The 72,089-nt window shown below is 29.4% G+C and overlaps 6 protein-coding genes across 6 annotated transcripts; 4 read left to right on the plus strand and 2 right to left on the minus strand.

The window, feature by feature from the left end:
* Positions 1 to 28,605: 28,605 nt before the first annotated feature.
* Positions 28,606 to 28,973, minus strand: LOC119606859. Its single transcript, XM_037960509.1, has one exon. The coding sequence runs from the start codon at positions 28,909 to 28,911 to the stop codon at positions 28,753 to 28,755; it is 159 nt and encodes a 52-aa protein (XP_037816437.1). The 5' UTR covers positions 28,912 to 28,973; the 3' UTR covers positions 28,606 to 28,752.
* A 638-nt stretch (positions 28,974 to 29,611) lies between these two features.
* LOC119606858 lies at positions 29,612 to 29,905 on the plus strand. Its single transcript, XM_037960508.1, has one exon. It carries the CDS (start codon positions 29,678 to 29,680, stop codon positions 29,834 to 29,836), a length of 159 nt encoding a protein of 52 aa, XP_037816436.1. The 5' UTR covers positions 29,612 to 29,677; the 3' UTR covers positions 29,837 to 29,905.
* Positions 29,906 to 35,413: 5,508 nt separating this feature from the next.
* Positions 35,414 to 37,070, plus strand: LOC119606850. The gene is made up of 2 exons (XM_037960498.1): positions 35,414 to 35,547; positions 35,692 to 37,070. The coding sequence occupies exons 1-2, from the start codon at positions 35,436 to 35,438 to the stop codon at positions 37,068 to 37,070; spliced, it is 1,491 nt and encodes a 496-aa protein (XP_037816426.1). The 5' UTR covers positions 35,414 to 35,435.
* A 3,086-nt stretch (positions 37,071 to 40,156) lies between these two features.
* Positions 40,157 to 43,043, plus strand: LOC119606856. Its single transcript, XM_037960506.1, has 2 exons — positions 40,157 to 40,301; positions 41,632 to 43,043. The coding sequence occupies exons 1-2, from the start codon at positions 40,160 to 40,162 to the stop codon at positions 43,008 to 43,010; spliced, it is 1,521 nt and encodes a 506-aa protein (XP_037816434.1). The 5' UTR covers positions 40,157 to 40,159; the 3' UTR covers positions 43,011 to 43,043.
* Positions 42,987 to 43,927, minus strand: LOC119606857. Its single transcript, XM_037960507.1, has one exon. It carries the CDS (start codon positions 43,880 to 43,882, stop codon positions 43,049 to 43,051), a length of 834 nt encoding a protein of 277 aa, XP_037816435.1. The 5' UTR covers positions 43,883 to 43,927; the 3' UTR covers positions 42,987 to 43,048.
* A 9,609-nt stretch (positions 43,928 to 53,536) lies between these two features.
* LOC119606855 lies at positions 53,537 to 55,954 on the plus strand. The gene has a single exon (XM_037960505.1). The coding sequence runs from the start codon at positions 53,997 to 53,999 to the stop codon at positions 55,944 to 55,946; it is 1,950 nt and encodes a 649-aa protein (XP_037816433.1). The 5' UTR covers positions 53,537 to 53,996; the 3' UTR covers positions 55,947 to 55,954.
* The last annotated feature ends 16,135 nt before the right edge of the window (positions 55,955 to 72,089 follow it).

Raw genomic sequence — 72,089 nt, forward strand, 5'->3', positions numbered from 1 at the left:
AATTTTCGGAAAATTTCTCTTCTTTATACAAAATTTTCAGAAAATTTCTCTTCTTTAGAGAAAATTTTCGGAAAATTTCTATTCTTTATAGAAAATTTTCGGAAAATTCTATTCTTTATAGAAATTTTTTCGAAAATTTCTTTTCTTTATAGAAAATTTTCGGAAAATTTCTCTTCTTTATAGGAAATTGTCATTAAATTTCTCTTTTTATGATTTATATATAATTATGTTGCTGTAACCTGCTAAAACCATTTTAATATAATACTCTTTAATATAATACTAATTTAATATAATACTCTTATATGTACTTATATACAAATCTATATTAAAACTCTTATACTAACACTTAAGTCTCTTCTATTGAAGCAATTAAATCAGTGTTACTACCAGTAATTTACTAGTATGACAAATATTTTAGGTATTTAGTAGGCCTTTCTATTTTGTTTTTAATGAACCTGAGGTTAATATATTTAAAGTATTATATTTCAGATCTTTTTGTATAAAGAAGCTGTGAAAATCCCATTACGAAGATCATATAAATATTTCAATATAAAATTTTAATTTATTTAAATTCTTTTTCAGGAGAAATATAAAAATTATCTAGGCAACACTTATATTATTTAAAAATTCTCAATTTCTCTCTATTCTACCCCTGCAACATGTTGTAGGTAATTCAAACCATAAAACAGTTGCAAACTACATATTTTTATCACACAATATACTCGACCTACACCACTAATTTCATCAATAGCTGCGACATCAAGAAAAATATCTGATAAAGCTCTATTGTGGGACACAAAGTGCCCACAAAAAAAAAAAACACGCTTACAAGTGTAAATGTTAAAACACAATGACAGACAATCATACACAAACAAAAAATTCCAAAAAAAGAAGGATGGAATAAGCAGCGATATTTGTGGTGTTTGTTAAATACCATGCATCATCGCGTTAGCTTTTATGCGGCACGTGATGTTTTAGGGGCAACTTAGAACAATATTTGAAATTATGCTTGAATGACTAACACACACATAGACGTAAGGTATTAAAGTTTAGTTTCTAGTTTAACACTTATTCACACTTATTAACTTTCAACTAATTGCTGTAAATAAGAATCGCATTAAACAAATAAATAGTGTATTTTTTAGAAATTGTCTTGGATAGTAGTTATTTAAAAGTACTATACTCAGACATTTTTGTATAAAAAGAGAAAATTTTCTAAAAATAGAAAAAAATTTCCGAAAATTTTAGAAAAATTGTCTATAAAAAAAGAAAAATTTTCCGAATATTTTCTATAAAATAGAGAAAATTTCTACAAAAAAAATCCGAAAATTTCTACAAAAAAGAGAAATTTTCCGAAAATTTCTACAAAAAAGAGTAATTTTCCGAAAATTTCTACAAAAAAAATGTCTACGGAAAATTTCTATAAAAAGAGAAATTTTCCGAAAATCATCTATAAAAAGAGAAATTTTCCGAAAATCATCTATAAAAAGAGAAATTTTCCGTAAATCATCTATAAAAAGAGAAATTTTCCGTAAATTTTCTATAAAAAAGAGAAATTTTAAGTAAATTTTCTATAAAAAAGAGAAATTTTCGGTAAATTTTCTACAAAAAAGAGAAATTTTCCGTAAATTTTCTTTAAAAAAGAGAAATTTTCCGTAAATTTTCTATAAAAAAATAGAGATTTTCCGAAAATTTTCTATAAAAAAGAGAAATTTTCCGAAAATCTTCTATAAAAAAGAGAAATTTTCCGAAATTTTTCTATAAAAAAGAGAAATTTTCCGAATTTTTCTATAAAAACTAGAATTTTTCCGAAATTTTTGTATAAAAAAGAGAAATTTTCCGAAAAATTCTATAAAAAAGAGAAATTTTCCGAAAATTTCTATAAAAAAGAGAAATTTACCCAAAATTTTCTATAACAAAGAGAAATTTTCTGCAAAAAAGATACATTTTCCATAAAAAGGTAAAAAAGTTTTTCGTTTTCAATTAAAAAAGATATTTTTTTGAAAATTTTCTATAAACAAAAGAAATTTTCCGAAAAGTTTCTATAAGAAAGAGAAATTTATGGAAATTTTCCAGAAAAAAATCTATAAAGAAGAGAAATTTTCTATAAAAAAGAGAAATTTACCGAAAATTTTCTATAAAAAGGGAAAAATTTTCCGAAAATTTCTATAAAAAAGGAAAAATTTTCGGAAAATTTCTATAAAAAAGAAAAATTTTCCGAAAATTTCTATAAAAAAGAAAAAATTTCCGAAAATTTTTTATAACAAAGAGAATTTTTCTACAAAAAAGATACATTTTCTCTAAAAAAGTAAAAAAATTTCCGAGATTTTTTATAAAAAAAATAATTTTTTTTGAAAATTTTCTATAAAGAAGAGAAATTTTCCGAAAATTTTCTATAAAGAAGAGAAATTTTCCTAAAATTTTCTATAAAAAACAGAAATTTTCCTAAAATTTTCTATAAAAAAGAGAAATTTTCCGAAAATTTTCTATAAAGAAGAGAAATTTTCCTAAAATTTTCTACAAAAAAGAGAAATTTTCCGAAAAGTTAGAGAGGGAAAATTATGGAAAATTTTTCCTATAAGAACGGAAATTTTCCAAAAAAAATGTATAAAAAAGAAAAATTTTCTATAAAGAAGAAAAATTTTCCGAAAATTTTCTATAAAGAAGAGAAACTTTCCGAAAATTTTCTATAAAGAAGAGAAACTTTCCGAAAATTTTCGATAAAGAAGAGAAACTTTCCGAAAATTTTCTATAAAGAAGAGAAATTTTCCGAAAATTTTCTCGAAAAAAAAAGAAATTTCCTATAAAGTAGAGACATTTTCCGAAATAAACTTTCCCAAAATTAAAAATGTTATATAAAAAGAAAAAAACTAAGAAAATGCTCTTTTTTCTATTTTTCTATAAAAAAGAGAAATTTTCCGAAAATTTTCTATAAAGAAGAGAAATTTTCCTAAAATTTTCTACAAAAAAGAGAAATTTTCCGAAAAGTTAGAGAGGGAAAATTATGGAAAATTTTTCCTATAAGAACGGAAATTTTCCAAAAAAAAATGTATAAAAAAGAAAAATTTTCTATAAAGAAGAAAAATTTTCCGAAAATTTTCTATAAAGAAGAGAAACTTTCCGAAAATGTTCTATAAAGAAGAGAAACTTTCCGAAAATTTTCGATAAAGAAGAGAAACTTTCCGAAAATTTTCTATAAAGAAGAGAAATTTTCCGAAAATTTTCTCGAAAAAAAAAAAGAAATTTCCTATAAAGTAGAGACATTTTCCGAAATAAACTTTCCCAAAAGTAAAAATGTTATATAAAAAGAAAAAAACTAAGAAAATGCTCTTCAAACGAGAATTTTTTTAAAAAATTAGCTAATAATTACCTCACATAGTCTACTTCTATACATACTATACGTATACTTTTTATTGAAAATGTATAATGTTAAATATTAAGTATACTCCACTTGAAAATAATAAAAAAAAACTAAAATCTGTTGAAAAACACTTTTTGAAATAAGGATTCAATTTAAAGCTGTTTTACAACTGGTTTGCAACTTTTAAAATTTATTTTTTTTGGCTTCTTACAATTAACATTTCTGCCTTAAACATTGTTACTCTAAAACCCTCTCTATTTCCCCATTAAATAATATTTTATAATATTTCCTTCTTTGTAAACATGTATTTCCATTAACTATGTATTGAACAAATTTTGGGCGGAGGAGTTAGAGTAGTTCGTATAAAAAAACTTTTAATCAAATAAACATTTACAAGTACAAGTTTACATGCAAACATAAAATGAAATTATTTTCATTTATTTATTGTGTTTATTTTTTTTTTTTTTTGCTATTTTAAAATGTTCTTGTTGTTTCTGATTGTGTCGTTTGTTGAAAAATACTCACGTTATTTATACATTTTTGAAATCTTTGTATGTATTTTGTTAGTGTTGTTGTATTTATGTTGCTACATCACGTACATTTGTTTACAAAACAACTTCATTTTGAAGTTGACGATTTGTTTTAACATTTAACAAATTTTCCTGTTTTTAATATAAAAAGTTTACCTTGTTTTTAGGTTTTTTATAATGATTTTATTTTGTATTTGTTTTTTTTTTTTTTGCCAAAAATATGAAGAGAAAAGCAAATACACTCAGGGAATTTTAATAAAGAAACGATTTTTAATTTTAATATAGATATTTCTCATAAAGATTTCAATGGATGTTATCTAAAGGAAATCAACGAAAATTTGCTATAAAAAATAGACAAATTTTCCGAAATTTTTCTATAAAAAATAGAGGAATTTTCCGAAAATTTTCTATAAAAAATAGAGGAATTTTCCGAAAATTTTCTATAAAAAATAGAGGAATTTTCCGAAAATTTTCTATAAAAAATAGAGGAATTTTCCGAAAATTTTCTATAAAAAATAGAGGAATTTTCCGAAAATTTTCTATAAAAAATAGAGGAATTTTCCGAAAATTTTCTATAAAAAATAGAGGAATTTTCCGAAAATTTTCTATAAAAAATTGAGGAATTTTCCGAAAATTTTCTATAAAAAATTGAGGAATTTTCCGAAAATTTTCTATAAAAAATTGAGGAATTTTCCGAAAATTTTCTATAAAAAATAGAGGAATTTTCCGAAAATTTTCTATAAAAAATACAGAAATTTTCCGAAAATTTTCTATAAAAAATACAGAAATTTTCCGAAAATTTTCTATAAAAAATACAGAAATTTTCCGAAAATTTTCTATAAAAAATACAGAAATTTTCCGAAAATTTTCTATAAAAAATACAGAAATTTTCCGAAAATTTTCTATAAAAAATACAGAAATTTTCCGAAAATTTTCTATAAAAAATACAGAAATTTTCCGAAAATTTTCTATAAAAAATACAGAAATTTTCCGAAAATTTTCTATAAAAAATAGAGAAATTTTTCGAAATTTTCTATAAAAAATAGAGAAATTTTCCGAAAATTTTCTATAAAAATAGAGAAATTTCCGAAAATTTTCTATAAAAAATAGAGAAATTTTCCGAAAATTTTCTATAAAAAATAGAGAAATTTTCCGAAAATTTTCTATAAAAAATAGAGAAATTTTCCGAAAATTTTCTATAAAAAATAGAGAAATTTTCCGAAAATTTTCTATAAAAAATAGAGAAATTTTCTATAAAAAATAGAGAAATTTTCCGAAAATTTTCTATAAAAAATAGAGAAATTATTCCGAAAATTTTCTATAAAAAATAGAGAAATTTTCCGAAAATTTTCTATAAAAAATAGAGAAATTTTCCGAAAATTTTCTATAAAAAATAGAGAAATTTTCCGAAAATTTTCTATAAAAAATAGAGAAATTTTCCGAAAATTTCTATAAAAAATAGAGAAATTTTCCGAAAATTTTCTATAAAAAATAGAGAAATTTTCCGAAAATTTTCTATAAAAAATAGAGAAATTTTCCGAAAATTTTCTATAAAAAATAGTTCTATAAAAAAAGAGAAATTTTCCAAAAAATTTTCTATAAAAAAAGAGAAATTTTCCAAAAATTTTCTTAAAAAAAAGGGAAATTTTAAAAAAATTTTCTTTAAAAAAAGAGAAATTTTCCGAATATTTTCTTTAAAAAATTTTTTATAAAATAAAAGATACATTTTTCAAAAATTTTATATAAAAATAAAAGAAATTTTCCAAAGATTTTCTATCAAAAAAGAAATTTTCTATAAAATAAAAGAGGAATTTTCCGAAAATTTTCTATAAAAAAAGAGACATTTCGGAAAGTTTTCTGTAAAAAAAAGAGAAATTTTCCGAAAATTTTCTTTAAAAAAAGAGAAATCTTCCGAAAAATTTCTACAAAAAAAGAGAAAATTTTCTATAAAAAAGAAAATTAATAAGTTTAAGGTCTTCGGTTTATATTCAAATAACTTACAGTGTAAATACATACCCCCAGTGTATACAATGTACTATTTATAGTTGAATTTTCAAAAAGTACCGACAAAACTGTAAAATAAAGTTTCGTCATACGAAAATAACTATATGTGAAGAAAAGAATCACAGGTATTAATGTGTGGAAAATAACTCGTATTTTACTAAATAACGCATACGAATGTGTTATAAACACGTTTGCAAATATCAATGTGGATAAATCTGACAAACAGGCAATTTGCCAACGACAACAGTAACAACAAAACCCCAAGACAACAAAACGACAGACAGACAAAAATGAAACCAAAATAAGCAAATAATGCCAACGTAGGAAAAAAGCATATGTTTGTTGAAAAAAAGGGCATACGAAACAAACTGCAACATTTATTTATTTCAAAATAGTAAATGCGTCTACATTTCAAAATGAAGTAAAAACAGTAAAACAACAAGAAAAAAATTACAAATTATGTAATACACGTAACATGTGGCAACTAACTATTACACACAATTGGTGGTACGAATGTATATGAAAATGTCACAAACACAAAAAGAAACTCCAAAATATTCAAAGTCAAGACCATACGGAGACATATAACACAGCAAAAAAACAGCTGTAATGAAAAAAAAAACTTTAAAATTAAACCAATAACATTGCAACCCTTTTACATAATGTTGCAAAGGTTGCATAAATGTCTGCGAATGAAAAGAATTATTCATGAAATAAGAATTAAAAGCAAAAACTGAATAACGAAAAAAAAAAAAAATAAAAACTATTGCATATTTGCATTTAAAATATGTTTATGCATGTTACACTTGCACTGCAAAATTCATTACTTTGAAACATTAATGTCAACATGTTGTTGCTTTTTTTGCTTCCTCCAGTCCATAGATATTTCTTTTACTTTGTTTGTAATAAAGTAAAAATTTTACAAGGTCGGAAATATGAATTTATAAAGAAAATATTTAATGAAATAAAATTACTACAACAACACAAGGACATTAAGAAGTTGTAAAATTTTAAGGTGGAAAATAAACATTAAATTGTTTTATATCATGTTGAAAGGGTCTTGTATTTGTAATTTAATAAAGTTATTAAATAAATATAAATGAAACTTTAAAGAAAACCCGAAAGAATTTGAAAATTATATTTATTTATTTATTTATTTACATGAAAATATAATTAATCGGAAAATCACAACATTTTGAGAAGATTTTTGAAATATTTTATTCCTCTTATAAAATTATTTTGGAAATTGTTTGAAAATTTCTACATCCTATAAAAATCTGTCACAAAAGTAATTTCATACATTTTTATATACTAAATATTGGGAAATTTATTTTCTTCCTATAAAAAATTAAAAAATAAGAAAATCTTCCAAAATGTTCTACATAAAGAGAAGATTCTGAAATTTTTCTATAATTTTAATTTTCAGATTTTTTATTTGAACTGAACTAGAACTGAACTCGAACTGAACTTGAACTGAACTAGAACTGAACTAGAACTGAACTAGAACTGAACTAGAACTGAACTAGAACTGAACTAGAACTGACTAGAACTGAACTAGAACTGAACTAGAACTGAACTAGAACTGAACTAGAACTGAACTAGAACTGAACTAGAACTGAACTAGAACTGAACTAGAACTGAACTAGAACTGACTAGAACTGAACTAGAACTGAACTAGAACTGAACTAGAACTGAACTAGAACTGAACTAGAACTGAACTAGAACTGAACTAGAACTGAACTAGAACTGAACTAGAACTGAACTAGAACTGAACTAGAACTGAACTAGAACTGAACTAGAACTGAACTAGAACTGAACTAGAACTGAACTAGAACTGAACTAGAACTGAACTAGAACTGAACTAGAACTGAACTAGAAACTGAACTAGAACTGAACTAGAACTGACTAGAACTGAACTAGAACTGAACTAGAACTGAACTAGAACTGAACTAGAACTGAACTAGAACTGAACTAGAACTGAACTAGAACTGAACTAGAACTGAACTAGAACGAACTAGAACTGAACTAGAACTGAACTAGAACTTGACAACTAGAACTGAACTAGAACTGAACTAGACTGACCTAGAACTGAACTAGAACTGAACGTAGACTGAACTAGAACTGAACTAGAACTGAACTACTGAAACTAGAACTACCTAGAACTGGAACTAGAACTGAACTAGAACTGAACTAGAACTGAACTAGAACTGACTGAACTGAACAGACTAGAATACCTGAACTAGAAACTGAAACTAGAACTGAACTAGACTGAACTACTAGAAACTGAACTAGAACGTGAACTCGAAACTGAACTAGAATCGCACTAGAAACTGAACTAGAAACTGAACCTAGAACTGGAACTAGAACTGACTAGAAACTGAACTAGAACTGGAACTAGAACTAACTGAACTAGAACTGAAACTAGACTAGAAACTAGAAACTGAACTGAACTGAACTGAACTGAACTAGAAACTGAACTAGAACTGAACTAGAAACTGAACTAGAACTGAACATAGAAACTAACTAGAAACTGAACTAGGAACTGAAACTAGAAGGAACTAGAACTAGAAACTGAACTAGGAAACTGAACTAGAACTGAACTAGAACTGAACTAGAACTGAACTAGAACTGAACTAGACTGAACTATAACTGAACTATAACTGAACTAGAACTGAACTAGAACTGAACTAGAACTAACTGAACTAGAACTGAACTAGAACTGAACTAGAACTGAACTAGAACTGAACTAGAACTGAACTAGAACTGAACTAGAACTGAACTAGAACTGAACTAGAACTGAACTAGAACTGAACTAGAACTAGAACTGAACTAGAACTGAACTAGAACTGAACTAGAACTGAACTAGAACTGAACTAGAACTGAACTAGAACTGAACTATAACTGAACTATAACTGAACTAGAACTGAACTAGAACTGAACTAGAACTGAACTAGAACTGAACTAGAACTGAACTAGAACTGAACTAGAACTGAACTAGAACTGAACTAGAACTGAACTAGAACTGAACTAGAACTGAACTAGAACTGAACTAGAACTGAACTAGAACTGACTAGAACTGAACTAGAACTGAACTAGAACTGAACTAGAACTGAACTAGAACTGAACTAGAACTGAACTAGAACTGAACTAGAACTGAACTAGAACTGAACTAGAACTGAACTAGAACTGAACTAGAACTGAACTAGAACTGAACTAGAACTGAACTAGAACTGAACTAGAACTGAACTAGAACTGAACTAGAACTGAACTAGAACTGAACTAGAACTGAACTAGAACTGAACTAGAACTGAACTAGAACTGAACTAGAACTGAACTAGAAACTAGAACTGAACTAGAACTGAACTAGAACTGAACTAGAACTGAACTAGACTGAACTAGAACTGAACTAGAACTGAAGAACTGAACTAGAACTGAACTAGAACTGAACTAGAACTGAACTAGAACTGACTAAACTGAACTAGAACTGAACTAGAACTGAACTAGAACTGAACTAGAACTGAACTAGAACTGAACTAGAACTGAACTAGAACTGAACTAGAACTGAAATAGAACTTAAAACTAGAACTGAACTAGAACTGAACTAGAACTGAACTAGAACTGAACTAGAACTGAACTAGAACTGAACTAGAATTGAACTAGAACTGAACTAGAACTGAACTAGAACTGAACTAGAACTGAACTAGAACTGAACTAGAACTGATCTAGAACTGAACTAGAACTGAACTAGAACTGAACTAGAACTGAACTAGAACTGAACTAGAACTGAACTAGAACTGAACTAGAACTGAACTAGAACTGAACTAGAACTGAACTAGAACTGAACTAGAACTGAACTAGAACTGAACTAGAACTGGACTAGAACTGAACTAGAAACTGAACTAGAACTGAACTAGAACTGAACTAGAACTGAACTAGAACTGAACTAGAACTGAACTAGAACTGAACTAGAACTGAACTAGAACTGAACTAGAACTGAACTAGAACTGAACTAGAACTGAACTAGAACTGAACTAGAACTGAACTGGAACTAGAACTGAACTAGAACTGAACTAGAACTGAACTAGAACTGAACTAGAACTGAACTAGAACTGAACTAGAACTGAACTAGAACTGAACTAGAACTGAACTAGAACTGAACTAGAACTGAACTAGAACTGAACTAGAACTGAACTAGAACTGAACTAGAACTGAACTAGAACTGAACTAGAACTGAACTAGAACTGAACTAGAACTGAACTAGAACTGAACTAGAACTGAACTAGAACTGAACTAGAACTGAACTAGAACTGAACTAGAACTGAACTAGAACTGAACTAGAACTGAACTAGAACTGAACTAGAACTGAACTAGAACTGAACTAGAACTGAACTAGAACTGAACTAGAACTGAACTAGAACTGAACTAGAACTGACTAGAACTGAAGTAGAACTGAACTAGAACTGAACTAGAACTGAACTAGAACTGAACTAGAACTGAACTAGAACTGAACTAGAACTGAACTAGAACTGAACTAGAACTGAACTAGAACTGAACTAGAACTGAACTAGAACGAACTAGAACTGAACTAGAACTGAACTAGAACTGAACTAGAACTGAACTAGAACTGAACTAGAACTGAACTAGAACTGAACTAGAACTGAACTAGAACTGAACTAGAACTGAACTAGAACTGAACTAGAAACTGAACTAGAACTGAACTAGAACTGAACTAGAACTGAACTAGAACTGAACTAGAACTGAACTAGAACTGAACTAGAACTGAACTAGAACTGAACTAGAACTGAACTAGAACTGAACTAGAAGTGAACTTGAACTGAACTTGAACTGAACTAGAACTGAACTAGAACTGAACTAGAACTGAACTAGAACTGAACTAGAACTGAACTAGAACTGAACTAGAACTGAACTAGAACTGAACTAGAACTGAACTAGAACTGAACTAGAACTGAACTAGAACTGAACTAGAACTGAACTAGAACTAGAACTGAACTAGAACTGAACTAGAACTGAACTAGAACTGAACTAGAACTGAACTAGAACTAGAACTAGAACTGAACTAGAACTGAACTAGAACTGAACTAGAACTGAACTAGAACTGAACTAGAACTGAACTAGAACTGAACTATAACTGAACTATAACTGAACTATAACTGAACTAGAACTGAACTAGAACTGAACTAGAACTGAACTAGAACTGAACTAGAACTGAACTAGAACTGAACTAGAACTGAACTAGAACTGAACTAGAAACTGAACTAGAACTGAACTAGAACTGAACTAGAACTGAACTAGAACTGAACTAGAACTGAACTAGAACTGAACTAGAACTGAACTAGAACTGAACTAGAACTGAACTAGAACTGAACTAGAACTGAACTAGAACTGAACTAGAACTGAACTAGAACTGAACTAGAACTGAACTAGAACTGAACTAGAACTGAACTAGAACTGAACTAGAACTGAACTAGAACTGAACTAGAACTGAACTAGAACTGAACTAGAACTGAACTAGAACTGAACTAGAACTGAACTAGAACTGAACTAGAACTGAACTAGAACTGAACTAGAACTGAACTAGAACTGAACTAGAACTGAACTAGAACTGAACTAGAACTGACTAGAACTGAACTAGAACTGAACTAGAACTGAACTAGAACTGAACTAGAACTGAACTAGAACTGAACTAGAACTGAACTAGAACTGAACTAGAACTGAACTAGAACTGAACTAGAACTGAACTAGAACTGAACTAGAACTGAACTAGAACTGAACTAGAACTGAACTAGAACTGAACTAGAACTGAACTAGAACTGAACTAGAACTGAACTAGAACTGAACTAGAACTGAACTAGAACTGAACTAGAACTGAACTAGAACTGAACTAGAACTGAACTAGAACTGAAATAGAACTTAACTAGAACTGAACTAGAACTGAACTAGAACTGAACTAGAACTGAACTAGAACTGAACTAGAACTGAACTAGAATTGAACTAGAACTGAACTAGAACTGAACTAGAACTGAACTAGAACTGAACTAGAACTGAACTAGAACTGATCTAGAACTGAACTAGAACTGAACTAGAACTGAACTAGAACTGAACTAGAACTGAACTAGAACTGAACTAGAACTGAACTAGAACTGAACTAGAACTGAACTAGAACTGAACTAGAACTGAACTAGAACTGAACTAGAACTGAACTAGAACTGAACTAGAACTGGACTAGAACTGAACTAGAACTGAACTAGAACTGAACTAGAACTGAACTAGAACTGAACTAGAACTGAACTAGAACTGAACTAGAACTGAACTAGAACTGAACTAGAACTGAACTAGAACTGAACTAGAACTGAACTAGAACTGAACTAGAACTGAACTGGAACTAGAACTGAACTAGAACTAGAACTGAACTAGAACTAGAACTGAACTAGAACTGAACTAGAGCTGAACTAGAACTGAAGTAGATCTGAACTAGAACTGAACTAGAACTGAACTAGAACTGAACTAGAACTAGAACTGAACTAGAACTAGAACTGAACTAGAACTGAACTAGAACTGAACTAGAACTGAACTAGAACTGAACTAGAATGAAAAAGATATATTTCAAAAATGTTCTATAAAAAAATTTCCTAGCATTTTCTAAGAACTGTCCTACAAAGTTTCTATAAAAAAAGGGAAATTTTCCAAATATTCTATAGAAGAGAGAAATTTTCTTAATTTTTTTTTATAGAAATGTTTTGAAAAATACCTTTTTTAGAAAATATTTTTTGGGAAAATGTCTCTTTCTTTATAAAGAAATTTGAAAAATGTCTCTTTTTATAAAAAAATTCTGTGATCTATTTTTGGGAAATTCTTCTCACAAATTTCTCAGGGGTTTTTCAATTATCCCCAAGATTTGTCAATTATTGCTTTATTAAAATTGTTTAAAATTCTACATTTAGCAACAAGGATTTCAAAATAAATAAATCTATGTAATTGTATTTTTATTATTTAGTCATCATTTTTAAACGTTTAAAACATTTCCAATTATTTACATTGTAATTGTAGCGATATACAACATTTTTTTCTGTATTTTGTTTTTGTTAAAAATTCCAGACAATTTTTATTACTTTAAATATTTTTTTTCATAAATTTGCATTTAAATCACCAAAATGTCACCCTGAATCACAGGCAACAAAAATGTATGTATATTAATATGAATATTTTTAAAAACATTTGAGTGAAAAACCTACACTGAGAAAATAACTAAATAAATCAAATAATTTTATCTTCTATACATTTTAGATTTCATAAAAAAAATTTCAGTTTGAAGAAATTTTCAAGATTTCTTAAATATTTTTTTTTAGTGAATTATAATTTATCATTAAGTCTACTTATTTTTTCTTAGAGTGTATTTTTATATTTCTGTCTACTTTTAACTTTACGTAGGCCCAAAAAGTGCATTTTTACTTAGTTTTTTTTTTACATTTAAATATTTTTAGTTGACTACGAGACGTGGATATACAACACGAATCAACTTACACTCAAACTAAATGAAGAAGTTGTCTAAAATTATATCCTTTTCTTTTTGTTATTAAAACAAACAAAATCTATTACTTCTTGTAAAAGAGGATAAGGAACTTTTATAACAAACCAATTTGCTTGATATTTAACAATACGTTTTGTTCAAGGATCTACACATTTTTTTCACTATTTTCACTTGTCATTGCAATCACATTTTTTGGGGGAAATGCGCTCTACAATGGGTATGGTAGAAATGATATTTAATATAACTTATAAACTAATCCATAGCTTTCATGAAAAAACTTTAGAAAGATTGGTCTGAAGAGCTTAAAAAACTTTTGCATAAAATGAGCTTTTTGCGATAGAAGTGATGTTGGATTTTAATCATAAACTGATCGAAAGCTTTCACGAAAAAGCTTATAAATAAATTTGTTTTTAAGACTGGTCCAAAAAAGCTCATTTTTGTAAAACAGAATTTTTTCACCAAAAAGAACTTATGTAAAAAGGAGCTTTTCATAAAGGTTATTTTCTCAAAAGAAGCTTTTATTTTCAAAAAATAGCAATCACTTTTTATAGAAAATTTTCGGAAAATTTCTCTTTTTTATAGAAAATTTCTCTTTTTTATAGAAAATTTTCGGAAAATTTATCTTTTTATAGAAATTTTTCAGAAAATTTGCAGAAAATTTCTCTTTTTATAGACAATTTTTAAAAAATGTCTTTTTTCTGTAGTAAAATTTCTCTCTTCTATAGTAAATTTTCGGAAAATTTCTCTTTTCTATAGTAAATTTTCGGAAAATTTCTCTCTTCTATAGAAAATTTTCGGAAAATTTCTCTCTTCTATAGAAAATTTTCGGAAAATTTCTCTCTTCTATAGAAAATTCTCGGAAAATTTATCTTTTTTATAGAAAATTTCTCCTTTTTATAGAAAATTTTCGGAAAATTTATCTTTTTATAAAAAATTTTCTTTTTTTATAGAAAATTTTCACTTTTTATAGAAAATTTTCGGAAAATTTCTCTCTTTTATTGAAAATTTGCAGAAAATTTCTCTCTTCTATAGAAAATTTTCGGAAAATGTCTCTCTTCTATAGTAAATTTTCGGAAATTTTCTCTCTTCTATAGAAAATTTTCGGAAATAGAAAATTACTCTTTTCTATAGAAAATTTTCGGAAATAGAAAATTTCTCTTTTCTATAGAAAATTTTCGGAAATAGTAAATTTCTCTTTTCTATAGAAAATTTCTCTTTTCCATAGAAAATTTTCGGAAATAGAAAATTTCTCTTTTCTATAGAAAATTTTCGGCAAAAGAAAATTTCTCTTTTCTATAGAAAATTTTCGGCAAAAGAAAATTTCTCTTTTCTATAGAACATTTTCGGCAAAAGAAAATTTCTCTTTTCTATAGAACATTTTCGGCAAAAGAAAATTTCTCTTTTCTATAGAAAATTTTCGGAAATAGAAAATTTCTCTTTTCTACAGAAAATGTTCGCAAATGTTATCGTTTCTATAAATAGAGAAAAATTTCTCTTTCTATAGAATATTTTCGGAAAATGTATCTGTGTATAGAGAATTTTCGGAAAATGTATCTATCTATTTATAGAAAATTTTCGGAAAATTTAACTTTTTGTAGAATAGATATATAGAAATTTGCAAACAATTCGTCTTTTTATACAAAACTTTTGCAAAAGAAGCTTTTTTACAAAAAAATCTTTTTAAAGAGTTTTTTCCATAAAAGTAACTTGTTTCCCTAAAAATTACTTTTTTCCATAAAAAGAGCTTTTTAACCAAAACGATTTTTAATAAAAAGAGCTTTTTAACCAAAACGCTTTTTAATAAAAAGAGCTTTTTAACCAAAACGCTTTTTAATAGAATAGAATTTTTACAAAAATTTGTTTTTTTACAAAAAGGAGCTTTAAAAGAGCTTTTTCTTAATAGCATATTTAAATCTTAGTACTCTAGCATCAAAGCTAAATCTAAACTAATACTAACTACCCATTAAGTACATTTCCTCACAAAATTTTCGTTAGTTTGACGTTGAAGAAAAACACACACAACTTACACTAAATGTGTTGTAAATTTCGACATAACAGTTTTGTCTATTTTGCAAGTCCCCACAACTTCTAACTACTTTTACCACTTACTACTAAAGCAACTAAATTGTCTGTCGGGCTTTCCTGTCTATGTTGTCTTCACTGCCTACCACTATTTTAAAGATATTTTTTTTTCTTTTTTGATTTTTTTCTTCATTTCTATTTCATTTTTGTTGTCTTGTATTTTGGTTGCGACATTTCCAAACGAGTACACTTCATTACGTGAATTTTGTCTGAAGTTTTTTTTTGTTCATGCAGTCAGTCAGTAAGTATTTCACCCTTGCAATGCAATTTTTAGTTGCACCCTGGCTAGAGTGCTACAACAAAAGTCATCATATCAAGCAAGAATTATACATTTAAGATAGTTGTGATATTATTTTTGTTGTTTTCGTGTGAGCTCTTCTGCTGCCTGCCTGCTGATATATATTTTTTTGTCTTATTATAAATTTGTTGGATCACAGGCAACTTTTGTACCCAAAAACTAAATGAGGGTGTACAGGAAAAGCAGCAAGTAAAGGAATTGTATTTGGTGGAAAAAAGGGTTTGCAGTTAGAGATGGCATTTTTAAAAGCTTTTTATCCTAATTTAATTTTTATAGAATAGCTTTTAAGAAAATTTAATGAAAATTTAGTCCTAATTGTTGGTTTTGGAATACACATTTTATAATTTCACTTTTAACAGATTTTCTTAAAATTATTTTAACTCCTTTGCCACAAACCCTTCTTTCAGTACATAGACCCTCGTGTTCTATAGGAATGGAAAAATATATGTATTTATTGTCAGTCTTGCTACATTTATATATGTATGTATATTATTATTTTATTTTTACTGTTCGTTATCTTTCCTTCTTAGGCTGAAAAATGCACTTGCACTGTACAGCCGAAATATAAACATCCGTTTGCACAACCACACGCACTCATATGCAGACAAAAGATTACCCAGTAAACACAAAATATCATTTTGCTAAAGTCAAATAGAATTCTTTAAAAGTAAAGGAGTTTTCGAAAATTTTCTATTAAAGAGATATTTGGGAAATTTTCAACAATAAAGAACGAAATTTTTAAAAATTTCTATAAAGAGACAAAATTTACGAAAAATTTCTATAGAAATTAAAGAAAAATCTGAAAATTTTCTATAAAATTAAAATTGCTCAAAAATTTTCTATAAAAGTCGAAATTTTCCAAGAATTTTCTGAAAAAATTCTGAAGAAAAGATAAATTTTCCGAAAAATTTCTAAAGAAAAGAGAAAATTTCGAAAAAAAATTTTCTGAAATTTTTCTAAAGAAAAGAGAAATTTTCGATAATTTTCTAAAGAAATTTTCTAAAAATTTTCCGAAAATCTTTTAAAGAATAGAGAAATTTTTGAAAAATTCCTAAAGAAAGGAGAAATCTTCCGAACTATTCTTAAAGAAAGAAAAAAGAAAATAGAAATTTTCCGAAAATTTTCTAAAGAAAATAGAAATTTTCCGAATATTTTCTAAAGAAAATAGAAATTTTCCGAACATTTTCTAAAGAAAATAGAAACTTTTCGAAAATTTTCTAAAGAAAAGAGAAATTTTTCGAAAATTTTCTAAAGAAAAGAGAAATTTTTCGAAAATTTTCTAAAGAAAAGAGAAATTTTTCGAAAATTTTCTAAAGAAAAGAGAAATTTTTCGAAAATTTTCTAAAGAAAAGAGAAATTTTTCGAAAATTTTCTAAAGAAAAGAGAAATTTTCCGAAAAATTTCTAAAGAAAAGAGAAATTTTCCGAAAAATTTCTAAAGAAAAGAGAAATTTTCCGAAAAATTTCTAAAGAAAAGAGAAATTTTCCGAAAAATTTCTAAAGAAAATAGAAATTTTCCGAAAAATTTCTAAAGAAAATAGAAATTTTCCGAAAATTTTCTAAAGAAAATAGAAAATTTCCGAAAATTTTCTAAAGAAAAGAGAAATTTTCCGAAAATTTTCTAAAGAAAAGAGAAATTTTCCGAAAATTTTCTAAAGAAAAGAGAAATTTTCCGAAAATTTTCTAAAGAAAAGAGAAATTTTCCGAAAATTTTCTAAAGAAAAGAGAAATTTTCCGAAAATTTTCTAAAGAAAAGAGAAATTTTCCGAAAATTTTCTAAAGAAAAGAGAAATTTTCCGAAAATTTTCTAAAGAAAAGAGAAATTTTCCGAAAATTTTCTAAAGAAAAGAGAAATTTTCCGAAAATTTTCTAAAGAAAAGAGAAATTTTCCGAAAATTTTCTAAAGAAAAGAGAAATTTTCCGAAAATTTTCTAAAGAAAAGAGAAATTTTCCGAAAATTTTCTAAAGAAAGAGAATTTTCCGAAATTTCTAAAGAAAAGAGAAATTTTCCGAAAATTTTCTAAAGAAAAGAGAAATTTTCCGAAAATTTTCTAAAGAAAAGAGAAATTTTCCGAAAATTTTCTAAAGAAAAGAGAAATTTTCCGAAAATTTTCTAAAGAAAAGAGAAATTTTCCGAAAATTTTCTAAAGAAAAGAGAAATTTTCCGAAAATTTTCTAAAGAAAAGAGAAATTTTCCGAAAATTTTCTAAAGAAAAGAGAAATTTTCCGAAAATTTTCTAAAGAAAAGAGAAATTTTCCGAAAATTTTCTAAAGAAAAGAGAAATTTTCCGAAAATTTTCTAAAGAAAAGAGAAATTTTCCGAAAATTTTCTAAAGAAAAGAGAAATTTTCCGAAAATTTTCTAAAGAAAAGAGAAATTTTCCGAAAATTTTCTAAAGAAAAGAGAAATTTTCCGAAAATTTTCTAAAGAAAAGAAAAATTTTCCGAAAATTTTCTAAAGAAAAGAAAATTTTCCGAAAATTTTCTAAAGAAAAGAGAAATTTTCCGAAAATTTTCTAAAGAAAAGAGAAATTTTCCGAAAATTTTCTAAAGAAAAGAGAAATTTTCCGAAAATTTTCTAAAGAAAAGAGAAATTTTCCGAAAATTTTCTAAAGAAAAGAGAAATTTTCCGAAAATTTTCTAAAGAAAAGAGAAATTTTCCGAAAATTTTCTAAAGAAAAGAGAAATTTTCCGAAAATTTTCTAAAGAAAAGAAAAATTTTCCGAAAATTTTCTAAAGAAAAGAAAAGAGAAATTTTTCGAAAATTTTCTAAAGAAAAGAGAAATTTTCCGAAAATGTTCTAAAAGAGAAAAAAAGAGAAATTTTCCAAAAATGTTCTAAAGAAAAGAGAAATTTTCCGAAAATTTTCTAAAGAAAAGTGAAATTTTCCGAAAATTTTCTAAAGAAAAGAGAAATTTTCCGAAAATTTTCTAAAGAAAAGAGAAATTTTCCGAAAATTTTCTAAAGAAAAGAGAAATTTTCCGAAAAATTTCTAAAGAAAAGAGAAATTTTCCGAAATATTTCTAAAGAAAAGAAAAATTTTCCGAAAATTTTCTAAAGAAAAGAGAAATTTTCCGAAAATTTTCTAAAGAAAAGAGAAATTTTCTAAAGAAAAGAGAAATTTTCCGAACATTTTTTAAAGGAAAGACAAATTTACCGAAATTTTTCTAATGAAAAGAAAAATTTTCCGAATAAATTTCCAAAAAAAGAGACATTTTAAAGAGAAGTTTTCCATATTCGTTTTTTATTGGAAATTTATGTTTTCTTTAGAATGTTTACGTAAAACTTTATTTTTTCTTTATAAAAATTTATATTTTTAAGAAATTTATAGTTTTCTCATTGTTTCATTATTGTTTGTTGGGTATATTACTCCTTCATACAGACACACACATATATATGTACATACATGTGTATGTATATTTGCAAGACCGTTTGCAACATTTGCTAGAGCTGCCTGAAATTCATGTTCATTCTTACTAGGCTGTTTTTTTTCTGTAGTAAATTTTCTATTACGAGTCTTTACAAGAAACGTACCAAAAATATTTGTCCGTTTGTTGTTGCTTTTATTTTATATGAGTTTTTTTTTGGGTGCAACATTCCTTTTTTTCTTTACTTTTAATTCATTCGTCCTATCAAGCGGAAATATTCACAAAAAAAATAAATAAAATAGTGTTTTTGGTGTGTGTGTGTGTGTGTGTGTGTGTATGTGGTTGTTGTAGTAATAAAAATGTTAAATTTAAAGCTTTAGGAAGGCACTAAAAACTACTAAATATAACAAAAAACAATAACAACATCAACTGGCGCTGGATTTTTTTTTTCGCAAAAGAATAGAAGTTTTAACACAACCACACAGTTGTATGTGTAGAAAGAAATACATTTACAATTGTATAGAAGTGTATGTAAATTTAAGTGTTTTATGACCAAAAAATTATGCTGCTAAAGTGTAAAATTTCAACGCCAACATAAAATAACTAAAAAAAAAAAAACACAAACACTATTGCTGTCTAGTGTAAAAAGAAAATTTGAATTTTTATAAAATAATTTTCCAACTTAATCCAAAATGTGTTACAGAAGTAGAGATAAAAGAAACCTTCAGGTGATTGTTAGTAAAATAGTTTCTGAGACCGAAACAACGATTCAAACTTGAGTGCGATAAGGTTGGATTGAGTAGGAACTCCTCCAAGCAGTTTTGAATCTATCATCTATCTAACAGTGGGAGATTTATATTAGGAAAAAAAAGGTCATTACTAAACTTTTGCTCCGATATCAATAAAACTTCATACAATAAGAAGAAATCAAAGTTTTCATTCATTTTGAAACATACAAACACACCAGTCGTGGAGCCTAAGGTCCTAAAGAAAAACTCTTCGGTATATGTAAAGCATTTAAAATTAAAATATTTATGTATGTTTGTCCAACTGTATACATATACTTAGTGCTAATTAATTTAAAGGCAATTATTTTAAATCTATTTTCTATTATTTATTATTTTTACTAAATTCTTTAACAATTTAATGTAAAAACATACATTTTAAACTAAGCACTAATATTCAAATTAATGTTTCAGTGTTTTATTATTTTTTTTTTATAAAATATTTTAAAAATGTAAAACAATATTACATAATGATTATATTTTGTTTAGTGTTGAAATCAAACTTGCCAGTTGATGGAATAATCCATAACCCAGTAAACAAAATTGGGAAGTAAATTTAAAAAAAAAAATCTATTAAAACAGAGAGACATTTTCAAAAAATGTTCTATAAAAGAAAGAGAAATTTTCCGAAAATGTTCTATAAAAGAAAGAGAAATTTTCCGAATATGTTCTATAAAAGAAAGAGAAATTTTCCGAAAATTTTGTATAAAAGAAAGAGAAATTTTCGGAAAATTTTCTATAAAAAAGGAGAAAATTTTCTATAAAAAGAAGAGAAATTTTCCGAAAATTTTCTATAAAAAGAAGAGAAATTTTCCGAAAATTTTCTATAAAAAGAAGAGAAATTTTCCGAAAATTTTCTATAAAAAGAAGAGAAATTTTCCGAAAATTTTCTATAAAAAGAAGAGAAATTTTCCGAAAATTTTCTATGAAAAGAAGAGAAATTTTCCGAAAATTTTCTATGAAAAGAAGAGAAATTTTCCGAAAATTTTCTATGAAAAGAAGAGAAATTTTCCGAAAATTTTCTATGAAAAGAAGAGAAATTTTCCGAAAATTTTCTATAAAAGTAGAGAAATTTTCCGAAACTGTTCTATAAATTTTCTATAAAAAAGGAGAAAATTTTCTATAAAAGAAGAGAAATTTTCCGAAAATTTTTTATAAAAAGAAGAGAAATTTTCCGAAAATTTTCTATAAAAAGAAGAGAAATTTTCCGAAAATTTTCTATAAAAAGAAGAGAAATTTTCCGAAAATTTTCTATAAAAAGAAGAGAAATTTTCCGAAAATTTTCTATAAAAAGAAGAGAAATTTTCCGAAAATTTTCTATAAAAAGAAGAGAAATTTTCCGAAAATTTTCTATGAAAAGAAGAGAAATTTTCCGAAAATTTTCTATGAAAAGAAGAGAAATTTTCCGAAAATTTTCTATGAAAAGAAGAGAAATTTTCCGAAAATTTTCTATGAAAAGAAGAGAAATTTTCCGAAAATTTTCTATGAAAAGAAGAGAAATTTTCCGAAAATTTTCTATAAAAGTAGAGAAATTTTCCGAAACTGTTCTATAAAGGAAGTGAAATTTTCCGAAAATTTTCTATAAAGGAAGAGAAACTTTCCGAAAAAAAAAAAATTCTATTAAAGAAGAGAAATTTTCCGAAAAAAAAAATTCTATAAAAGAAGAGAAATTTTCCGAAAATTTTCTATAAAAAAAAGACAAATTTTCCGAAAATTTTCTATAAAAAAAGAGAAATTTTGCGAAAATTTTCTATAAAAAAGAGAAATTTTCCGAAAATGTTCTATAAAGGAAGAGAAATTTTCTGAAAATTTTCTATAAAAAGAAGAGAATTTTTCTGAAAATTTTCTATAAAAAGAAGAGAAATTTTCCGAAAATTTTTCTAAGAAAAGATAAATTCTCCAAAACTTAAAAGAGAACATTTTCTATAAAAAATATATTTTCCTAAATTTTGATTGGTTTGCTTTATGGGTTCTTTTGATCATCGGTTTGGAGCAGTTAAAATATGTACATTATTAAACAGAATGGTAGCTATTTTAGCAATCAAATTAAATGCAATTTAAACGCATCAATGATTTATGAATAATTTTACAATTTTATGAAAAAAAGGAAATTTTACACAGTATTAAAATAAACAAAAGAGAGAGAATAAACTATTCATTAATTACAGGAGGAATGAGTTAAAAAGAACATAGAACTTGTATATATTAGTGATAATGAAGAAATGTTTTCAGTTGTGGTAACATATTTGCAAAGTTTGTCAAATCAAACGTCTTAATTGAGAACAAAACTTAATGATGTGTCTCTTTTCTAAGTTTTGCTGTGAATAATGAATAACTTTTTTATATCTCTCTTTGTAAATACTTAAAAAATCCCTATAAAATATTCAATAATTTTTATGCTGCCAGTTATTTTTCTTTTTATTAAATTTCTATATTTATCCAAAACATGTGAAAAAAGTAAAATTTTTTCTTAATTTTCACTTCCAATTTTCAAGAATATAAACAACATTCTATATTTTTTGTTCCAAATTTTAATAGTATTTGGTATTGATACTTGTTGTATGTTGCAAGAGGCGGGTGGAGAAGAGGATATTGATTGCAATTTATGGCAACCACAGATTGGAAAATTGGAACAACAAACAAGTAGTTATGTACAATACACTTGCAAGTTGTAGTTGTAGTTATATTTTATTATAGTTAAAAATTTTGCTATGCAAACAACAATACAAACCAAATTTGAAGCCAGCACCCACTAACAACAATGTATGTATCTACATTTCTAAATAAAGTAACAAATACTAATGAAAGAAATTAAGGGAAAAAACTGTAGAATATTGGAATAGATAAGAAAAGAATACATTTAAATAAACTTAAGATTAAATTTTAAACGAAACTCTAGAAACTTTAAATTTAGAATTTGTATCCAGAATTATTATTTTCATTTAAAGTTACAGAGGAATTAAATAATCTCTAGATTCGTTTGAATTGATTGTTTTACTAGCCTTGGTAGAAGTAAGGTAGGGTACCACTTAGAAAACAAAACCCATAATATGACGATCAATAACAACAGCTACTACAAGTATTTAGCAAAGATTCATGATTGGCTATTTTGTGGTTTTTGAAGAGAGAGAGAAAAGGAACAAAATAACAAAAACATGTGCCAAAAACAACCAACCATCTATACTCAGATACTATACTGATAAAGTATTTAAATTTGTAACCACATATTGTTCTACTGTGGACATTAGACTGCTGCAAAAATTTAAAATTGTCTATAAAAAAGATAAGTTTTCTGAAAATTGTCTATAAAAAGATAAATTTTCTATAGAAAAGAGGAAATTTCCGAAAATTTTCAATAGAAATAAAAAATTTTCCGAAAATTTTCTATAAAAAGAGAAAATTTCCTAAAATTCTCTATAAGAAGAGAATTTTTCCGCATTTTTCTATAAAAAAGATAATTTTTTTGGAAAATTTTCTATAAAAATAGAAATTTTCCGAAAAGGTTTTATAAAAAGAGAAATTTTCTATAAAAAGATAAATTTTCCGAAAATTTTCTATAAAAAGATAAATTTCCTATAAAAAAAAGAAATTTTACGAAAATTTCCTATAAAAAAAGAAATTTTCCGAAAATTTCCTATAAAAAAAGAAATTTTCCGAAAATTTCCTATAAAAATAGAAATTTTTCGAAAATTTCCTATAAAAAGTGAAATTTTCCGAAAATTTCCTATAAAAAGAGAGATATTTTCCGAAAATTTCCTATAAAAAGAGAGATATTTTCCGAAAATTTCCTATAAAAAGAGAGATATTTTCCGAAAATTTCTTATAAAAATAGAAATTTTCCGAAAATTTCCTATAAAAATAGAAATTTTCCGAAAATTTTCTATAAAAATAGAAATTTTTCGAAAATTTCCTATAAAAAAATAGAAATTTTCCGAAAATTTCCTATAAAAATAGAAATTTTCCGAAAATTTCCTATAAAAATAGAAATTTTCCGAAAATTTCCTATAAAAATATAAATTTTCCGAAAATTTTCTATAAAAATATAAATTTTCCAAGAATTTTCTATAAAAAAGATACATTTTCCGAAAATTTTCTATAATAAAGATAAATTTTCCGAAAATTTTCTATAAAAAAGATAAATTTTCCGTGAATTTTCTATAAAAAAGATAAATTTTCCGTGAATTTTCTATAAAAAAGATAAATTTTCCGTGAATTTTCTATAAAAAAGATAAATTTTCCAAAAATTTTCTATAAAAAAGATAAATTTTCCAAAAATTTTCTATAAAAAAGATAAATTTTGCGAAAATTTTATATAAAAAAGATAAATTTTCCGAAAATTTTTTATAAAAAAGATAAATTTTCCCAAATTATTCTATAAAAAAGATAAATTTTCCGAAAATTTTCTATAAAAAAGATAAATTTTCCGAAAATTTTCTATAAAAAAGATAAATTTTCCCAAAATTTTCTATAAAAAAGATAAATTTTCCCAAAATTTTCTATAAAAAAGATAAATTTTCCCAAAATTTTCTATAAAAAAGATAAATTTTCCCAAAATATTCTATAAAAAAGATAAATTTTCCGAAAATTTTCTATAAAAAGAAAACATTTCCGAAAATTTTCTATAAAAATCTTTCTATAAAAATAAATATTCTGAAGTTTTATCAAACGAAGGAAAATTTTCTATAAAAAATATTTTCTGTAAAAAAAAGAAAATTTTGAAAATGTATTTCAAGGAACATCTTAATATAATTTCGATTCTTTTCATACTTTGCATATCACACTCGCCAACAAAGACACTTGGACACACAAACACTTAGAAACCATCATAAATGCAAAATATCCTTAACACAAACAAACACACACGTAAAAAAACCTGACAACGTGCAAGTATTTGGTTGCTGTAGTGTTTGTTGGTTAAACGCCATCATCATCACAACGAAGGTGAACCATTTAAGTATTTTGGCGACACTTAACATTTGGCCATTTGCCTTTAATGGATTTTGATAACAAAAACAAAACAAACAAAAAAGACGAAGACAAAACTTCAAAAGCTCCACAAAAAATAAAAACGCCACAAAAGAAAACAAAGAAAAGTAGTAAAATATGTTTGTTATTGTGTATATCTTTTGGTTTGTCTTATGTTATTTGAGCCAAAAACTTAAACAACAAATGAGTCAAAAACCGATTTTCACCGCTCCTCACTAACGTTCTATTCTTTTGAAATCCATTAAAGAACAATTAATAGAATGATAAAAAGAAACTATAGAATAAAATAAGAGATTCCTACTAAATTGGTGCGGGTTTTATCATTAAAGATTTTTCCGATATCCTGTTGTGCAAATGTCCGTTGTGGCTCTTTTTAGGTTGTTGTTGCTATTATACACATATACTTTTTATGTGAAATTTGAGCATTTTTGTTTTGTTTCAATAAAATCAAGAAGACATGCTGCCGTTTTTTCTTTAAAGGCATGTTTATGGTAAATTATACGATTTAATTTTTGGGTGGACACTTTGTTAAAATGATCCATAAAAGGGAAGAAAAAAGAAGCAAATAAGAGGAAAATGATTTAAAGAAAAAGACAACAGGAAAGCAAGAGTATATCTAAAGGTATTTATGTAATTGATGAAACTAACTAATACATAAAAGAATTTATATTTTTCTTATATTGATTAAAACTTTCCAGTGGTTCAGTGGTATTAACTCCATCAAATTTTCGGTTGATACATGGCTAAGAATCAAGTCTATAGACATTATATGTTTTATACCGACAAACATTCCCAGTTCTAGTGCAGTTCTAGTTCAGTTCTTGTTCAGTTCTTGTTCAGTTCTTGTTCAGTTCTTGTTCAGTTCTAGTTCAGTTCTAGTTCAGTTCTAGTTCAGTTCTAGTTAAGTTCTAGTTCAGTTCTAGTTCAGTTCTAGTTCAGTTCTAGTTCAGTTCTAGTTCAGTTCTAGTTCAGTTCTAGTTCAGTTCTAGTTCAGTTCTAGTTTCAGTTCTAGTTCAGTTCTAGTTCAGTTCTAGTTCAGTTCTAGTTCAGTTCTAGTTCAGTTCTAGTTCAGTTCTAGTTCAGTTCTAGTTCAGTTCTAGTTCAGTTCTAGTTCAGTTCTAGTTCAGTTCTAGTTCAGTTCTAGTTCAGTTCTAGTTCAGTTCTAGTTCAGTTCTAGTTCAGTTCTAGTTCAGTTCTAGTTCAGTTCTAGTTCAGTTCTAGTTCAGTTCTAGTTCAGTTCTAGTTCAGTTCTAGTTCAGTTCTAGTTCAGTTCTAGTTCAGTTTCTAGTTCTTCTAGTTCAGTTCTAGTTCAGTTCTAGTTCAGTTCTAGTTCAGTTTCTAGTTCAGTTCTAGTTCAGTTCTAGTTCAGTTCTAGTTCAGTTCTAGTTCAGTTCTAGTTCAGTTCTAGTTCAGTTCTAGTTCAGTTCTAGTTCAGTTCTAGTTCAGTTCTAGTTCAGTTCTAGTTCAGTTCTAGTTCAGTTCTAGTTCAGTTTCTAGTTCAGTTCTAGTTCAGTTCTAGTTCAGTTCTAGTTCAGTTCTAGTTCAGTTCTAGTTCAGTTCTAGTTCAGTTCTAGTTCAGTTCTAGTTCAGTTCTAGTTCAGTTCTAGTTCAGTTCTAGTTCAGTTCTAGTTCAGTTCTAGTTCAGTTCTAGTTCAGTTCTAGTTCAGTTCTAGTTCAGTTCTAGTTCAGTTCTAGTTCAGTTCTAGTTCAGTTCTAGTTCAGTTCTAGTTCAGTTCTAGTTCAGTTCTAGTTCAGTTCTAGTTCAGTTCTAGTTCAGTTCTAGTTCAGTTCTAGTTCAGTTCTAGTTCAGTTCTAGTTCAGTTCTAGTTCAGTTCTAGTTCAGTTCTAGTTCAGTCTAGTTCAGTTCTAGTTCAGTTCTAGTTCAGTTCTAGTTCAGTTCTATTTCAGTTCTAGTTCAGTTCTAGTTCAGTTCTAGTTCAGTTCTAGTTCAGTTCTAGTTCAGTTCTAGTTCAGTTCTAGTTCAGTTCTAGTTCAGTTCTAGTTCAGTTCTAGTCAGTTCTAGTTCAGTTCTAGTTCAGTTTCTAGTTCAGTTCTAGTTCAGTTCTAGTATTCTAGTTCAGTCAGTTCAGTTCTAGTTCAGTTCTAGTTCAGTTCTAGTTCAGTTCTAGTTCAGTTCTAGTTCAGTTATAGTTCAGTTCTAGTTCAGTTCTAGTTCAGTTCTAGTTCAGTTCTAGTTCAGTTCTAGTTCAGTTCTAGTTCAGTTCTAGTTCAGTTCTAGTTCAGTTCTAGTTCAGTTCTAGTTCAGTTTTAGTTCAGTTCTAGTTCAGTTCTAGTTCAGTTCTAGTTCAGTTCTAGTTCAGTTCTAGTTCAGTTCTAGTTCAGTTCTAGTTCAGTTCTAGTTCAGTTCTAGTTCAGTTCTAGTTCAGTTCTAGTTCAGTTCTAGTTCAGTTCTAGTTCAGTTCTAGTTCAGTTCTAGTTCAGTTCTAGTTCAGTTCTAGTTCAGTTCTAGTTCAGTTCTAGTTCAGTTCTAGTTCAGTTCTAGTTCAGTTCTAGTTCAGTTCTAGTTCAGTTCTAGTTCAGTTCTAGTTCAGTTCTAGTTCAGTTCTAGTTCAGTTCTAGTTCAGTTCTAGTTCAGTTCTAGTTCAGTTCTAGTTCAGTTCTAGTTCAGTTCTAGTTCAGTTCTAGTTCAGTTCTAGTTCAGTTCTAGTTCAGTTCTAGTTCAGTTCTAGTTCAGTTCTAGTTCAGTTCTAGTTCAGTTCTAGTTCAGTTCTAGTTCAGTTCTAGTTCAGTTCTAGTTCAGTTCTAGTTCAGTTCTAGTTCAGTTCTAGTTCAGTTCTAGTTCAGTTCTAGTTCAGTTCTAGTTCAGTTCTAGTTCAGTTCTAGTTCAGTTCTAGTTCAGTTCTAGTTCAGTTTCTAGTTCATTCTAGTTCAGTTCTAGTTCAGTTCTAGTTCAGTTCTAGTTCAGTTCTAGTTCAGTTCTAGTTCAGTTCTAGTTCAGTTCTAGTTCAGTTCTAGTTCAGTTCTAGTTCAGTTCTAGTTCAGTTCTAGTTCAGTTCTAGTTCAGTCTAGTTCAGTTCTAGTTCAGTTCTAGTTCAGTTCTAGTTCAGTTCTAGTTCAGTTCTAGTTCAGTTCTAGTTCAGTTCTAGTTCAGTTCTAGTTCAGTTCTAGTTCAGTTCTAGTCAGTTCTAGTTCAGTTCTAGTTCAGTAGTTCAGTTCTAGTTCAGTTCTAGTTCAGTTCTAGTTCAGTTCTAGTTCAGTTCTAGTTCAGTTCTAGTTCAGTTCTAGTTCAGTTCTAGTTCAGTTCTAGTTCAGTTCTAGTTCAGTTCTAGTTCAGTTCTAGTTCAGTCTAGTTCAGTTCTAGTTCAGTTCTAGTTCAGTTCTAGTTCAGTTCTAGTTCAGTTCTAGTTCAGTTCTAGTTCAGTTCTAGTTCAGTTCTAGTTCAGTTCTAGTTCAGTTCTAGTTCAGTTTTAGTTCAGTTCTAGTTCAGTTCTAGTTCAGTTCTAGTTCAGTTCTAGTTCAGTTCTAGTTCAGTTCTAGTTCAGTTCTAGTTCAGTTCTAGTTCAGTTCTAGTTCAGTTCTAGTTCAGTTCTAGTTCAGTTCTAGTTCAGTTCTAGTTCAGTTCTAGTTCAGTTCTAGTTCAGTTCTAGTTCAGTTCTAAAAAGTTACAAAAATTAAACAAAATATCCTTTGCAGCGAAAATTACATACGATAAGATTTATTAATATTAACAAATTCGAGGAATAATAGGATGCAAATAAATACATTAATAAATATTGAACAAATGAATCAGGTAAAGATGCTCTCGTTGATTGGAATATTTATGCACCAGCTTATGTGGTAGTCGTTGTAGTGGTTGTTGTGCGGAATGGACATATTGGTGATCTTATAAGGCACAAAAATAACAGGATACTTGATTCAGCTTGTGGTGTACTGAGTAATAATAAAACAGCAACCAGCAACAAGTAGATGAGCAAATTTGAGGAATGCATTTTATTAGAAAATCGTTTATGGTTTGATGACAGTTTTATTAATGAATAATAAATTTGAAGAAGTAGCTATTTATAAAATAAAAACCATTTATTGACATACTTAAATTTGCTTTTTTGTAAATTTATGAGATATGAACTTGAGGAATTAAGAACACAACTGTTAACATAAATGATATTAATGAATTCATTGGCTATTAAAAGTATGTAAGACCTTTCAAAGTTTTAATATAGTCAAACTTGTTCTTTCTTACCTTAGAGATCATCGCAAAAATCCTTAACAGAAATTGCATTGTAAAAAAATGTATATGTTTTTTAATTAACATTTGAATTTCAAATATCTACATTGCATCTGTTAAAACTTGCTATTACTTAAGTAAGTAATGTATAGACTCAACCAACTTTTAATAGGATTCTCAGTTTCTATGTCTTATCAGTCACGTACCAAAAACATGTACAATTGAATGACCAATTCTTAAACAAATATGTATTACTGAGAAATACAATTTGCGTATTTTCCCAATGTCTGATCATATTATAAAACTTTGTTTTTTATTTTATATTTGTTGCAATACAAATATTTACATATAAAAATTGTTATTTAAGAATTTAAGTATTTAGCAATAACACTTGTTTAAACAATAGACTAGAAGTGCACAAAATAACATTGACCTATTTCTCGTATAAATATCCCTGATCTAGATGTCAGCAAAGCATTCAGTTTACTCAAGTTGAAGTCAGTTGGTCGTTTGTTAGATCAATTAACACAATGCAGTTAACGACTTTGTTCTTATACCTGATGGTTGTAGCAAGTTTACTCTTGTTCAGTGCACCAGTAGCTGAATCCACCTTCCTATTTTTTGCCTGTTTACGTAGATCACCACTTTGTCCATTCCGTACAACAACTACTACAACAACAACTACATAAATATTTTTGTTTAAAACAATTACTGTTTAAAATGAAATAAATATATTAACCACAGCAAAAGAAAATGCATTTAAGAATATTTCTTTAATTCTATTAAAACCTACTAAGTAAATCAGCTGTTGCTCAGATAGATACCACCTCTAGACTATAGACCAGAATATAATCTAGTCGATATTCTAGTCTATAGTCTAGTCTATAGTCTTGTCTATAATCTAGTCTATAGTCTAGTCTATAGTCTAGTCTATAGTCTAGTCTATAGTCTAGTCTATAGCCTAGTCTATAGTCTAGTCTATAGTCTAGTCTATAGTCTAGTCTATAGTCTAGTCTATAGTCTAGTCTATAGTCTAGTCTATAGCCTAGTCTATAGTCTAGTCTATAGTCCAGTCTATAGTCTAGTCTATAGTCTAGTCTATAGTCTAGTCTATAGCCTAGTCTATAGTCTAGTCTATAGCCTAGTATATAGTCTAGTCTATAGCCTAGTCTATAGTCTAGTCTATAGTCTAGTCTATAGCCTAGTCTATAGTCTAGTCTATAGTCTAGTCTATAGTTTAGTCTATAGTCTAGTCTATAGTCTAGTCTATAGCCTAGTCTATAGTCTAATTTATAGTCTAGTTTATAGCCTAGTCTATAGTCTAGTCTATTTTCTAATCTATAGTCTAGTCTATAGTCTAGTCTATAGCCTAGTCTATAGCCTAGTCTATAGTCTAGTCTATAGTCTAGTCTATAGTCTAGTCTATAGTCTAGTCTATAGTCTAGTCTATAGTCTATTCAATAGTCTAGTCTATAGTCTAGTTTATAGGCTAGTTATAGTCTAGTCTATAGTCTAGTCTATGGTCTAGTCTATAGTCTAGTCTATAGTCTAGTCTATAGTCTAGTCTAAGTCTAGTCTATAGTCTAGTCTATAGTCTAGTCTATAGTCTAGTATGTCTAGTCTATAGTCTAGTCTATAGTCTAGTCTATAGTCTAGTAGTCTATAGCTAGTCTATAGTCTAGTCTATAGTCTAGTCTATAGTCTAGTCTATAGTCTAGTCTATAGTCTAGTCTATAGTCTAGTCTATAGTCTAGTCTATAGTCTAGTCTATAGTCTAGTCTATAGTCTAGTCTATAGTCTAGTCTATAGTCTAGTCTATAGTCTAGTCTATAGTCTATAGTCTAGTCTAGTCTAGTCTATAGTCTAGTCTATAGTCTAGTCTATAGTCTAGTCTATAGTCTAGTCTATAGTCTAGTCTATAGTCTAGTCTATAGTCTAGTCTATAGTCTAGTCTATAGTCTAGTCTATAGTCTAGTCTATAGTCTAGTCTATAGTCTAGTCTATAGTCTAGTCTATAGTCTAGTCTATAGTCTAGTCTATAGTATAGTCTATAGTCTAGTCTATAGTCTAGTCTATAGTTTAGTCTATAGTCTAGTCTATAGTCTAGTCTATAGTCTGGTCTAGTCTATAGTCTAGTCTATAGTCTAGTCTATAGTCTGGTCTAGTCTATAGTCTAGTCTAAAGTCTAGTCTATAGTCTAGTCTATAGTCTTGTCTATAGTCTAGTCTATAGTCTAGTCTATAGTCTAGTCTATAGTCTAGTCTATAGTATAGTCTATAGTATAGTCTATAGTCTAGTCTATAGTCTAGTATATAGTCTAGCCTATAGTCTAGTCTATAGTCTAGTCTATAGTCTAGTCTATAGTCTAGTCTATAGTCTAGTCTATAGTCTAGTCTATAGTCTAGTCTATAGTCTAGTCTAGTCTATAGTCTAGTCTAGTCTATAGTCTAGTCTAGTCTAGTCTAGTCTAGTCTAGTCTATAGTCTAGTCTAGTCTAGTCTAGTCTAGTCTAGTCTAGTCTAGTCTAGTCTAGTCTAGTCTAATCTATAGTCTAGTCTAGTCTATAGTCTAGTCTATCATCTAGTCTACAGTCTAGTCTACAGTCTAGTCTATAGTCTGGTCTATAGTCTAGTCTATAGTCTAGTCTATAGTCTAGTATATAGTCTAGTCTATAGTTTAGTCTATAGTTTAGTCTATAGTCTAGTCTATAGTCTAGTCTATAGTCTAGTCTATAGTCTAGTCTATAGTCTAGTCTATAGTCTATAGTCTAGTCTATAGTCTAGTCTAGTCTATAGTCTAGTCTATAGTCTAGTCTATAGTCTAGTCTATAGTCTAGTCTATAGTCTAGTCTATAGTCTAGTCTATAGTCTAGTCTAGTCTAGTCTATAGTCTAGTCTAGTCTATAGTCTAGTCTATAATCTAGTCTACAGTCTAGTCTACAGTCTAGTCTATAGTCTAGTCTATAGTCTAGTCTATAATCTAGTCTACGGTCTAGTCTATAATCTAATCATCAGTGTAGTCTACAGACTAGTCTATAGTCGAATCTATAGTCTAGCTACAGTCTAGTCTATAATCTTATCATCAGTGTAGTCTACAGACTTGTCTATAGTCTAGTCTATAGCTTAGTCTATAGTCTAGTCTATAGTCTAGTCTATAATCTAGTCTACAGTCTAGTCTACAGTCTAGTCTATAATTTAATCATCAGTGTAGTCTACAGACTAGTCCATTGTCTAATCTATAGTCTAGCTACAGTCTAGTCTATAATCTAATCATCAGTGTAGTCTACAGACTAGTATATAGTCTAATATAGTATATATAAAAAAAGTGGTAAAACATAAAAAAAGGTGCTTAAATAAATAGTCGTCAAATTCTTCAAATTTACTTTCTGCAACAAACTATATTTTTTATTAATTTACTTATTTTTGTAATAAATAATTTTTTTATGAGACAGCTGTATTTGTTTCTAGTCTAGTCTATAGTCTAGTCTATAGTCTAGTCTATAGCCTAGTCTATAGTCTAGTCTATAGTCTAGTCTATAGTCTAGTCTATAGTCTAGTCTATAGTCTAGTCTATAGTCTAGTCTATAGCCTAGTCTATAGTCTAGTCTATAGTCCAGTCTATAGTCTAGTCTAGTCTAGTCTATAGTCTAGTCTATAGCCTAGTCTATAGTCTAGTCTATAGCCTAGTATATAGTCTAGTCTATAGCCTAGTCTATAGTCTAGTCTATAGTCTAGTCTATAGCCTAGTCTATAGTCTAGTCTATAGTCTAGTCTATAGTTTAGTCTATAGTCTAGTCTATAGTCTAGTCTATAGCCTAGTCTATAGTCTAATTTATAGTCTAGTTTATAGCCTAGTCTATAGTCTAGTCTATTTTCTAATCTATAGTCTAGTCTATAGTCTAGTCTATAGCCATAGTCTATAGCCTAGTCTATAGTCTAGTCTATAGTCTAGTCTATAGTCTAGTCTATAGTCTAGTCTATAGTCTAGTCTATAGTCTATTCAATAGTCTAGTCTATAGTCTAGTTTATAGGCTAGTTTATAGTCTAGTCTATAGTCTAGTCTATGGTCTAGTCTATAGTCTAGTCTATAGTCTAGTCTATAGTCTAGTCTATAGTCTAGTCTATAGTCTAGTCTATAGTCTAGTCTAGTCTAGTAGTCTAGTCTATAGTCTAGTCTATAGTCTAGTCTATAGTCTAGTCTATAGTCTAGTCTATAGTCTAGTCTATAGTCTAGTCTATAGTTTAGTCTATAGTCTAGTCTATAGTCTAGTCTATAGTCTAGTCTATAGTCTAGTCTATAGTCTAGTCTATAGTCTAGTCTATAGTCTAGTCTATAGTCTAGTCTATAGTCTAGTCTATAGTCTAGTCTATAGTCTAGTCTATAGTCTAGTCTATAGTCTAGTCTATAGTCTAGTCTATAGTCTAGTCTATAGTCTAGTCTATAGTCTAGTCTATAGTCTAGTCTATAGTCTAGTCTATAGTCTAGTCTATAGTCTAGTCTATAGTCTAGTCTATAGTCTAGTCTATAGTCTAGTCTATAGTCTAGTCTATAGTCTAGTCTATAGTCTAGTCTATAGTCTAGTCTATAGTCTAGTCTATAGTATAGTCTATAGTCTAGTCTATAGTCTAGTCTATAGTTTAGTCTATAGTCTAGTCTATAGTCTAGTCTATAGTCTGGTCTAGTCTATAGTCTAGTCTATAGTCTAGTCTATAGTCTGGTCTAGTCTATAGTCTAGTCTAAAGTCTAGTCTATAGTCTAGTCTATAGTCTTGTCTATAGTCTAGTCTATAGTCTAGTCTATAGTCTAGTCTATAGTCTAGTCTATAGTATAGTCTATAGTATAGTCTATAGTCTAGTCTATAGTCTAGTATATAGTCTAGCCTATAGTCTAGTCTATAGTCTAGTCTATAGTCTAGTCTATAGTCTAGTCTATAGTCTAGTCTATAGTCTAGTCTATAGTCTAGTCTATAGTCTAGTCTAGTCTATAGTCTAGTCTAGTCTATAGTCTAGTCTAGTCTAGTCTAGTCTAGTCTATAGTCTAGTCTAGTCTAGTCTAGTCTAGTCTAGTCTAGTCTAGTCTAGTCTAATCTATAGTCTAGTCTAGTCTATAGTCTAGTCTATCATCTAGTCTACAGTCTAGTCTACAGTCTAGTCTATAGTCTGGTCTATAGTCTAGTCTATAGTCTAGTCTATAGTCTAGTATATAGTCTAGTCTATAGTTTAGTCTATAGTTTAGTCTATAGTCTAGTCTATAGTCTAGTCTATAGTCTAGTCTATAGTCTAGTCTATAGTCTAGTCTATAGTCTATAGTCTAGTCTATAGTCTAGTCTAGTCTATAGTCTAGTCTATAGTCTAGTCTATAGTCTAGTCTATAGTCTAGTCTATAGTCTAGTCTATAGTCTAGTCTAGTCTAGTCTATAGTCTAGTCTAGTCTATAGTCTAGTCTATAATCTAGTCTACAGTCTAGTCTACAGTCTAGTCTATAGTCTAGTCTATAGTCTAGTCTATAATCTAGTCTACGGTCTAGTCTATAATCTAATCATCAGTGTAGTCTACAGACTAGTCTATAGTCGAATCTATAGTCTAGCTACAGTCTAGTCTATAATCTTATCATCAGTGTAGTCTACAGACTTGTCTATAGTCTAGTCTATAGCTTAGTCTATAGTCTAGTCTATAGTCTAGTCTATAATCTAGTCTACAGTCTAGTCTACAGTCTAGTCTATAATTTAATCATCAGTGTAGTCTACAGACTAGTCCATTGTCTAATCTATAGTCTAGCTACAGTCTAGTCTATAATCTAATCATCAGTGTAGTCTACAGACTAGTATATAGTCTAATATAGTATATATAAAAAAAGTGGTAAAACATAAAAAAAGGTGCTTAAATAAATAGTCGTCAAATTCTTCAAATTTACTTTCTGCAACAAACTATATTTTTTATTAATTTACTTATTTTTGTAATAAATAATTTTTTTATGAGACAGCTGTATTTGTTTCCTTGACGCAGTCACCTGAGTCTTGGTCAATTTTAATCACTGAATTATTTATTGAAACGGTTGAGACTACCGTAAAATTTCAATTGTTCCGATCGAGTCATGTGATTGTATTGGGAATCGCTTAAATTCGGTTACCACATGAATACCACGAAACAATTTTCTCTGTGTATGATCAAATATTTGAGCAATGTGTCAAGGCCTCATTTAATTGCTCTAATAACGTTTTACAATTTTAGTTACATTTATTAGTAGAGTAGTGACAAGATGCTTTGGAGAAATTTAAAATTTTATATAATGTTCATATTTAATATGATACTTGTTTTGTATCTTTTAAAATTATATATAAAATTAAGTGAAAAGAAAATTATTTTAAACAGAAATAAATTAAAAGTGGATCAAAGAAGTGGTAATGAAAAAAATTCTGATTAGAAACATAATGATAAAACGAGTATATTTAAAGCTTTTTAAGTCAGAAGTTGACATTTTTTTTAAATATTTTAAAAAATTTGTAGTTTTTAAATTTAAAAAAATCCTTTTACCTTCTTTACAGAACCCAATAAATATGTCATACAAGAACGCATTGCCAAACATATTCCCTATTTGCCCATAGAAGATCTAGAAACTTTTCTAATGTCATTTCGAACATACAATTATAGTTGTGCCTGGTATCCGGGCATCATGAATATTCATATCCAAAATGAATATTGGCAAATATTACGTAATAAAAATCTAACCTATCATCTATTTGGGGCCTATCTAGACAATAGGCCGTATGTGACTAAAAATAAAACTCTTATACGTATACTAACAATGATTGATTTAATTTCGAAAAATCCTAGAGATTATCCTCCAACATATTGCCAATTTTGGTTTAGAGAAAAATTCGAACCAGTTATAGTGCCCGTAGAGAAAACACAACTTATATGGAGATACGAATGGGTTCATGATTCTCAATATAGTTTCCCTTATGTTCTTACATGTACTCTGCCTAGAGATTACGATCAGTGGTTACCGAAAAGTGTGTCGTTGGTAGCAGCACCTTGTGATAATGCTACTAATATGTTAAGAGTGATTTACAGTCCTTTAAAAGCTTCCGAAAAGAAAAAAGAATTTGCTGTTTGCATTAAGGGTTTAGATTTTCCTTATATTGATTTATCTTATCGTCTGGTGGAATATTTAGAAACTTTACGTCTATTGGGAGCCGAAAAAGTAACCATGTATAATCTGGAGGTACATGAAAATACTACAAAAGTTTTAAATTATTATCAACGTACAGGATTTGTAGAATATCGTCCATTTAGTTTTAGTCTCAAATATTCCAATTTTCCCGACTATCGTCATCGTCAAATTAAAACTAAACTGGATCCATTTATTTTGCATGAAGGTATAGCCTACAATGATTGTATCTATAGAAATATGTATCAATTCCAATATATCGGTGTTTGGGATATAGATGAATTACCACTTCCTTTAAAAAACTACACCAAATGGCACGATCTAGTAAAAGTAGCCGATGATACAAAAAACTCTACGTGTAAGAGTTATAGAAGTCTTTGTTTTTTATGTGCTTATTTTCCTAGTTACCAACGAGAACCTACTTTAACCGAAAGGTTTCCTGATTATTTCTATATGCTGCAGCATGTCAGACGTGTTAAAGAACATGCTCCTTTGGGAAAAGCAATGAAATGTTTCCATAATACTGATTATATTATAGCAACGCATAATCATTTCGCTATTCACTATGCTGCCAACTGTAACGGTTATACATTTCGCACTACCGATGCCCAAATGAATCACTATCGTGAGCCACCAAAAAGAGATGATCGTTTAAATCCAGTATTAGATAATCGATTGTGGCGCCATGGAGATGAAATAGTAGAAAGATCTTTGAAGATATATGAAGAATTGAATTTCTTTGAAGAAGTATGAATTTAAATTAAGAAAATATTTTTTAAGTTTTTATTGCAAAATGAAATATTTATAGAATGTTGATTTGTTCTTATTTAAAAGTATTCCAAATTTAATTAATTAATTAACTAACTAACTAACTACTAACTAACTAACTACTAACTAACTAACTAACTAACTAACTAACTAACTAACTAACTAACTAACTAACTAACTAACTAACTAACTAACTAACTAACTAACTAACTACTAACTAACTAACTAACTAACTAACTAACTAACTAACTAACTAACTAACTAACTAACTAACTAACTAACTAACTAACTAACTAACTAACTAACTACTAACTAACTAACTAACTAACTAACTAACTAACTAACTAACTAACTAACTAACTACTAACTAACTAACTAACTAACTAACTACTAACTAACTAACTAACTACTAACTAACTACTAACTAACTAACTAACTAACTACTACTAACTAACTAACTAACTAACTAACTAACTAACTACTAACTAACTAACTAACTAACTAACTAACTAACTAACTAACTAACTAACTAACTAACTAACTAACTAACTAACTAACTAACTAACTAACTAACTAACTAACTAACTAACTAACTAACTAACTAACTACTAACTAACTAACTAACTAACTAACTAACTAACTACTAACTAACTAACTAACTACTAACTAACTAACTAACTAACTAACTAACTAACTAACTAACTAACTAACTAACTAACTAACTAACTAACTAACTAACTAACTAACTAACTAACTAACTAACTAACTAACTAACTAACTAACTAACTAACTAACTAACTAACTAACTAACTAACTAACTAACTAACTAACTAACTAACTAACTAACTAACTAACTAACTAACTAACTAACTAACTAACTAACTAACTAACTAACTAACTAACTAACTAACTAACTAACTAACTAACTAACTAACTAACTAACTAACTAACTAACTAACTACTAACTAACTAACTAACTAACTAACTAACTAACTAACTAACTAACTAACTAACTAACTAACTAACTACTAACTAACTAACTAACTAACTAACTAACTACTAACTACTAACTACTAACTAACTACTAACTAACTAACTAACTAACTAACTAACTAACTAACTAACTAACTAACTACTAACTAACTAACTAACTAACTAACTAACTAACTAACTAACTAACTAACTAACTAACTAACTAACTAACTAACTAACTAACTAACTAACTACTAACTAACTAACTAACTAACTACTAACTAACTAACTAACTAACTAACTAACTAACTAACTAACTAACTAACTACTAACTAACTAACTAACTAACTAACTAACTAACTAACTAACTAACTAACTAACTAACTAACTAACTAACTAACTAACTAACTAACTAACTAACTAACTAACTAACTAACTAACTAACTAACTAACTAACTAACTAACTAACTAACTAACTAACTAACTAACTAACTAACTAACTAACTAACTAACTAACTAACTACTAACTAACTAACTAACTAACTAACTAACTAACTAACTAACTAACTAACTAACTAACTAACTAACTAACTAACTAACTAACTAACTAACTAACTAACTAACTAACTAACTAACTAACTAACTAACTAACTAACTAACTAACTAACTACTAACTAACTAACTAACTAACTAACTAACTAACTAACTAACTAACTAACTAACTAACTAACTAACTAACTAACTAACTAACTAACTAACTAACTAACTAACTAACTAACTAACTAACTAACTAACTAACTAACTAACTAACTAACTAACTAACTAACTAACTAAACTAACTAACTAACTAACTAACTAACTAACTATAACTAACTAACTAACTACTAACTAACTCAACTAACTACTACTAACTAACTAACTAACTACACTACTAACTAACTAACTACTAACTTAACTACTAACAACTACCTAACTAACTAACTAACTAACTAACTAACTAACTAACTACTAACTAACTAACTAACTAACTACTACCTAACTAACTAACTACTAACTAACTAACTAACATACTAACTAACTAACTAACTAACTACTAACTAACTACTAACTAACTAACTAACTAACTACTAACTAATTAATTAACTAACTAACTAATATCGCAGCGCACACCTATACAAAATTAGACGGATATATATCCCTCACGAACACTGATTGGAAAATTCTTAGGAATTACGTCCAGGAAACTGAGTATCTGAACATGGCCCGATTTTAACTTTAAGCAATTTCAATAGCATTCGTCCTTGGTCAAAAAAAAAGAGGATGTGCCAAATTTCATCAAATTTTCAAATACATGGACACACAGACGGATAGACAGACGGACGGACATACATACATATGTAGCTAAATCTACTCAGAAAGTGATTCTGAGCCGATTGGCGGGTGTAGCACCAATATTTTTGTTTGTTACAAACTAAAGTTATTTTATTTTTTAAAAAGATTTATACAATTTATTTACTTCTTTATACAAAATTAATATCTTTAATGAAAAATTATAGAGACAAATTTGAAAGTAAAAAAATATAAAACCTGATTTGAAAGCATAGTAATATAAAGTAAATAACACAAGTTTATAAAAGGTATAGAAGCATGTAGTGAAATACTACACATATGTATAGCAGCACAAATGCATAATACCCTCGTCACTTTAGTGGTGTAGGGTACACAAATTAGTTTTCTATGTTAATAATCATTTACTGTAGCTATGAACTCAAAATGACTCTCTACATCGAGAAAAATTAAAAAAAAAAATTTTGGGACACCGGTTCCCATATACATGAACGTGTTAATATCTAAACTTTATTGATTTATTGCCTGTTTGAATACCCTAATAATGTCCATTTCCCTCATAGTAGTCTAAGTTATAATGAACATTGTTAGGTATAATCAGTATTGCAAGGTTTAATTAGCATGCATTAAATATATATTATTTAAACAACTGTTTAATGATTTTCCATTAAAACCGAGAAGAGATGTTTTAGCTCCCAAAGCTTTTATATCTACTATTATACTATTTAGTTTCTATTATTAGCGACAGCACGAATATGCTGCGGCGGAATTTCAAATTTTATTTGAGTATATTTTTAAACGTTGTATTAATAGCTTGGTTTTTAATTAAATATAAAAATTCTAGTGTAATAAAATTAACTATTAATAGAAGCAAATTAAATGTGGATCAGAGAGCGGGTAATGGTGAAAGAGAAAAAAAAAAATATTACGAGCCAATGAAATAATTATTATAGATTTTAATGATGAAGATATCTGGGGTCTTCAGAAAAATACAGACAAACGGACATAGCTTAATCGATCCCGAGCATATTCAATAGGCTTTGTCATTACAATTAATGTGTATATTTAATTAAAATTAGACAAATATCGGATCGAAATTAAAATTTTTCGAAATTCGGAAATTTTTTAAAATTGAAATTGGAGTGTATAATAAACTTAATTATGAATGTATATCTTTCTCTATACATAAAATATTAATATCTGTTCGTAATCAATAAACCCAGAAACTACGGCACCTGATTGGACAAAGTTTCGAATATATATGTTCCAGGGATCGTAAGAAGTGTTCTTGTAAAATAAAACGAAAGCTTTAAAATTTTTGAGATACTTAGATCTTTACATGGAGAAAAATATACACTAACATAAGGGCCGGTACCGTGGATCAGGTTCAGCTAGTTTAATATAAACTACAGTAGTTTTCCGATTTAACGAACCCATATGTTGTCAGGCCTGTTCGTAAAATTGAAAAGTTCGTTATATGCAGTACTAACTAAAACGTGGGTTTTTGGTAGGAAATTAATTAAAAATAGGTACATAAAATATTTTTTAAATGTATTTTATAAAAATTAATTCTTTTTTTTATAAAAATAGCACAAAACACAAAATTCCGAATCTTATATACCCACCTTCAAACCATATTTGTGTCGAATTTCATCGCTGTATTTTTAATTCAGTCATGAGCCGAAGTTCATCGCTATACTCGTATTTTTAAGCGAGTAATGAGCGTTGAAGTAATTTTCTTAAGGGGGCCTGATATGGAGGGTAAGGTCAATTATGGACCGATTCCCATAAAATTTATAGAGATTTCAGTTAGTATAGAACATGTTTGAATCGAATTTCATCGGCGTACTCGTATTGTTAAGCGAGTAATGAGCGTTAAAGTCATTATCTGAAGGACGGACGGACATAGCTACATCGAACTAAAATTTAATAAGAACCCAGAATGTGTTACAGTTTTGGGTATAAAAGCACCGCTTGCTACAACTTAGGTTATTTGTTATTTTTGATAAATGTCATTTTATCTTCATTTTAATAATAATATTTTTATTAGTTCGTTAAACAGAGTACAAAAAACAAGTTTTGTTCGTTATTTAAGGTAGTCAATAGGAAAAATTAGCTTGTTCGTTAAATGCGATGTTCGTAGAATTGAATGGTCGTTAAATCGGAAAACTACTGTATTTGTTTCTTTAGCAAATGTTAAAATAATATATACTTTCTTTAATTTCAGAACCCAATAAATTAACCATTCTGCAACATATTGCGAAAAATATTCCCTACTTACCAATAGAAGATCTAGGAGTTTTTTTCAGTAAAGTACGTAACTACAATTATACTTGTGCACGGTATCCGGGCATTATGGACATACACATACAAAATGAATATTGGCAAATACTGAGGAATCGAAATCTAACCTATTACCTATATGGAGCTTATTTGGACGATAGACCATTAGTGACAGGAAATAGAACATTAATACGTTTATTAGCTATTATTGATTTGATTTCCGAAAATCAGCAAGATTATCCTCGCACATATTGTCAATTATGGTTTAAAGATAAATTCGAACCGTTGATAGTGCCAGTAGAGACAACTCATTTTATATGGAGATATAGATGGGGTCATGATTCACAATATAGTTTTCCACATATTTTAACATGTAACCTGCCAGAAGATTATAAAGATCTTATACCGAAAAGTGTGTCCTTGGTAGCAGCACCCTGTAATAAAGCCTCTAATATATTGAGGGTAATTAAAAGACCATTGAAACCTTTTGAAAAGAAAAAGGAATTTGCTGTTTGTATAAAGGGTTTAGATTTTCCTTATAAAGATATATCCTATCGCCTGGTGGAATATATAGAATCATTACGTGTACTGGGAGCCCAAAAGGTAATCGTTTATAACTTAGAGGTACATGATAATGTAACAAAAGTTTTAAATTATTATCAACATACAGGATTTGTAGAATATCGTCCATTTAGTTTTTCTCTCAAGTATTCCAATTTACCAGAATTCCGCCATTTGCAATTGATTACAAAAAAGGATGCCTTTCGTTTGCATGAAAGTATACTATATAATGATTGTATTTATAGGAATATGTATCAATTTAAATACATAGCTGTCTGGGATATAGACGAACTACCTATACCTTTAAAACGTTACAAAAACTGGCATGATCTGATGTTATTAGCTGAAAATTCCAAAGAGTATATGTGTAAAAGCTATGCCAGTTTTTGTTTTTTGTGTGCCTATTTTCCAAGTTATAAGGGAAATTTTTCCTTTGCCAAAGAGTTTCCAGAATATTTCTATATGCTGCAACATGTAAAACGTGTGCGTGATATTGCTGACTATGGTTATGCCATGAAATGTCTACATTCTACTGATCATATTATAGCTACCCATAATCATTTTCCCGTACACTATGCTGCCGATTCTAGGGATTATACCTTTAGCAGCAGTGTTGCCCAAATGAATCATTATCGTGAGCCACCTTTTAAGGAAAATCTTACGAATCCTATTATGGACAAGAGTTTGTGGAGATTTGCTCGTCGAATAGTAAAGAAATCAATGAAAATATTTGAGGAATTGGATTTTTTTGAGAAATTCTAAAAAAAAATCTTATATTTTTATAAAAATAAAGAAAATTTTCAAAATTTTTTTAATATTTTAAATTTATCCCAAACACAAATACCGCGATTATTAGAAAATACAAAAACGAATGGTTTGCCAGCATCTTCTAGTAAAAATAATTCTTTAGCTTTGTTAACACCTAATTCAAGGGAATCATTTAACACTTCTTGCCATGTATTACCCTTATCTGTTTCCATTAATACGGGCTGAAATGCACTATTAAAATTTTTAAGTTTCCCATAAAGTTCCTTAACATGTATAACAGTTATTAGAGCTACATAAGGAGAGAATTTAAGCCAGCCTTCTAAATTCCTTAAAGGTATATCGGGAGCCATATCTATTATCATTAAATTACATTGACAACGTTGTATATTCTTAAGTATTTCATACTCAAATGGTTTCTTAAATATTTCCCTTATTTCTTGAGTCATTTGAAAATCGTTTTCATAAGACGGTCTTTGTATATACCAGGGATAATTACGTTGGTTAAAATCTCTAGCCAATTTTTGTCTTATTTCAACATCTTGTTGTATATTAGCTAATTGTTGATCAAGAGGTAGGATTTTTGTGTGATTTTCACGATAAGGTAATTGTTTGATTTCTTCCTCTTCAGCGGTTGTTATGCAATGTTTTTCACTTGATTTTTTGCATTTTAATTCTATGGGAGGGGCATAATTTTCGTAATTTTTACTAGCTAAAAGTTCATGAGCCCATAAATGATCAAATTGTTGTTGGGGTATAAAATATTCAGCGGTATCGGTACTTTTTATTTCACAGTTATTGCATTCTAGTATTAAGGGCCAAAGATTATCGCAAATTTGTGGAGAAATTTCAGAGTTATAATTTTCCATTTTTTTAAATAAAATTATTTTATGATTTTTGAACGTCTTAATAAAACTGAGGGTTGCCATAGGATTAAAGTTATCGAGAAATAAAGACTAGTTTATGGTGCCGTCTGTTGACTAGTCTTCGGACGGGAGTTTCAAACTTTTAGCAATTTTCTAAAGCAAATTTTAAAATTTGGAGAAAATCTCCATGTGACTTATGAACAATGAAGAAATTAAGTCGATACAGATTAGTGGTACCTAAGAATGTTAACCCATTCATTGTGAAAGTCAAACTCAAGCTATGCAATATTGGAAAATTTTCTTGTCACCATAGAGAAATATTATTTGGATTTCAACGGATTTAAATGAAACTTAGGAAAACTAGATAATGAGACGGTTGGCCTGCGTAATCTAACGGACAAATTTTTACAAAACATCAGAAGAGAAAAAATACAATTCTTATTTAAATTCTCTGATATTATTAATAAAGCTGCAAGAGATTTTAGCCAAACAAAAATAAGGACTAATCTATGATAGTATACATACGAGCTATTCTATAGTTAAGTCTATAGACTTTTCTATGGTCTAGTCTACATACTGTTCCATTCGATAGAGTACTCTATTTTCTAATTAATATACTACTCTATTGTATATTTAATTGATTAGTATGTGAAGCAGTCTACTGACTAAATTGACTTGCTTACTGACAAGTCTAATGATGGAAAATTCTGTTATTTAATCAATGGACATGTCTATTTTGTCTAGCTTATTAAATAGTCTATAGACTAAGGTATTTATTTAACATATCACAACGTTAATCCGTTATTTTTCGATGCTTACAAATATTTTCATCGCTTCTTATAAAAATAATAAAAAATTCTCTCAACTCACCCTATAGTAAAATTCCATGTTTACAATTTGCATTTTTATAAAGTTCAGCATGCCTATTTCGTTAAAAACAACAAAAGCAATAATAATAAAAAATCGCTCTCAGTAATCTCATTTAATTTCTTTTGTGCTTTGTCAAAATATTCCAAATCTTACAATAACAAAACACTAGTTGCATTCAAACAACAAAAACAACTGTAGTAAGGCAAAAAAAAAAAAAACACATTGCAGAGCAAAAACAATGATGAATGACACTTCTTGACAATAAAATTTCTTAATAAATTTAATGATTTATTGAACTTTAGTAATTGTTAATAAATAAAAACACTTTAGATTGTTAATTTTAAATAATTAGAATTACTGTTTTTACAATAATTTGTTACATTTAATAAATCACTTTAACTATGCAGTTGATGGAAGATTTAAGAAGAAACTAACAAATAAAGTAAAAAAATCGTAAATGTAGAGTTGCCAAACAACTGTTTGAGTATATAAATAAAGGGATGTAGGAGCATGGACAGATGATGATAAATACAAATGTATGTACATAATAATAAGTCGATAAGTGCGACTATAGCCTAGACTATAGACAATGCTATAGACTGGACTATTCTACGGACTAGACTATAGACTAGAATATAGACTAGACTATAGACTGGACTATTCTACAGACTAGACTATATTATAGACTATAGAATAGACTATAGACTGGACTATAGACTAGACTACAGACTAAACTATAGACTAGACTATGGACTAGACTATAGACTAGACTAGACTATAGACTAGACTATAGACTAGACTATAGACTAGACTATAGACTAGACTATAGACTAGACTATAGACTAGACTATAGACTAGACTATAGACTAGACTATAGACTAGACTAGACTAGACTATAGACTATAGACTATAATATAGACTAGACTATAGACTGGACCATAGACTAGACTATAGACTATACTATAGACTATTCTACAGACTAGACTATAGACTAGACTATAGACTATACTATAGACTAGACTATAGATTAGACTATAGACTAGACTATAGATTAGACTATAGACTAGACTATAACTAGACTATAGGCTAGACTATGGACTAGACTATAGACTAGACTATAACCTAGACTATAGACTAGAATATAGACTAGACTATGGACTAGACTATGGACTAGACTATGGACTAGACTATAGACTAGACTATAGACTAGAATATAGACTAGACTATAGACTAGACTATAGACTGTACTATAGACTAGACTATAGACTAAGCAATAGACTAACTATAGACTAGACTACAGTCTAGACTATAGACTAGACCTATAGACTAGACTATAGACTAGACTATAGACTAGACTATAGACTAGACTATAGACTAGACTATAGACTAGACTATAGACTAGACTATAGACTAGACTATAGACTAGACTATAGACTAGACTATAGACTAGACTATAGACTAGACTATAGACTAGACTATAGACTAGACTATAGACTAGACTATAGACTAGACTATAGACTAGACTATAGACTAGGCATAGACTAGACTATAGACTAGACTATAGACTAGACTATAGACTAGACTATAGACTAGGCTATAGACTAGACTATAGACTAGACTATAGACTAGACTATAGACTAGACTATAGACTAGACTATAGACTAGACTATAGACTAGACTATAGACTAGACTATAGACTAGACTATAGACTAGACTATAGACTAGACTATAGACTAGACTATAGACTAGACTATAGACTAGACTATAGACTAGACTATAGACTAGACTATAGACTAGACTATAGACTAGACTATAGACTGGACTATAGACTAGACTAATGACTAGAATATTGACTAGACTACAGACTAGACAATAGACTAGACTGTACTATAGACTAGACTAAACAACAGACTAGACTATAGACTAGACACTAGACTAGAATATTGACTAGACTATAGACTATACTATAGACTAGACTATAGACTAGACTATAGACTATACTATAGAAAAGACTACAGACTAGACTATAGACTAGACCATAGACTAGACTACAGACTAGACTGTACTATAGACTAGACTAAACTACAGACTAGACTATAGACTGGACTATAGACAAGACTAAATACACGACCTAGACTTGACTAGAATGTAGTATAGACTATGGACTTGACTATAGACTGTATATAGACTGGTCTATTGACTACTAGGTATTTTGAGATTTTATCAAATTTAGAAAAAGTAAATATTGAAAATGTTATGGGGATACCTCGTTATATTTCGATATCAAAATGTTCCGAATAATGTAAAAAAGTACTGAATTTTCCTTAATTAGTTATTAATCTATTTACTTAATAACCCAAAAAAGTAAATGACTTACCCTATTAAATGCAGATTTTTTTTCTCCTCCAATTGCAATTCTCTATTAAGTTTATCACGCATTTCATTTTTCTCAATAATTAAGAGTAAATAAATGAATGCAATACTCTTAAGAAATGAATACAAACAAACGTTTTCTCTTAGCTTTAAAGAAACATCACTTCTCTTTTTAAAACACACACCTGCTAGTTTAAGCTTTAAAGCAACAACAACATTATCGACAAGGAATGCAAACACAAAGCGCAATACAAAACAAAAAAAATACAAAGCAGTTCAACAACAAAAACAACGATGCGAAAAAAATCACATTTTTTAATGTCACACTTTTGCTTTCTATATTTTTTTAGGAAATTTTATGATTTGTTGTTATATTTTATGATTAATATATAACAACACTTTAGTTTATTATTTATTTGTAAAAATTTTATTTATTACTCAAGTTTAACTATTATTTTAGTATTTTTTCACTAAATCACGACAATAACTTACGCACTTGTTGAAATTCAATAAGAAACTGACAAATAAAGAAGAAAAGTAAAAGAAGTTTCGTTAGGTTAGAGTTGTCAAACTATTGAATGGTTTTGTAAATAAAGGGATTGTAATGGAATTTGCGTGAGAAGTTTATTTGAGGCGGAATTTTAATGTAATTTGTAAAACTAAAATGTATACCTAACAAGTGTGTTATATTCGGTTATTAATATGAACGTTAGCGGTAATTTTCGGAATAGAGCCTTTAATGAGGGATTTTAAAATAATTCATATCTTACAATAACCAAACACAAGTTGAATTTTAAAAACAATTGTAATAAGGCCAAAACAAAACACAAAAAACAATCATGAAAAGACAATATTTATGACACTTTTTGGCAATAAAATTTAATAATATATTGAAATGTAGTAATTAGTAATAAATAAAAACGATTTAGTACATTACTTATTTAAAGTAATTGTACTTATTTACAATCACATATTTCAAAAAATTTTTAACTAATAAATCATTTTAACTAGAACTGACAAATAAAGAGTAGTAAAAAAGAAATTTCGTAAATGTAGAGTTGCTATGAAACTTTTTGAGTAAAGAAATAAGGGGATGTAGGAGCATGGACATATGATAGATACATATGTACATAAAACTAGTAAATTGTATAGTCTACAGTCTAGTCTATAGTCTAGTCTATAGTATAGTCTATAGTCTAGTCTATAGTCTAGTCTATAGTCTAGTCTATAGTCTAGTCTATAGTCTAGTCTATAGTCTAGTCTATTGTCTAGTCTATAGTCTAGTCTATAGTCTAGTCTATAGTCTAGTCTATAGTCTAGTCTATAGTCTAGTCTATAGTCTAGTCTATAGTCTAGTCTATAGTCTAGTCTATAGTCTAGTCTATAGTCTAGTCTATAGTCTAGTCTATAGTCTAGTCTATAGTCTAGTCTATAGTCTAGTCTATAGTCTAGTCTATAGTCTAGTCTATAGTCTAGTCTATAGTCTAGTCTATAGTCTAGTCTATAGTCTAGTCTATAGTCTCTATATTCTAGTCTATAGTCTAGTCTATAGTCTAGTCTATAGTCTAGTCTATAGTCTAGTCTATAGTCTAGTCTATAGTCTAGTCTATAGTCTAGTCTATAGTCTAGTCTATAGTCTAGTCTATAGTCTAGTCTATAGTCTAGTCTATAGTCTAGTCTATAGTCTAGTCTATAGTCTAGTCTATAGTCTAGTCTATAGTCTAGTCTATAGTCTAGTCTATAGTCTAGTCTATAGTCTAGTCTATAGTCTAGTCTATAGTCTAGTCTATAGTCTAGTCTATAGTCTAGTCTATAGTCTAGTCTATAGTCTAGTCTATAGTCTAGTCTATAGTCTAGTCTATAGTCTAGTCTATAGTCTAGTCTATAGTCTAGTCTATAGTCTAGTCTATAGTCTAGTCTATAGTCTAGTCTATAGTCTAGTCTATAGTCTAGTCTATAGTCTAGTCTATAGTCTAGTCTATAGTCTAGTCTATAGTCTAGTCTATAGTCTAGTCTATAGTCTAGTCTATAGTCTAGTCTATAGTCTAGTCTATAGTCTAGTCTATAGTCTAGTCTATAGTCTAGTCTTTAGTCTAGTCTATAGTCTAGTCTATATTCTAGTCTATAGTCTAGTCTATAGTCTAGTCTATAGTCTAGTCTATAGTCTAGTCTATAGTCTAGTCTATAGTCTAGTCTATAGTCTAGTCTATAGTCTAGTCTATAGTCTAGTCTATAGTCTAGTCTATAGTCTAGTCTATAGTCTAGTCTATAGTCTAGTCTATAGTCTAGTCTATAGTCTAGTCTATAGTCTAGTCTATAGTCTAGTCTATAGTCTAGTCTATAGTCTAGTCTATAGTCTAGTCTATAGTCTAGTCTATAGTCTAGTCTATAGTCTAGTCTATAGTCTAGTCTATAGTCTAGTCTATAGTCTAGTCTATAGTCTAGTCTATAGTCTAGTCTATAGTCTAGTCTATAGTCTAGTCTATAGTCTAGTCTATAGTCTAGTCTATAGTCTAGTCTATAGTCTAGTCTATAGTCTAGTCTATAGTCTAGTCTATAGTCTAGTCTATAGTCTAGTCTATAGTCTAGTCTATAGTCTAGTCTATAGTCTAGTCTATAGTCTAGTCTATAGTCTAGTCTATAGTCTAGTCTATAGTCTAGTCTATAGTCTAGTCTATAGTCTAGTCTATAGTCTAGTCTATAGTCTAGTCTATAGTCTAGTCTATAGTCTAGGTCTATAGTCTAGTCTATAGTCTAGTCTATAGTCTAGTCTATAGTCTAGTCTATAGTCTAGTATATAGTCTAGTCTATAGTCTAGTCTATAGTTCTAGTCTATAGTCTAGTCTATAGTCTAGTCTATAGTCTAGTCTATAGTCTAGTCTATAGTCTAGTCTATAGTCTAGTCTATAGTCTAGTCTATAGTCTAGTCTATAGTCTAGTCTATAGTCTAGTCTATAGTCTAGTCTATAGTCTAGTCTATAGTCTAGTCTATAGTCTAGTCTATAGTCTAGGTCTATAGTCTAGTCTATAGTCTAGTCTATAGTCTAGTCTATAGTCTAGTCTATAGTCTAGTCTATAGGTCTAGTCTATAGCTAGTCTATAGTCTAGTCTATAGTCTAGTCTATAGTCTAGTCTATAGGTCTAGTCTATAGTCTAGTCTATAGTCTAGTCTATAGTCCTAGTCTATAGTCTAGTCTATAGCTCTAGTCTATAGTCTAGTCTATAGTCTAGTCTAGTCTATAGTCTAGTCTATAGTCTAGTCTAGTCTAGTCTAGTCTAGTCTATAGTCTAGTCTAAGTCTAGTCTATAGTCTTAGTCTATAGTCTAGTATAGTCTAGTCTACGTCTAGTCTAGTTAGTCTAGTCTAGTATAGTCTAGTCTAGTATTAGTCTAGTCTATAGTCTAGTCTAGTCTATAGTCTAGTCTAGTTAGTCTAGTCTATAGTCTAAGTCTATAGTCTAGTCTATAGTCTAGTCTAGTCTAGTCTAGTCTATAGTCTAGTCTATAGTCTAGTCATAGTCTAGTCTATAGTCTAGTCTATAGTCTAGTCTAGTCTATAGTCTAGTCTAGTCTATAGTCTATGTCTATAGTTATAGTTTCTAGTCTAGACTATAGTCTAGTCTAGTCTAGACTATAGTCTAGTCATAGTCTAGTCTATAGTCTAGTCTATAGTCTAGTCTAGTCTAGTCTAGTCTACAGTCTAGTCTATAGTCTAGTCTATAGTCTAGTCTATAGTCTAGTCTATAGTCTAATCTATGGTCTAGTCTATAGTCTAGTCTATAGTCTAGTCTATAGTCTAGTCTATAGTCTAGTCTATAGTCTAGTCTATAGTCTAGTCTATAGTCTAGTCTATAGTCTAGTCTATAGTCTAGTCTATAGTCTAGTCTATAGTCTAGTCTATAGTCTAGTCTATAGTCTAGTCTATAGTCTAGTCTATAGTCTAGTCTATAGTCTAGTCTATAGTCTAGTCTATAGTCTAGTCTATAGTCTAGTCTATAGTCTAGTCTATAGTCTAGTCTATAGTCTAGTCTATAGTCTAGTCTATAGTCTAGTCTATAGTCTAGTCTATAGTCTAGTCTATAGTCTAGTCTATAGTCTAGTCTATAGTCTAGTCTATAGTCTAGTCTATAGTATAATCTATAGTCTAGTCTATAGTCTAGTCTATAGTCTGGTTTATAGTCTAGTCTATAGTCTAGTCTATAGTCTAGTCTATAGTCTAGTCTATAGTCTAGTCTATAGTCTAGTCTATAGTCTAGTCTATAGTCTAGTCTATAGTCTATAGTATAATCTATAGTCTAGTCTATAGTCTAGTCTATAGTCTAGTCTATAGTCTGGTTTATAGTCTAGTCTATAGTCTAGTCTATAGTCTAGTCTATAGTCTATAGTATATATAGTCTAGTCTATAGTCTAGTCTATAGTCTAGTCTATAGTCTAGTCTATAGTCTAGTCTATAGTCTAGTCTATAGTCTAGTCTATAGTCTAGTCTATAGTCTAGTCTATAGTCTAGTCTATAGTCTAGTCTATAGTCTAGTCTATAGTCTAGTCTATAGTCTAGTCTATAGTCTAGTCTATAGTCTAGTCTATAGTCTAGTCTATAGTCTAGTCTATAGTCTAGTCTATAGTCTAGTCTATAGTCTAGTCTATAGTCTAGTCTATAGTCTAGTCTATAGTCTAGTCTATAGTCTAGTAGTCTAGTCTATAGTCTAGTCTAGTCCATAGTCTAGTCTATAGTCTAGTCTATAGTCTAGTCTATAGTCTAGTCTAGTCCTATAGTCTAGTTTATAGTCTAGTCTATTGTCTATTCTATAGTCTAGTCTATAGTCTAGTCTATAGTCTAGTCTATAGTCTAGTCTATAGTCTAGTCTAGTCTGCAGTTTTTCATTAATTTTCTTATTAAATATACAATTGTCTTTTTCTTTTTTATAAAACATGCATTGTTTTGATGACAAATAGTGACGTTTTCTGTTGTGTTGTGTGGCAACACCACGAAGTTTAATCTTGTACGCAAAAACATCAAAGGGGTTTAACATCAGATTAAATTTATATTTAGATTAACTAATCTGATTATTAATTGGCATTTTATTGCCAACTCAAAAGCCTGCTCTAAGTTGTTAATCTATTTACCTAATAACCCATAAAAGTAAATACGTAACTTACCATGTTAAGTGCTGACGTTTTTCTCCTCCAATTGCAATTTTCCATTAAGTTTATCACGCATTTCATTTCTCTCAATAATTAGTAGTAGATAGACGAAAAGTAGTCTTAAAAAATTATTACAAACAACCGTTTTCTTTATGCTTTCAAAAAACATCACTTCTCTTTTTAAAACACTTACTTGCAAGTTTAAAGCAACAACAATATTATCGACAAGGAATGCAAATACAAAGCGCAATGCAAAATAACAAAGACAATGCAGTGTAACAACAAAAACAAAACATATGAAGAAAAAAGCAAATTTTTTTAATGACACACTTCTGCTTTATATATTTTTTTAGGAAATTTTATGATTTGTTGTTATATTTTATGTTTAATAAGTAAAAACACTTTAGTTTATTAGTTATTTGTAAACATTTTATTTGTTACACAAGTTTTATTATTATTTAAGTATTTTTTTCACTAAATCACGACAATAACTTACGCACTTGTTGAAATTCAATAAGAAACTGACAAATAAAGAAGAAAAGTAAAAGACGTTTCGTTAGGTTAGAGTTGTCAAGTTTTTGAGTGCTTATGTAAATAAAGGGATGTTAGTGGTTTTTAAAAGGGAAGAGTTTTACCGGAGGGGGAATTTTAATTATTGTGAAATTGAAATTGAATCGCCGTTACGTTCGGAGTGATTTTCGAATTAGGGCCTTAAATGAGGGAGTCAATTATGAACCACTATGAATATTCTATCGAATTTAAAGAAATATTTTTGAAGTAATTATATCATAATGCTAAACTTTTGGAATAATTTATTAACTAAAAACTGATTGTCTGTAAGAGGGTTTATATGATTGAAAGATTCTCATAAAATAAGGCTTCATAAATATAGGTTTCGGTTCCTAAAAAAAACTATTTGTGTCGAATTTCATCATTACATTGACATTTTAAAGACAGTTATGAGCGTTTAATTCTTTTTCTGAAGAGAACCTCATATGGGTTTAGGGTAAATTAGGTTTCGATTGTCATTTTCGTTTCAACAAACTTTATTTATGTCGAATTTTTTCGCTATACTGGTATTATTAAGTCCGTAAAGAGAGTGAACATAATTTTCTTAATAGGAGCTTATATTGGGCTGAGAGGTTTTTTATGGGCCGTTCCTGATAGTACTTGCCGATACATTTCGGTTGATATGAAACTCGATTATGTCAAATTTCGTTCCTATATTGGTATTTTTAGCTGAGTTATGAACGCTAAAGTCATTTTGGGGAAGGTAACCTTATATGGATGATAGGTTCAGTTACAGATTCATCCTCATGAAATTCGGTAAGAAGATTTCTGTTCTTATAAAACTTCATTAATGTGCTAGTAATAAGTCTGTAATGAACATTAAAGTAACTTTCAGAAGGGGACTTTTTATAGGGTTAATTATAGACCTATATTTAACTAAAAATCATAGTAAACTTATATGTGTCCAATTTCATCACTGTCCTTGTACTTTTAAGTCAGTAATGAACGTTAAAATAATTTTTTGAAGGATACCTCACATGGGGGTAGGATCAGAAATATTCATCCCAAATGCTGCTTAATTAATTATGTCTCCTACTGAAGCATATCTGACGTTGACCGCAATTTCTTCCGATATTTGATTTTATGACTTTTTTTGTTTGTTATGCCTAAATGTTAATTCTATTTATTTGTAAATATCAATTGTTTTTCTAAAAACAAACAAATGCACAAAAATTCCAAAACCCAAACAATTATCGCTGAATTGTGTGAGAAGCTACACTGTTCCGAATTGGCAGATGATTTGGAACGAGTAAATCATGCCCGGGAAATGTTAGCACAGCTACAGCAAAATGAAGTTTTCAAAAATTTACAACCAGATAAGGAAAATTTTGACATCAGCAGCAATCATACAGTCCATAAATTATCCAATATATTGCTGGAAACTAAACAAAGACTAACCACGGCCAAGCCAAGTAGCAGTAGCACAAATACAAATCAAAGTATTGATGGGGAAAGTATTCATAATATAGAGGAGAATTTACAATCAGAAGAAGAGGGAGAATATGAAATGGAAAAGAGTTTAGAGTGTGAGGAATTATCAAATGATGCCTGGTTGGGTTTCTTTCGGGGTTATGAGATTTTGGAAGAAAATTGTAAAGAAACTTGTGTTATAAGCGAAAATAAGCAATGTATAGAATTGTGTTTAAAGGATGACAATAGTTCTGTGGAAAACTATTTACGTTTGGGCATACGTTGCTTTATGATTGATCTCTTTATAGGAACGGAATTGGAAAAGCAAAAATTAATTTTTACTTTAAGTGAAAGTGAACTGAAAATATCACGGGAATATGGTTTCCCTATCACTACCACCTTATTCGCCCTATTAAGTCCACGTTTGCAATATACGGGCATAATAGATGCTAAATATTCCACTGAAGCACTGGAAAAGGGTAATGAAATAATATTAACCACCAAACGCAAATACTCCACCATGGGCAGTTGTTATAAGGTCTATGTTAATGCCCGCTTTCTATTGGAAGACTGTAAAGAGGGGGATTATATTTTAATAGGACCAACATTACAATTAACCATTAAAGAGGTCTTAGAAGAAGAACTAAAATGTATTGTTACAGAACCTGGCATGTTAGCGTCACGTTTGCCGGTACGTTTTCCCGCTAGATGTAGTCGTTTGCAAATTTCCATGGAAGAACTAGAGGATATAACATTTGCCCGTGAGGTGGGCATTAATGTGTTGGTATCGTATAAACCGGGAACTCAAGAATATCTCAACAATCTTTATGATGCTTTAAATTTACTTAAATGTAATAATTTGCGTATATTTTCACGTTTAATGCTAAATGAATATCAAGAGGGTGATATGGATTTAGATTGGATTGCCGAACGTTATGATGGCTTTTTAGTGGACTTAAGTATTCAGCAAGATAGCTGTTGTTGTCGCACTATACCCACTGTAATACCAGATATTTTAAAACTCTCTTCTACATCCAAAAACTTTATTAACCAAGTTTATAATCTCAAAAAACCCATTATTTTGAACCCTAGCCTCATAGCCCAAAATCAATTGTTTGTGCTTGCTCATCACAGACCTTATATATATTACTATCCCGACAAGTATATATTTTCTAGTGCGACCTATTCAAATGCTTTCCAGTTTTATCTCTTACAAAATGCCTTAAGTGAACAAATACGCTCAACAGAATTATCACTTCAGCCCTTTTGTGATACCTCCGACTTGGGTGAAGATACCATAGCTCGTGCTTGTGTAACAGCCTCTTTAGAGTCCCAAGCCAAAGCCATAGTAGTTTGCTCTGCCATGCCTGATATGTCCATAAAATTGTCACATTTTCGTTCTGCAGCTCCTGTAATTCTGGTTTCAGCTACCAAATCGTTGGGAGACTATATCTCGTTATATCATCATATAGTTTTTATGCATTTTCGTAATCAAGGTTTATACACTTATAAGGAATACGTTGCGAATGCGTTTATATTTGTTATGATATTTTTGAAGTCTAGACAAACTTTAAATGCTGGCGACAATGTGGTGTTGGTTTATGGCTCAGATCAGAGTTCAAAATTATGTGATAAATATTTGGTATATAAATTCGATGAGAAATATTTTGCCAATAATTTGGAGGGAATTTTATTTACGTAAATAAATAACAAAAAATATGTGGAATTGACTTTCTTAATTTAGTTTTCTTAGAGTCCAGTTTAAAGTCTTGACTATAGTCCAGTCTAAAGTCTTGATTATAGTCTTGTGTGTAGTCTAGTCTATTGTCTAAAGTTTACACTTGTTTATAGTCTTGGCCGTAAAATAGTCTATAGTCTTTACTATAGTCAACGGGTCAACAGTCAGTTCCGTATCCTTGACTATGGACCCGTTTATAGCCTTACTTATAGTCTAGCCTAATCTTACCTATAGTCCAGACCACAGTCTTGACTACAGTCCTGTCTATATGTAGTTTTGACTAAAGTTTAGTTTATGGTCATGACTACATTCCAGTTCTTAGTCTTGAACATAATCCACTCTATACTTTAGACTATAGTCTAGGCTGCACACCTGACTATGGTCCATAACTTACTATAGTCCAGTTTATAGTCTCGAATACATATACTCCAGTCTATAGCCGTAACTAAAATCAGGTCTGTAGACTGGACTATAGGTTCAACTAAAGCCTTGGTTACAGTCTTGTCTATAGTCATGACTCATGACTATAGACCAGGCCGTAGTCTCGTCTATTGACTAGACTACAGTCCAGTCTATAGTTTTGAATGTTGTAAAGACTACAGTCCATTCTATAGTCTTGACTTCTATAAACTAAATTATTCTACAGTGTGCAGTCTATATATAATCACAATTGTAGTCTTGACTATAGTCTTCTGTATAGTCTTGACTATAGTCTTGAATAAAGTCTTATCTATAGTTTTTAATATGTTTGACTACATTGTAGTTTATAGTCTTGACTACAGCTCTGACTACGGGCTTTGCTATATTCTAGTCTTTAGTCTTAATTTAAGTTCAGGCTATACTCTTGACTGACGTTTAGTCTATAGTCTTGACTACAGTCCAGCCTACAGTCTTAACTATAGTCCAGTCTAAATATATATTGACTAAAGTCCAGTATACAGACTTAACTATAGCTTTGAGTATAGGCTTGGCTATTTTCTAGTCCTTAGTCATGACTTTTTTCCAGACTTTACTCATGAATATATCCAGTCTATAGTCTTGACTATAGTCCAGTCAATAGTCTTAACTATAGTGCAGTCAATAATCTTGACTATAGTCCAGTCTTTAGTCTTGACGATAGTCCAGCCTACAGCCTTGACTATAGTCCAGTCCATAGTATTGTCTAAAGTCTAGCCTATAGTCTTGATTATAGTCTAGTCTATAGTCTTGACTATAGTCCAGTCTATAGTCTTGACTGTAGTCTAGCATATAGTCTTGATTATAGTCTTGACTATAGTCCAGTCTATAGTCTTGACTATAATCCAGTCTATAGCCTTGACTATAGTCCAGTCTAAAGTCTTGACTATAGTCCAGTCTATAGTCTTGACTATAGTCCAGTCTATAGTCTTGACTATAGTCCAGTCTATATTCTTGACTATAGTCCAGTCTATAGTCTTGACTATATTCCAGTCTATAGTCTTGACTATAGTTCAGTCTTTAGACTGGACTATATTCTTGACTATAGTCCAGTCTATTGTCTTGACTATAGTTCAGTCTATATTATTGACTATAGTCCAGTCTATAGTCTTGACTATATTCCAGTCTATAGTCTTGACTATAGTCCAGTTTATAGTATTGACTATAGATTTGGTTATATTCTAGTCTAGTTATACTCTATAGTCCAGCCTATAGTCTTGACTATAGACAGGTCTATAATCTTAACTATGGTCCAGTATATAGTCTTGACTATAGCTTTAAATACAAGCTTGGCTATATCTAGTCTATGATCTTAACTATAGGGCAGGCTACACTTTTGACTATAGTCCAGTCTATAGTCTTGACTATATTTCAGTCTATTGGACCATCTACCTGTGGTCTTTTTTATAGTTTAATATATAGACCTGACTTGGTCTAGTTTATAGTTTTCACTATAGTCCAGTTTATGGAGTCTGGAAATTCCATTCTATTGTCTAGTCTTGGATATATTATTGAATATAATTCAGTTTATAGTAATGTGTAAAAACCGTAGGCATTGCCCAGTCTATAGTTCGTTCCATATTCTTGGCTATTATCTCTTGCCTAGTTTATGGTTTGACTGTAGTCCATTTTACAGTTCTTATTGTAAAACAGTCTTTGTCCTAACTATAGCATATTTCATAATATTGACTTTAACCCATTAACAATATTTTGATCTGTAGTCAAGACTATAAGTCCGACTGTAATACATACAATAATTTTGATTATAGTCTTGATTATAGCTTATAACGCTGTAGATTGTGATCCTTATCATGAATATATCCTCATTCAGTTCGTTAATGCGTACATTTTACATCAAATTGCCACATAGAGTTTTTACTATGTGTTTATTTTTTTGTTCTTTTGCAATTTTTTCTATTTTTTTCAGAATTAAAATAAAATTCCACAAATATTTATTTTTATAATTATTAGTTCTGTTTTTAACTATTTATTTACTACAATATGAAATGTTTTTAATCAACAAAAGGTTTTATTGTTTTTTCTTTCAAGCTTTTACCAACTATAGTAAATCGAACTCGTGCAACAAAGGCAACAACATTAGTTGCTGCAGTAGCAATAGTAAAAATGCAACAACAACTACAACAACATATAAATAAATCATAAATACTAAAACACAAATATATAATCTCGAATATTGCATTTAAAGCACGTTTTGTGCTTCTAAATTTTAAGCACAACTATTTATTGTCGATTTTTGTAAATCTTTTTAAGTGTATATTAAGTGAAGTGGTAAAATACAGATGGCATGGACCAATAATAATTCATAGTTTGTGCAATTCTCATTTTTTATTATTGGTCTTACAGCAGCACAACAAGGACACCTAGACACCTAGTAAAGAATAAATAAAAAAAGGTGAAAAAATAGTAGAAAAAACAAAAAGAGTGTGTAATAGAAAAGAAAGAAAACTATCACTAGTACATTTACAGTGCGAATTGGTTTTGTTTTAATATGAATTTACACGAGAATACGATAAATTGCATGTTCTATCACGTAAATTTCAAATATAAAGTTAGTTATTGGATTAATCAGACTTTAGTCGTGTATTGTTGTTTCGAATTTGTAGTAGAATTGGAATTTTTTGTATTCCAAAAGAAACTTGCATTTCAATAGAAAGTTTGCTAATATACACTGTAAAGAGGTGTTAGAAGGTTGACTATTTCCTTAAGAAACCTGGATAAAGGAGTTCTCACTTGTTTCTATAGTTTTAAAGACAATTATAAAATTGATAATTAATAATATCAGACAATTTTCTTATTAAATTATTATGTATTTCGAAATGTCCTTGTGTTAGATATTTTATTAATCCCCCTCATAAACAATATTTTTCTCTATCATTTAATTTTTATTTCATTCATAAAATATTTATTAAATTACAAAAATAAAACTTGTTTATTTTCATAACAAAAATCTATACAAATAAAATAACAACCAACAAAAAAAAAAAAAAAAAAAAAGGACATGGAAAAAGCCACCTTAAACGGACTTTGTGTTATGGCAACTGTTTTCTTTCATTTCAAAGTTGTTTACAAAGCAAACTTTTAAAAGTTAGGGATACAATCATTCTACTAATGTATCTATTTACATATCTAAGCCCTGAAGTTTTCAGGATGAAATACATGCATATATGCACAAGGATTACAAATATTTAATTTTATCTGCCAAAGAAAATGTTGAGACAAGATTATTGTCCAGCCTACGATCGACTCCATTGCCAAGAATGTGCACTAGAGTAAAGTCCAGACTGTAGACCATACTATATACAATGGTATAATAACACTAACTACACTCAAGACTGTAACCAGCCTAAACTATATTCAAAACCAAACTGTAGGCTACATTATACAAAGGAATAGTCAATACTATAGGCCAGTCTAGTGGCCTCCGGTAGGTTAGTGGTTAGTGTTCTAGTCTGGTAGACCGGACGTGGTGGGTTCGATTCCCACCTAAGGCACTGGTTAAGGAGCGCACAACAGGCCCGATAGAGGCCTAGGTGTATTTCTTCGGATTTGATGTATATACATCCTCCTTTCAAACTAAATAACTATAGGCCATAACTAACTATAGTCAAGACTAGAAACAAACCTATAGCCAGGATTATAGACTAGACTAGACTATAGACTAGACTATAGACTAGACTATAGACTAGACTATAGACTAGACTATAGACTAGACTATAGACTAGACTATAGACTAGACTATAGACTAGACTATAGACTAGACTATAGACTAGACTATATACTAGACTATAGACTAGACTATCGACTAGACTATATACTAGACTATAGACTAGACTATATACTAGACTATAGACTAGACTGTAGACTAGACTATAGACTAGACTAGACTAGACTAGACTATAGACTAGACTATAGACTACTACAGACTACTATAGACTAGACTATAGACTACTATAGACTAGACTATAGACTAGATTATAGACTAGACTATAGACTAGACTATAGACTAGACTATAGACTAGACTATAGACTAGACTATAGACTAGACTATAGACTAGACTATAGACTAGACTATAGACTAGACTATAGACTAGACTATAGACTAGACTATAGACTAGACTATAGACTAGACTATAGGCTAGACTATAGACTAGACTATAGACTAGACTATAGACTAGACTATAGACTAGACTATAGACTATACTAGAGACTATAGATAGACTATAGACTAGACCATAGACTAGACTATAGACTAGACTATAGACTAGACTATAGACTAGACTATAGACTAGACTATAGACTAGACTATAGACTAGACTATAGACTAGACTATAGACTATAGACTAGACTATAGACTAGACTATAGACTAGACTATAGACTAGACTATAGACTAGACTATAGACTAGACTATAGACTAGACTATAGACTAGACTATAGACTAGACTATAGACTAGACTATAGACTAGACTATAGACTAGACTATAGACTAGACTATAGACTAGACTAGACTATAGACTATAGACTATAGACTAGACTAGACTAGACTAGACTAGACTAGACTAGACTAGACTAGACTAGACTAGACTAGACTAGACTAGACTACTAGACTAGACTAGACTAGACTATAGACTAAACTAGACTAGACTAGACTATAGACTAGACTAGACTAGACTAGACTATAGACTAGACTATAGACTAGACTAGACTATAGACTAGACTATAGACTAGACTATAGACTAGACTATAGACTAGACTATAGACTAGACTATAGACTAGACTAGACCATAGACTAGACTATAGACTAGACTATAGACTAGACTAGACTATAGACTATAGACTAGACTATAGACTAAACTAGACTATAGACTAGACTAGACTAGACTATAGACTAGACTAGACTAGACTAGACTAGACTAGACTAGACTAGACTAGACTACACTAGACTAGACTAGACTAGACTATAAACTAGACTATAGACTAGACTGTAGACTAGACTATAGACTAGACTATAGACTAGACTAGACTAGACTGGACTAGACTAGACTAGACTAGACTAGACTAGACTAGACTAGACTAGACTAGACTTGACTAGACTAGACTAGGCTAGACTAGACTAGGCTAGACTAGACTAGACTAGACTAGACTAGACTAGACTAGACTAGACTAGACTAGACTAGACTAGACTAGACTAGACTATAGACTAGACTAGACTAGACTATAGACTAGACTATAGATCAGACTTTAGACTAGACTATAGACTAAACTAAACTATAAGACTAGACTAGACTATAGACTAGACTATAGACTAGACTATAGACTAGACTATAGACTAGACTATAGACTAGACTATAGATCAGACTTTAGACTAGACTATAGACTAAACTATAGGCTAGACTATAGACTAGACTATAGACTAAACTATAGTCAAGACTATAGACTAGACTATAGATTAAACTATAGACAAGACTATATGTAAACCAGATAATTAAGCACACTAAAGTGTAAGTAAACTGACTATCGGCTATCTTACTTGGAAACTCTAAAACGACGACTTACATTCCTTCTGCAATAGAATCATATAAAAAGTACTCACTGACTCCTTCCCAAACTGTTGGGTCTTACTTAGTACACAAATACAAATAAACCAAAAAATATAACTAAAAACATAATAATAATCAAAACAGAATACAGAAGGCAGGGATTAAAAGTAAAATTTGAAGAGCCCCACCAAAAGAAAATAAAACCAAAAAAAAAATAAATAAAAATAAATAAGAATAAAACTGAACGAATTAAATGAAAATACATCAAAATATTTAATATATTGGCGAGATGAAGACGAAACAAAAATGCCTGAAATGAATGTTAAAAGAGAAATAAAATTGAAGGACATCCGTAGAACACATCTTAGGCGGAAGGCACTTAAGTACGTGTAATATTACAATTTGATTTCTTAAGATCGCCGTCGTCAACTTCAATACAAACAAACGAAAACCACTTAAGCTAATATTAATAAAAATTGGCTGAAGAAATAACAAACAAACACGCACAAGCTCACTCGTTTATTCGTTCGTTCATCCTTAAAACGCCAACCACCTACATTTATACGAAAATCTTAATGAAATGTTAAACGGTCCATATAACGGCTGTGATAAGTGCCCGAGAGTAATGTGGGAGTGGAGAGTTAAATGTGCCCTGTTTGCGTATTTGTGGTTGGTGGGATATTTACGTTTCAATTTGTTTTATTGATTTAAGAAATATGATTATAGAAATCGAATCGGAGCATTTGTTTGGACTTAATTTAGTAAAAGTCCATTAATTTTACACACAACTATCGATAAAGTCATGACTATTGACCAGACCATAGTCAAGGCCTATATACTACTATAAACTAGACTATATGCAAGACCTGAGTAAAAATCAGACTATAGACCTTACTACGGACCAGACTATAGACAGGAGTATTGCCAAGACTATAGTCAAGGCTATGGACCATACTATAAACTAAAGGCTAGACCATTATAGTCAAGACTATATATACCCTTGTAGGGTAACATATCATTGAACTTTACCGACAAAACATTTCTATTTATTTACATATAACTTAAACGTTTTTTATTAGTTAATCCTATTAATAATACACTACTTTACACTTTAAACTACTCTATGCTAACCCTTATTCACATTAATTTACATAAACAATTAATTATGTTTTTTAATAACAAAATGTTTACGACACGCGATAAATTAATTTATTAAATAAAAAATTCATATAATACAAAATAAACAAGAAAAACTTATTAAGTGAAAAATACGAACAAATCTATGAGCATGTAATTGTAAATTGTATGTAAAACATTATAGAAATGTGTTAACAGGTACATAATTGCTTTAAACTACTACAAAAAAACACACTAATAACAAAAACAAGAACAACAAAACATTGATATAAATCTAGGCACGAAATGCTTAATTGTTATTGTAGTTGTATTTGTTGTTTACAAACATGTCAATGTAAATAAAGTCCTTAATCTACATAATGTAGACAAATACTTTATTACACTTTTGCTGCAATAAATATTTTTTGGAAAAGTGTCATGATATTGTTGGACTTTATTATTAAACTATTAACTGAAGTGACAAATTATTGTCGGGAAGGATTGAGTAAAGCATAAGGTCCAATTTTTATAGAATTTATTACAGTTATTAATACTTATTTAAGTCTAGTCTAGTCTATAGTCTAGTCTATAGTCTAGTCTATAGTCTAGTCTATAGTCTAGTCTATAGTCTAGTCTATAGTCTAGTCTATAGTCTAGTCTATAGTCTAGTCTATAGTCTAGTCTATAGTCTAGTCTATAGTCTAGTCTATAGTCTAGTCTATAGTCTAGTCTATAGTCTAGTCTATAGTCTAGTCTATAGTCTAGTCTATAGTCTAGTCTATAGTCTAGTCTATAGTCTAGTCTATAGTCTAGTCTATAGTCTAGTCTATAGTCTAGTCTATAGTCTAGTCTATAGTCTAGTCTATAGTCTAGTCTATAGTCTAGTCTATAGTCTAGTCTCTAGTCTAGTCTATAGTCTAGCCTATAGTCTAGTCTATAGTCTAGTCTATAGTCTAGTCTATAGTCTAGTCTATAGTCTAGTCTATAGTCTAGTCTATAGTCTAGCCTATAGTCTAGTCTATAGTCTAGTCTATAGTCTAGTCTATAGTCTAGTCTATAGTAGTCTATAGTCTAGTCTATAGTCTAGTCTATAGTCTAGTCTATAGTCTAGTCTATAGTCTAGTCTATAGTCTAGTCTATAGTCTAGTCTATAGTCTAGTCTATAGTCTAGTCTATAGTCTAGTCTATAGTCTAGTCTATAGTCTAGTCTATAGTCTAGTCTATAGTCTAGTCTATAGTCTAGTCTATAGTCTAGTCTATAGTCTAGTCTATAGTCTAGTCTATAGTCTAGTCTATAGTCTAGTCTATAGTCTAGTCTATAGTCTAGTCTATAGTCTAGTCTATAGTCTAGTCTATAGTCTAGTCTATAGTCTAGTCTATGTCTAGTCTATAGTCTAGTCTATAGTCTAGTCTATAGTCTAGTCTATAGTCTAGTCTATAGTCTAGTCTATAGTCTAGTCTATAGTCTAGTCTATAGTCTAGTCTATAGTCTAGTCTATAGTCTAGTCTATAGTCTAGTCTATAGTCTAGTCTATAGTCTAGTCTATAGTCTAGTCTATAGTCTAGTCTATAGTCTAGTCTATAGTCTAGTCTATAGTCTAGTCTATAGTCTAGTCTATTCTATAGTCTAGTCTATAGTCTAGTCTATAGTCTAGTCTATAGTCTAGTCTATAGTCTAGTCTATAGTCTAGTCTATAGTCTAGTCTATAGTCTAGTCTATAGTCTAGTCTATAGTCTAGTCTATAGTCTAGTCTATAGTCTAGTCTATAGTCTAGTCCTATAGTCTAGTCTATAGTCTAGTCTATAGTCTAGTCTATAGTCTAGTCTATAGTCTAGTCTATAGTTCTAGTCTATAGTCTAGTCTATAGTCTAGTCTATAGTCTAGTCTATAGTCTAGTCTATAGTCTAGTCTATAGTCTAGTCTATAGTCTAGTCTATAGTCTGGTCTATAGTCTAGTCTATAGTTTAGTCTATAGTTTAGTCTATAGTCTAGTTTATAGGCATAAGGGAAAGATAGCACATCGTTAGTTAGTAACTAGTTTTTTATGAATAAAACAACTAGTATGTATGATAAGAGGCAAACATTAAATCCAAAAAAAAAAATCAGGATAAATGTAAAAGTGCAGACAGTTAGTAATAATTTTACGATTAATAAGTCAGAAGTAAATAATTACTGCCCTATGCAAAAACGATTATTAAAATTAACAAGGATTTACAAAAACGTTTTGCCTTAAACATGAGTACGATTCTACACCATTGCTTAATTTTTACATAAGCCTGTTAATATTTTATTTAAAATTTTGTTTAAATTTATAACAATTGTATAAAGAATAACATAAACATTTAAATATTCTAAATTAGTGTCTTATTAACCTGTCAAAATCATCAATTACGTTTCTTTTAAGCAAAAATTGTCATTTGATTTTCATCAATATCAAAGCATCTCTATTTTGCTGAGAGGAAATTAGTTTTCGGAAGGAAATTAAAAATAATATTGAAATTTAAATAAATATGTATGTATTTTATATGTTAATATTTACCTATGTATCAATAGAATTTGTATCTTATAAATCTTACCCAAATATATTAAAATTTGCATACAATCTAAATATTTATTGTTTTTAATGAAAAAATTATAGATAAATAGTAATAGCTTTATATGATAATAATCTTAAAAATCTAAGATGTTAATAGCTGTTGTGCAATTATGATTATAAGACATAGATTTTTATACCCGGCATTACCCGGAGTCTAGTCTATAGTCCAGTCTATAGTATATTCTATAGAATAGTCTATAGTATATTCTATAGTAAAGTCTACAGTATAGTCCATAGTATAGTCTATAGTTTAGTCTATAGTGTACTCTATAGTCTAGTCTACAGTCTAGTCTATAGTTTATAGCCTAGTCTATAGTCTAGTCTATAGTCTAGTCTATAGTCTAGTCTATAGTCTAGTCTATAGTCTAGTCTATAGTCTAGTCTAGTCTAGTCTATAGTCTAGTCTATAGTCTAGTCTATAGTCTAGTCTATAGTCTAGTCTATAGTCTAGTCTATAGTCTAGTCTATAGTCTAGTCTATAGTCTAGTCTATAGTCTAGTCTATAGTATAGTCTATAGTCTAGTCTATAGTCTAGTCTATAGTCTAGTCTATAGTCTAGTCTATAGTCTAGTCTATAGTCTAGTCTATAGTCTAGTCTATAGTCTAGTCTATAGTCTAGCCTATAGTCTAGTCTATAGTCTAGTCTATAGTCTAATCTATAGTCTAGTCTATAGTCTAGTCTATAGTATAGTCTATAGTCTAGTCTATAGTATAGTCTATAGTCTAGTCTATAGTCTAGTCTATAGTCTAGTCTATAGTCTAGTCTATAGTCTAGTCTATAGTCTAGTCTATAGTCTAGTCTATAGTCTAGTCTATAGTCTAGTGTATAGTCTAGTCTATAGTCTAGTCTATAGTCTTGTCTATAGTTTATAGTCTAGTCTATAGTTTATAGTCTAGTCTATAGTTTATAGTCTAGTCTATAGTCTAGTCTATAGTCTAGTCTATAGTATAGTCTATAGTCTAGTCTATAGTCTAGTCTATAGTCTAGTCTATAGTCTAGTCTATAGTCTAGTCTATAGTCTAGTCTATAGTCTAGTCTATAGTCTAGTCTATAGTCTAGTCTGTAGTCTAGTCTATAGTTTAGTCTATAGTCTAGTCTATAGTCTAGTCTATAGTCTAGTCTATAGTCTAGTCTATAGTTTATAGTCTAGTCTATAGTCTAGTCTATAGTCTAGTCTATAGTCTAGTCTATAGTCTAGTCTAGTCTATAGTCTTGTCTATAGTCTAGTCTATAGTCTTGTCTATAGTCTAGTCTATAGTCTAGTCTATAGTGTAGTCTATAGTCTAGTCTATAGTCTAGTCTATAGTCTAGTCTATAGTCTAGTCTATAGTCTAGTCTATAGTCTAGTCTATAGTCTAGTCTAGTCTAGTCTAGTCTAGTCTATAGTCTAGTCTATAGTCTAGTCTATAGTCTAGTCTATAGTCTAGTCTATAGTCTAGTCTATAGTCTAGTCTATAGTCTAGTCTATAGTCTAGTCTATAGTCTAGCCTATAGTCTAGTCTATAGTCTAGTCTATAGTCTAGTCTATAGTCTAGTCTATAGTCTAGTCTATAGCCTAGTCTATAGTCTAGTCTATAGTCTAGTCTATAGTCTAGTCTATAGTCTAGTCTATAGTCTAGTGTATAGTCTAGTCTATAGTCTAGTGTATAGTCTAGTCTATAGTCTAGTAAATAGTCTAGTCTATTATATATTATATTCTATAGTCTATTCTATATTCTATTCTATAGTCTATTCTGTAGTCTAGTCTGTAGTCTAGTCTATAGTCTAGTCTATAGTCTAGTCTATAGTTTAGTCTATAGTCTAGTCTGTAGTCTAGTCTATAGTCTATAGTCTAGTCTATAGTCCAGTCTATAGACAAGTCTATAGACTAGTCTATAGTCTAGTCTATAGTCTAGTCTATAGTCTAGTCTATAGTCTAGTCTATGGTCTAGTCTATAGTCTAGTCTATAGTCTAGTCTATAGTCTAGTCTATAGTCTAGTCTATAGTCTAGTCTATAGTCTAGTCTATAGTCTAGTCTATAGTCTAGTCTATAGTCTAGTCTATAGTCTAGTCTATAGTCTAGTCTATAGTCTAATAAATAGTCTAGTCTATTCTATATTATATTCTATAGTCTATTCTATATTCTATTCTATAGTCTATTCTGTAGTCTATTCTGTAGTCTAGTCTATAGTCTAGTCTATAGTCTAGTCTATAGTCTAGTCTATAGTCTAGTCTATAGTCTAGTCTATAGTCTAGTCTATAGTCTAGTCTATAGTCTAGTCTAGTCTATAGTCTAGTCTATAGTCTAGTCTATAGTCTAGTCTATAGTCTAGTCTATAGTCTAGTCTATAGTCTAGTCTATAGTCTAGTCTATAGTCTAGTCTATAGTCTAGTCTATAGTCTAGTCTATAGTCTAGTCTATAGTCTAGTCTATAGTCTAGTCTATAGTCTAGTCTATAGTCTAGTCTATAGTTTAGTCTGTAGTCTAGTCTATAGTCTAGTCTATAGTCTATATTCTAGTCTATAGACTAGTCTATAGACTAGTCTATATTCTAGTCTATAGTCTAGTCTATAGACTAGTCTATAGTCTAGTCTATAGTCTAGTCTATAGTCTAGTCTATGGTCTAGTCTATAGTCTAGTCTATAGTCTAGTCTATAGTCTAGTCTATAGTCTAGTCTATAGTCTAGTCTATAGTCTACTCTATAGTCTAGTCTATAGTCTAGTCTATAGTCTAGTCTATAGTCTAGTCTATAGTCTAGTATATAGTCTAGTCTATTCTATATTCTATTCTATAGTCTATTCTGTAGTCTAGTCTATAGTCTAGTCTATAGTCTAGTCGATAGTTTAGTCTATAATCTAGTATATAGTCTAGTATATAGTCTAGTCTATTCTATATTCTAGTCTATAGTCTAGTCTATAGTCTAGTCTATAGTCTAGTCTATAATCTAGTCTATAGTTTAGTCTATAGTCTAGTCTGTAGTCTAGTCTATAGTCTATAGTCTAGTCTATAGTCTATATTCTAGTCTATAGACTAGTCTATAGACTAGTCTATATTCTAGTCTATAGACTAGTCTATAGACTAGTCTATAGTCTAGTCTATAGTCTAGTCTATAGTCTAGTCTATGGTCTAGTCTATAGTCTAGTCTATAGTCTAGTCTATAGTCTAGTCTATAGTCTAGTCTATAGTCTAGTCTATAGTCTAGTCTATAGTCTAGTCTATAGTCTACTCTATAGTCTAGTCTATAGTTTAGTCTATAGTCTAGTCTATAGTCTAGTCTATAGTCTAGTCTATAGTCTAGTCTATAGTCTAGTATATAGTCTAGTCTATTCTATATTCTATTCTATAGTCTATTCTGTAGTCTAGTCTATAGTCTAGTCTATAGTCTAGTCTTTAGTCTAGTCTATAGTCTAGTATATAGTCTAGTCTACAGCCTAGTCTATGGTTTAGTCTCTAGTCTAGTCTATTGTCTAGTCTATAGTCCAGTCTATAGTCCAGTCTATAGTCCAGTCTATAGTCTAGTCTATAGTCTAGTCTATAGTCTACTCTATATTCTACTCTATATTCTACTCTCTATTCTAGTCTATAGTCTAGTATATAGTCTATGATTACGGTCTAGTGTATTGCCTACTCTTTTGCCTATATTATAGCCAATAATCTTTCAGATAGTTAATAAATCATTTACATAATAATATTCACTTAAATCATATTTTTAATTAAAATTCAATTAAATAACCACAATTAAATGAATTTTCTACGGTTTCATCCCGAAAACAAGGCAAATAAACTGTTTGAGATTCAATAAAATATCATTATATTTTGTTACTTAATTTCATAATGAAATATTTATTCCACGAAACTTATAAATGACAAATAATAAATGAAATAATTATAATTGCATAACATATTTATGTACTTATGTATATAACAATATATATATATAACGACAAAGTAAATATGTATGTATTTCAGAACACTTTGAATTCATAATAAAATACATAATAAATTTAACAGTTTCTAATTAAGTTAATATAACAACAACATTACAAAGATATACATTTCTGGAATATTCTTGAAAACATATACTCTTCCAATTATGTATTTGTCTTTCCTAATGGACAAGTGTTAGTTTTTTTCTTTTTATTCTGGGTTTTTCTTTTTGTTTTGTGGTAATGTTTGGTATGATGCAAAAACTTATTTTACATTAAAATTTGTTAGAAATTTTACTTTTGGCTTGGATGCTGGACAACAGTAACTGCAATATTATTCAGTTAGATTTGAAAATGGTTGGTAAAAACCGCTCATTTAAAGCTTTTTTTCATATTTAAAAGTAATCGACAAATTTTGGAATTTTAAGGTTTTTGGTTCTTCTTATAAGGTTTTTGGTTCTTCTTATAAGGTAACCGTATATCGTGAAAACTAGTCTATAACACATAATCTACTCTACAGTTTGGTCAATAATTTTATGTTGATTAAAGGATGTTCCCATTCTCTACATTAAAAAGCTACTTTTGATGAACAATTTGAATGATCACCATGCCCTATCAGATCAATGTAGTATGCAATAAAATAAATTTGTTGGTAAGAATATTTTTTTGCTGTTATTATTGCCTGGTTGAGTTATGCAAATGATGTTAATTAGAATTTCATTTTATATCACAAATATATTATATTATACCAACCAACAACAAAAACAGCCACAAAGGAAAACATTTGAAATTTGCAAGTGCTTATTGGAATATTCATTACAAATTGCAAGACTTTTCTCAATTTGTGTGCAATAATTTTTGTGATAATTTCGGAAATCAAGAAAAACTACATACTTAAGGCAAGTGCCAAAAGAAGTGCATTAAATGTTTATTGTTTTGGTGATTTTTTCTATATTGTCTCTTATTATTTTAATTTTATATTATGAATATAGTTTTTTTGGCGTTTTGCCACCATATGTTACTATGAAAATGATAATAATAGTTTTGGCAAAAATCTTTTATACAAATAAATACATTTTTTGGTTTTCTAAACAGTACGAGTAATTCCACCATTTCTAATACTGAGCAGTTGTCATAAGGGGAAACATAACTTAGCTGGGAAATCACCATATTTTATTAATATTTACCACATACAAAATACTTGTGTATTCTTCTTCCAGTATTTTTTGGCTTATTGTTTTGGTTATTAACAAAGTTAGATTGTTGCATGCCAAACTGCACAGCGATACCCCATTATCATTGTTTAGCCCTCTTCAAGGATGTGATTATACAGCTTAAGTTGTTTTAATTATATTTGTAGTTCTAAGTAGTTATTTATTTTTAAGCCATAAATACAAATCTATATATTTTGGTTAGCACCCAAAAAAGAACGAAGTAAAAAAGATAAATCCAAAGATTTCAATCAGCAAGAATGTTTTAAATTTCTCTGTTAAAGCTTTATTTTAGAAATTAACTAGAATTGATTTAGGGACTGAATTAGTGTTGACACTAAAACTAACTAGATCTTAACTGGAACCGAACTATCAACTGACTAGAACTGAACTAGAAACTGAACCTAGAACTGAACTAGAACTGGAAGCTAGAACTGACTACGAACTAGAACTGAACTAGAACTGAACTAGAGAACTGCACTAGAACTGAACTAGAACTGAACTAGAACTGAACTAGAACTGAACTAGAACTGAACTAGAACTGAACTAGAACTGAACTAGAACTGAACTAGAACCTGACACTAGACCTGAACTAGAACTGAACTCGAACTGAAACGAGAACTGAACTAGAAACTGAACTAGAAACTGAAACTAGAACTGAACTAGAACGGAACTAGAAACTGAACTAGAACTGAACTAGAACTGACCTAGAACTGAACTAGAAACTGAACTAGAACTACTAGAACTGAACTAGAACTGAACTAGAACTAGAACTGAAAGAACTAGAACTGAACTAGAACTGAACTAGAACTGAACTAGAACTGAACTAGAACTGAACTAGAACTGAACTAGAACTGAACTAGAACTGAACTAGAACTGAACTAGAACTGAACTAGAACTGAACTAGAACTGAACTAGAACTGAACTAGAACTGAACTAGAACTGAACTAGAACTGAACTAGAACTGAACTAGAACTGAACTAGAACTGAACTAGAACTGAACTAGAACTGAACTAGAACTGAACTAGAACTGAACTAGAACTAAACAAGAACTGAACTAGAACTGAACTAGAACTGAACTAGAACTGAACTAGAACTGAACTAGAACTGAACTAGAACTGAACTAGAACTGAACTAGAACTGAACTAGAACTGAACTAGAACTGAACTAGAACTGAACTAGAACTGAACTAGAACTGAACTAGAACTGAACTAGAACTGAACTAGAACTGAACTAGACATAGAACTGAACTAGAACTG

This window comes from Lucilia sericata, unplaced genomic scaffold (assembly GCF_015586225.1).
Source record: "Lucilia sericata isolate MDLA Ls3-8-SP2 unplaced genomic scaffold, ASM1558622v1 Contig000630F_arrow, whole genome shotgun sequence".
Lineage (NCBI taxonomy): Eukaryota > Metazoa > Arthropoda > Insecta > Diptera > Calliphoridae > Lucilia > Lucilia sericata.

Bases quoted from the DNA above. Each gene is read 5' to 3' on its own strand.
- LOC119606856 (XM_037960506.1), top strand. From the start codon at position 40,160: ATGCTGCGGCGGAATTTCAAATTTTATTTGAGTATATTTTTAAACGTT. The intron at 40,302-41,631 runs GTAATGGTGAAA...CTTTAATTTCAG, and splicing joins AAATGTGGATCAGAGAGCGG to AACCCAATAAATTAACCATT.
- LOC119606855 (XM_037960505.1), top strand. From the start codon at position 53,997: ATGCACAAAAATTCCAAAACCCAAACAATTATCGCTGAATTGTGTGAG.
- LOC119606850 (XM_037960498.1), top strand. From the start codon at position 35,436: ATGTTCATATTTAATATGATACTTGTTTTGTATCTTTTAAAATTATAT. The intron at 35,548-35,691 runs GTAATGAAAAAA...CCTTCTTTACAG, and splicing joins AAAAGTGGATCAAAGAAGTG to AACCCAATAAATATGTCATA.
- LOC119606858 (XM_037960508.1), top strand. From the start codon at position 29,678: ATGCAGTTAACGACTTTGTTCTTATACCTGATGGTTGTAGCAAGTTTA.
- LOC119606859 (XM_037960509.1), bottom strand. From the start codon at position 28,911: ATGCATTCCTCAAATTTGCTCATCTACTTGTTGCTGGTTGCTGTTTTA.
- LOC119606857 (XM_037960507.1), bottom strand. From the start codon at position 43,882: ATGGAAAATTATAACTCTGAAATTTCTCCACAAATTTGCGATAATCTT.